The sequence below is a fragment of the Sphaerodactylus townsendi genome, linkage group LG03 (assembly GCF_021028975.2).
Source record: "Sphaerodactylus townsendi isolate TG3544 linkage group LG03, MPM_Stown_v2.3, whole genome shotgun sequence".
Classification (NCBI taxonomy): Eukaryota; Metazoa; Chordata; class Lepidosauria; order Squamata; family Sphaerodactylidae; genus Sphaerodactylus; species Sphaerodactylus townsendi.
Genome location: NC_059427.1, coordinates 125,299,972 through 125,359,989, shown reverse-complemented (window position 1 = coordinate 125,359,989; position 60,018 = coordinate 125,299,972). Strand labels below are relative to the sequence as shown.

Genomic DNA, 60,018 nt, shown 5'->3' with positions numbered 1-60,018 from the left:
TCTGTTGTGGGGAGAGGAGGGGAAAGGAGCTTGTAAGCCACCTTGACTCTCCTTACAGGAGATAAAGGTGGGGTATACATCCAAACTCCTCCTCTGCCACCACCTCTTCTTCACATCAACCATAATTTCACACGTTTAATCACATCCCAGGTCAATTAAAAAAAACCTCAAATGCACCATATGTTTTAGTCTTCCCTCACATGGAACAGGTTCTAAGCTCTGAATCATTTTGGTTGTACTTTTGTATGCCTTTTCCAACTCCCTGGTATCCTTTGAAAAACATGGCAACCAGTACCATATAGAGTTATTTCAAGAGCAGCTGCTGTGATCTACATGTAAAGATCTGTAAAACGGCACTTTGGGTACTGGCTGTTTTTTTCCATTCTCTGTTCTAATAACCATGGAATTTGTCTTTTTCACTGTCGTCACATGAGGAGTTGATGTTTTCACCATACCCCCAAGATAGCTTTCCTGGGTAGCCACAGTCAGTCACTCATCTATGTACATGTCGTGCAGAATGAAACACAATTAGCCTTGTTTGCCTTTTTTCTTTCTTAAAAGTCTGGGAGATCCTCTTGCAGTTCTTCACAGTCTGCTTGGGTTTGTACCGTCCTGAAGAATGCTGTGTCATCTGCAAACCTGGCGACAGCACTGCCCTCCTCGGACTCCAGATAAAATTGAAAAATTAAATAACATGATTCTCAGCAATGCAGATCCTCATAGAGGTCCTGTGATTTTCTTTTCCAGAACTGTCCATTTGTTTCTTCTACCTTCTGTGTCTTCTTCTTTAGCCAGTTACAGATTCTGGAAAGGATCCTTTTGCGTACCTGATATCTACCAAGTTGCTCAAGAAAGACATGTCAAAACCTTTATGGAAATCCAAGTGTATATTGTCTACAACTCTGGATCTCTGCTGTTTACCTGCTTGCTAATGCTTTCAAAGAGCTCCAGAAGAATGCAACTTCCTGTTGCAAAAGCCACATTGATTTTTCATCCAATTTATACGGGGCACACGTTAGGCTAATGAGACTGTATTCCCTCCACCCACCAACAGTCTTTTCTTTTAAAATTGGTAATATGTTCTATTGATTACTTTTCAAATCTGGCATGGGGAGAGGGTTAATGACAAATTGCACATTTTTGTTTGGAAAAATAGCCTCAACAGAAAAGGAGGGGAAGAGGAAGACTACAAATATAGCCCCAATTGACTGTGAAATAAAAAACAAAGATATGCAAAGATGCCCATTGGGAGAGTGGTGCATTTTCTCAGCAATTAAATGACAAAAAAATGAGTGATTGACCTGATATTAGAAAGGCATGAGAGGAAAGGCATCAGAAATTCAGCTTCAAGTCCTATATCGCATAGAAGCAGCCGCCGCTGACCCCTGAAAGGCTCTAAAGTAAGGAGGGGGATTATTACATTGGATTAACTGGATCACTCGATGCCCTGTTTCTTTACAAAGTTTCAGACTCCATGGGCAGCGTGGTGAAGCAGACGTTTTCTTAGCCCCCGTCCACAGAACGATGCATTCGATTAGTCCAAGCGTTTTGAATGTGATCTCCTTCCACTAGAGAAGATGACCACCAGGATCGGGGCTTTCTCCAGTGCTATTCAGTGTTGATATCAGTGAGGAACCAAGTATGCATCTCTCAGGCCAGGGAGGAGAAAGGGGGACAGGAGACGGTCTCCACAGCCCTGGCTGGCAGCGCCACCCTTCGGAGGGGGGCTTCAGGATCGCGGACGAGAACAGCGAAAAGTTAAAAGCTCTGGGCGGGAAGGAGCCAGAGGCGCTGCGGGCCCTTTCGGGGAGGGGCGGCCTCCGCTGCCTCGCGGGGGGGGGGGGGGCGTTGGGGTCTGGCCGCCTCCCTGTCCACTCGCCCTCGCGGCCCCGCACCTGCTGAGCTGGCAGCGGCTGGGTCCCTCCTCCCGCCCGCGGCCCCCCTGCCAGCCCCTCGGTCCCTCCTCCGGAGCCGGGCAGCGGCTGCAACCAGTCGCAGCTTTGCAAAACTTTTGAGCGGAGCCGGCTGCGGCGCCCACGCCGGGCAGACCAGACCAGACCGCGGCCGAAGACCTCGACCCTTTGCCCTGCCAGGCGCCCGGGCGGCGCCGACCACGGGGACTAGCCAGGTACCGTTTGAATCGCCTGCGCCGGAGGGGATGCGGACTTTCAAGCGCACGGCAGGGAGAGGGGCGCGCAAGGAAGGGGCCATTCGGCGCCGCCGCCGCCGCCGCCGCTGCCTTTTCCGCCCGGGGAGGGGGAGCGGAGGGTCTCCGCGCAGTACTTGAAGGAGATCCCCGCGCGTCTCTGGGTCACCCGCGGAACAGAAGGGAGCTGCGCGCCCATCGCAGCAGCCGGAGGATGGTCCCTCTGCTTCCGTACGCGCTGCGCCCCAGGCAAGCCGGCAGAGGCAGCCGCCTCCACCCGGGTCACCCACGTGGCCCCCCTGTCTTTATCCCTTGACGGCTTCAAGGAATAAACAGGCGAAGCAGCGGGGGGGGGGGGGGGTCCCCAAAACCCCGTGCCCAAGGTCAGTGGCCCGTTTCAACGTCAAGATAGCCCCCCCCCCCCCCGACTTCGACATAATGTCTAACGAGTATCTGGAGCGTAAGATAGATAGATAGATAGATAGATAGATAGATAGATAGATAGATAGATAGATAGATAGATAGATAGATAGATAGATAGATAGATAGATAGATAGATAGATTTCCCCTAGTCCATTTTACTCTCGCAACAACCCTGTGAGGTAGGTTAGACTGGGAGAGGATTACTAGTGCGAGATCTCCTGGAAAACTTCATGGCAGGCTTTTTATACCTGTTTTTTTCAGACCCTACTAAGCCAACGTACTAACTACTGAGAAACACTGCGTGGATCGCAGTCTCTGAAGCAGTCCCCCGATTGTAAAAGGTTTGCCCTGGGCCTTCCATCTCAGCATGTTTACGCTGCAGTTACTGTGGCAAGAATCCCATTATTCAGTCATATTCTGAGAAAAGAAAGCTGTTGGGGGCTGTATCAGAGTTTAGCTCTAGTGGCCCATCTGCCAACTCTGTGCCTTGTTTATGCCCTCCTTGCTTCTTTTCTGTTTTGCCTCGTGTGCCTTTGCTACTACTGCACTGTCACCTACTCCCCTAAAGTCACACCACTGCTCTGTGCTCCGTCTCCCACCCCAAGCCTCTCACAGAAGCCTGGCCATGCAACCAGTCACCTAATGCTTGGCAGGACTCGGTTCTAATTAATACTAATGACAATCTGCTATGTGTGCAGAGGAGGGGGATAACAGAAAAGATTATGCGCCCACTGCCCAGGAAAACAGAAACAAAAAGGGAGATTTCCCCATACAAACAACAACCCACCAAAACCACCCATAAAACAATGGGAATTATTTAAATAAGTTACAAAATTCTTAGTTATAATATAGTTATAATATACACAGTTATAATATGGTTATAATATACAATTCATAGTTATAATATACAATCAGTTTTTTTAAAATAAAATAATGCACTAGGGTTGGAAAAAATAGGGTCATTGCTTTTGTAAAATTAGAGACTGCAGTATCAAGGAAGAAATTGTCCACATGAAAATCCATTGTTAATTCACTACATTGCCAAATAACGAAGGCCACACAATTCAGTGAAGACTGAACTCAGTCACAGACATTGCTATTTTCACTAAAAGGGAATTGAAAACAACCACAACAAGTGTGTTAAACCGGTATGCAGGCAGAAGAAAGCTTTGGACCATTCAGCCAAGTTTGTTACAAATGCTTAGAATACATGGGATAATCTTGCAGCAGTAAATTTACAGAATGCAAGAGGAATTTTCCTCTCTGGGCATTGTTGACATTTTGACTGGAGATGTTAGAAAATAGCCATTGTGTGAATGAGTCCTGAAGATCAGTGAGTGGGAATGGGTTGGTTTAGCACTAATGCTATCCTAGCTGGGTTTACTGTCAATATTGTTCCTCTCTATATATGCTGTCATCTCATGCAAACTTTTCCAAACTGTTTGCATCACCAGCAACCTCTGGCACTCACTGCTGCAGGATAATTGCATGACAGTAGATAGAAAACCCACAACCACCTCTGAGTTTCCCTTTCTGTGAAGGACATTGTTTGGTTAACTGCTCTGTGTTGGACACGATGTGTGTGAGAATTGATCTGAAGCCCATGCGGATCTGCCCCCAGATAAATCTGTCCCTCTTCTTTCATCACCCATGAGACAGGAGATTATGGACACCAAAAGAGAGTGTAGCAATCGTATCAGCCTCTTGCTCTGCATTTGCAGAGTTGAAATCTTTTCCTGTTTGCTTCCAAAGTTAGCTCTGACCTCTGATCCTTATACTAGGGCAACAGTTGAAGACTTTAGGTATTGGCTCCACTTATTATTAATATTGTTTTGTTAAACTTGGTTTCTCTTGTTTGAGGGTGACGACATTTCTGTTCTGTACACTGAATTCTTAGAAAAGCTGCATTTCAGCAGACGGTCCCTCTTTAATTAACCGCTTTGTTCTCTACTATAGGACAGAGCGTTGACTCAGACTCCTTGAAATGACCTACAGCAATTACCCCTCCCCACTGCATCAGCCCGCTCCCACCTATCCTAGCATAGCCCCATCAAATGAAAAGGACTAGATGTATTGTGAAGGGTTGTATTTCACCCATGTGTGTCATTTGAAGACACTCCATCACTGTCCTTCCAAAATGGCAGGAACCATGAAGATAGAAAGCCGTCTCTTGTAGTAGGATTTGGATTTCTGCATCTGTGTGTTTTTCTTCATTTCTTTGTTTATGTGATAGTTTTCTTAGTTTTTGTAAGATGCTGTGGGTCACCAGTGGGGGGAAAGTAGCATATAAATGCCTACATACTTTCATATACATGTACATTTAAAACTCTAAATTCTGTTGCAGGAAATCTGTAGTTCAGCAGTGAAAATCAGTTATGCAGACGTTCAACATTTTCAGGATTATACTATCTGTCTTTTTAGCATCTGATCTGCATGTCGGTCTAATCTGCATCCTCAGTTTTTGAGGAATTTCAAGTATTTTAATAAAGAAGAACACAGGCACCCTGCAGTCCTAAGCAATGATACACACTACTAAGCCAATTGACTTCAGTGGCCTGCTCTCCTAACTCTATTTAGGATTGCCTTAACAGACACCAGTAGACACTAAAGATCATTTGTTGAAGAGAGCAGCAGATGCACAGAGTGCTGACCTACTGAGCATAGACCATAGGAAGTCTCACTGATTACTTCCAATTTTTTAATGAGATTCTCCCTGACTGTAAACATCTACATGCTGTTGTTTGGACCAAGATAGGTAGTAATTATTAATTAATTATATCTAGTCTTCCTTCCATCATGGGAATCCAGATGACATTCATGGAATTCCCAGGGGCTTCCATTCAGACACTGACCATGGTAATGTTGACCTGGTTGTAGTATCATGTCCTCTCCAGTCATACCCTGAGGCAATCTCTACTCTTTGGTTGTGGGCATAGCAAAGCTATGTATGTAACAATTCTGGATACAATAGGGAAGAGTCTAATTTTCTCTAACGTATTTTTTCTAACGTATCTCAAGTTCACCCATTCACCTTTCTTCTCATTTCTTGATGGAGCATATTGATGATAGGATAGCCCCAACTTCTCATGCCGTATCTGACAAAATAGGTTCTGAGAAGAGTGTCCAGGGGCTGAACTACATAGATCCTTTCAGCTTCAAGGTTGGCCGCTATCCAGTGCTTAATTTGTAAAATGATAGCCAAAGTTCAAGCCTACCCAGAAGCCATGGCTTCGGTCCAGGAAGCCTTAACCCCTAATCTCTGGTGGACGGGGACGTGCTGGCTTAGTCATGAGAAAATACACTGTCCATGCTTTGAGGCACCTCTTCAGATAACCAGATCGTGCAGAGGAAGTCTGTCCATTTAAACACAGTTTATAGGAGACTTGATTCCGTAACCCTGCATGCTTGTACACATGAAGACTGAATGTATCGAGCAGAGTTGGAAAGAACAGTCAAATGATTGTGTAATTGTGTAATTGTGCCACTCTGTCTAGATCCCCTCCCTTAATTTCTACTGCTATTTTACTGTACCATCATAAATGCTTGACGGTAGGTCAGCAAAAGAGTGGTAAAATCTCAGCATTGGAAAACTGGTGCCAGAGAGCACAGTGAAACCATTGCACCACTATTTCTCTGCATGCTGAAAAACATGGGATGGATTCCTTCCATCCCCATTTAAGAAAGTATCTAAAGACTTCAGTTTCCCAGATTCAATACTGGCTGCTGGAAACAGAATCTGTGCCCTATAAAAAACAAACTCCAGCTCCAATTAATCACTAAACCTCATTTTGCAACTAATTCACATAAATCTAGTTGGGCAGGATGGAATGTACGCCTTGGTACAGACCAATCTGAAAGGTGGGTAAGTAGATTATATTAAATATCTTTATATATTTACAGTAATGGTTTTTTTTTGGGGGGGGGGGAGGAAAAACTATCAGAAAGCATTGAAGAGTTAAAGAGTTCTGTTGTTTAGCAGAAAATACCACTACACATAGTTGAATATCTCTGTGTTGCAGAACTTGAGCCTCAGAACTGAATAATATCTTCTGGGATATGAGTATGCAATAGACACAGTCTACAGACTTTTGTACAATCCTTATAGTGTTCAAGGAAATGGGACTCAGGGATGTAGTTCTGCTTAGGATGGTGGCATTATAAGTGTTGCCTACTTGGATACATTTTGTGCCCATGAGTGATGAGTGATTTAGCATGGGCATTTTGTGCCTGTGAGTGATGAGTGATTTAGCAAGTAATGTCCCCTTGCCTGTGGCTGCATTGAAGGGACCCTGGTGAATGCTGAATGATTTCCCCATAGCTACTTCCCCCAGGGATTCTTGCAATGATTGGAGGCCCAATGCAGAGTCCATTGGGTTCAGCCTCAGTCTCTCCACAGTGCCCTTTGTGCTTCAACTTCAAGCTGGGCTGTGTCAATAGAGGAGTCTGTTTGAACAAGCCTTACTCACCATGAGTTCTCGTGGGTCAATCGGCGGCCTGTGCATTACAATAACTGCTGCAATTTTGTGGATTTTCTGCAATTGACCCATCAGTACTAAAAGCAGCAGCATCACAGATAGGGAAGGTATTAGAGAGCACAACTGCTGTTCTTATTCCAGCTCTGATTGCTTTTTGGTCTCTTGAAGAATTGATCAGTTCATTGAGAAAAATATTCAGCAGTAGTCTCCCTATGTGTGCTTTGTTCAAGCACACATAGACACTTGCAGCTTTGAGTCACTGTCCCAAATATCAGGTGGCAGCTGGTAACCCTTCCAAAGTTCTCTTCTCTGGCAAAGTAAAAGTAAGACTTCACTCTGCTGGTGAGTTATTGATTCTGCATAGTCCTAGCAAAGCGAAGACAAATAAGGTGCGAGATGAAATATGCAGACTTCAGAAAGTTGACACATGAACCCAGGCAGCTGCAACTATGACAACCATGCACCCTTCCCCACCTCATCTGAGACATCTTTCAGCTAAGGATGCCAGCCTCCAGATTGTTCCTGGGGATCCCCTGGAATTACATGTCATCTCCAGACTGCCTGCATCAGTTGCCCTGGAGAAAATAGATGCCTTGGAGGGTGGACTCTATGGCATTGTACCCCACTGAGATCCCTATTGTCCCCAAGCTGCAACCCCAAATCTCCAGGAATTCCCCAGGAATTTCCCTGGAGATGTCAACTCTTCCGCCCACCCCCAGCCGGGAGGACCTGGCAACCCTATTTTCTGCACTCATTCAACAGGGCCTCTGGGTGAGCTGTTCTTTGCTCAGCATCTTATCAACACACTCAACCAGCTGTATTAGTGGGTCTTCCAGTGCTTTCCATTCTCACACAACAGGTTGAGAAGGCACAGTTGACTCTGGGACAGTTCTTGGTCCTCAGATGATGGAATCTGAAGAGCTCAGAGTACCTGCTTGTAATGTGTGGGCTTCACAGGAAGGAGATTTCTCTAGTTATCATATATTGGGCTTCTGTGCGATTTAGGTACTTTTCCTACAGAGTAGGAAATAAACTTTTGGTCTTATGTGAATTTCTAAGGAGAAAAACCCACCTACAAAGCCTACCTACAGAATAGGAAAAGCCTACCTATAGAGTAGGTAAAGTGCGATTAAATAGATCTGAGACTGGATTGCCTTGTGACAGAACTGGGACCAGTCATTTAAAAAGCTGTATTTTCCAGGAGCCAATCTTAACCTTTTCTAGACTTGTTACTCAAAATACTGGGATCTGTCCCCTTTTAGAGTGGGGAATTAGTGGGACAGATCTTGCTATGCAAGAGGGAGAAACCACGAGATCACGTTTTATGGTAGGTTTTTCTCCTTAGAAATTCACAAAAGACCAAAAGTCTAACAGTTTTATTTGGAAAAATGAAAGTATTATTATTATTATTATTATTATTATTATTATTATTATTATTATTATTATTATTATTATTATTATTATTATTATTATTATTTGAACTTATATACCGCCCTCCCCCGAAGGAGGAGGGCGGTATATAATAAACATACAGGCACACAGATGATAAAACAAGCACACAGAGAATCCACACAATCCTAGGATATAAATAGAGTTGAGGGAATAGACCTGGAATAGATTGAGATTTCATGGGGGAGGCAATAATTACCTTATTTAGAAAAGAAACGGTCCAAGAGAAGCAGAGTTCAGTTCCTGCATTGAGCTCCAAAGAGATGGAGTAAAAGGCAGCTCTGGGAACAATATAACCAGATCAGAGTTCAAGCCAGGAAAAACTAAACACCAACAGCAAGGTGGGCAGTGTAGGAAAATTGGGCCCTCGGAAAATGCTAAGAGAGCTAATCTTCCAAGAGAAAAGGTGGATGCTTGGCTTAATATTCCAAGCTTGGGGAGTATCCAGAAATGATTAGATTTTGGGTGGAATTGATACAATCACAATTCCGGGTCTTTTCTGATTCAAATGGAGCTGGTCTTTCCAAGAGGTTAGTCAGGAAGAGGAAGATAGGATTAGTGCATTGAAGAGTAAACCTTGATTTCATTAGTTAGGATGTCCTTTGTTAAATCGGAGGCAGGTGTGCTGAAGTCTCGAGGCGGGGAATAGTTTCCCAGGCTAGGCTTTGTCTTTCCTGATTGTTTTAGGAAAAATGAGGCTGGCTATTATGCATTTTAATAGTGGACAGGAGACGTGCCAAGGCTGGCCTTTTCCATGTTGGTACCACTGAGCCAATATCTGACATGGCTTCCATGAAGAGCCTATACTGGGGAGGTCTGACAGGTAGAGAGGCATTTCTTCCTAAAAACAGCACCCATATCTCTCCTCGGGTCTGGCTGATAACAGTTTAATCCAATTTCCCATAAATAATAAGCTGCCTACATAAATGAACAAGATTAATTGTAATAGCTGTCCTATACTGAGTCAGACCATTGGTCCATCAAGGTCAGTATTATCTACTCTGACTGGCAGCAACTCTCCAAGTTCTTCTACATCATCTGTCACCTGGTACCTTTCAGTTGGAGATAGTGGGCACTGAACCTTTGACCTTATGCATACCAAGCTGATGCTCTAACACTGAACCACAACCCCTCCCCACTTGTTGCTTCTTCTTCTACCACTTCTGTGACTGTATCTATAACGTCCTTGTTTCTGCATGTTTTGTATTTCCCTTCTCATACAAATAAGAAAAATCTGTTTCAGACAAATGTCTGTGGTAGCTCTTGCCCCTTTTACCTTCTCCTTGGAGCCCTGAGGGTGAGCTGCCCTCATCTTTAAATCCAGCACAGGCAGGGAATACTTCAGTCTTTTTACTCTCCTCCATTCTGATCACCTTGTTAATCTGATATCCTCCAGAGTACCTTAACTCATATGAAAATATACAATCATTAATAGTTCTGGAATACATTACTGGTCTTGCCCTCTTCTTTACTCTCATTTTTTCAGTGCATTTCCATCAGATGTAACTGTTAGCACGTGCAGTTTGTTCCAGGCAAGGTCTGGCTTTGGTAAAGCCGCCTTACTACAAATAAGTACTTAGAGAGAGGTCTTGACTGCCTTGATTCCTATTTTCCCAATTCTGGTCTCCTAAAAACAAGGAATAGATCTTCAAAAAATACATAGTGTAACATCAGAACAAGCTGCTACGCTATAGCACAAAGATAGATTCCACTGAAGTCTCTGAGGGGTTCAAACCACATTCCCAAAACAGACAGTTGAATCCATTTTGGTGTCTAATTGGCTGTCCTTTATTTTTTTTATTTTCTTATCTCCTGTAGTAATAATACAATTATTCTCTGTTTTCTGGATGGTTCCTCCTCACCATCTTTCAAAATGGGTGGTATCTGAATAGTTATTCCGAATTCCCCTTCCTTGTTTTCTTATTTGATACACATATATGGACATCTTTAGCTGCCTTAAAAGAGACCATTGGTCTCTCAAAGGGCCTTTCCCCACTTACCTTAAGCCCCGTGCTACTCTCCTCAAGTAGCGCGGGGTCCGGGGGCACTCCCCACGACAGGGGCGGTGACAGTGCAGCCGCCCCGACGCTGTCACACCCCCTCAGTGCATGGCATCCCTAGCGCTCTTGCAAACGGCGCCTTTTGATGACCGCGGGGTCATGGGGACGCCCGGGCGCGTGCCAGGGATGCAGCGCGGCATTGGGGGGATCGGGGTGAGTGGGGAAACGCCCAAAGTCAGTATTGCCTATCCTGACTGGCAGTGGCTGTCCAGGATCTTAGGTTAAGGACTTTCACATCACCTAGGATCTGATAATTTTAACTAGAGATTCCAAAGATTGAAGCTGGGACCTTCTGCGTGCTCTACCACTCAACCATGGCCCCTTCCCTTTTCGAAGAGCTTATAGATCTGGGACTGACCTCTCAAAATCACGAAGATCTGAGCCTGACTCTGATGTTACTAAATGCTTCTCTCATTTTAGTAAAAATGCTTACGGCATGGTTTTCTTCGGCTCAGTATTAAAAAAAAACACACACACCTGCATCCTCCCATCAGGATAATGAAAAACCAGCATCAATGGCAATTTCACCACCAAATACAAGTGAGATGCTGCACAAATCAGATTAATCCACTGCTTGTGACATCAGAGGTATCCCAGCTAATCAGATACTTTCTATCATAACTATGATTTACTCTGTTCTTTTTATGCAGCAAAGACTTACAAGCTAGGACAGTGGCAGGCAATAAAGATCAGAATTAAAAAGCAGAAGCAGGCTGAGGGGGAGAGGTGGGAAAGAACCAAAATAGCAATCTGTTGTAGGTCACTGGCAAAAGTACGTGTAGGTGATAGATCTAATGAGCATCCCCTAAGAGTGGCTGAAGCTATTTAATCCCAAGTGGGAAATGGGGCTTTGTTGGCAGACGAAGCCTCATACTGGCATCGCATGCCAGTATTTCTGCCTCAAATGTCCCCTCCCCAGCCAAGCACTGAAGCCCCTTGCTGTGTTGGATTGTCGCTGCGAGGTTCATGCCAAGCGAGCCATGGAGTGTGCACTATTAACGCACTGGGAGCTAATCCTTTTGTGTCTGAACAAGAGAGCAGCTCTCCTTTCTCCCCCCAGCCTTTCTCTTGAGCAGTCAAGGTCGAAGGGGGATGTGTGTATGAGTCAGGGCAATTCTAATGCTTGTTTATTGGAAGGAGGGTCTTGAGGAGAGAGAGCGTTCCTTTCCGCTCCCAGCAGGGATGTTGTGGATGCGGCACATCTGTCCTTCAAGAGCTTTTCTTTCCTCAGGCCAAGGGCAAAATGTTGCAGGCGTTCCATTTTTTCCTTCTTTCCTGCAAGTAAAAGGAACTGAGACACACACCCCCCATCCCAGAATTTAAGACTTTCTCGGTTAGTCCCAATCAAAAAGCCCAGAGCACATGTTCACAGCATGAGCTTACCAGATAAAAATATCAAAATTCTCAGCATTTTCCCCAGATTATCTATAGAAGTAGGATGTTTTGAAATAAGGGGCTACATTTTGTACTATAACATCCATTCTATAATTATATTCTGTAGAGTCAGAGCTAGGATGTTCTGAACATAAGAGCGTAAAATAGCAGGCATCTGGCAGTACAGACCCTGGAATGATATGCAGGGAAGAGACCCAAGTACAAGTTATGCCTAGCAGTGTTTTTACAGAATTTTGTCATATAGCATTAATAAAAGCTGACAAAATTCATTTAATTTAATTGACATGCTAAGAGGTAGCAAGTTATTAGCCAGGTGCTGTTTGTTCAACAATTATTTACAAATTACAAGGTGATGATATTCTTCTTTCAAGGCAATTAACACTGAAATCACCCTTCTAACAACTGGACTGGTGGCCAATAAAACACCAGCTTTGTTTTCCTTTTCAGATTGAGATTGGGGTGATGCTTCAAAATTACCCATCAGCCTTATATCTGTAAATTGTTAGATGTTAGGCATGTAGAACAAGCTTTCCTGAGACTAGGGTTGCTGGCTACACGTGGCATAAAAATGTTTTAAATAAATATAAATCCAATTCAAATAATAGCACAGAATGAAGAGGGCTCATATAATTAAATATATCAGGAGTAGCTTTAGGACAGACAGAACAAGTATTTCTCTATGGTTTCTTTCACAATGGGGATTTTTTACTCCTATCGAAAATGGGTTCCACATGCCATTTGCGTAAGGTGACCAGATGTTTTAAAAAGAAAAGCGGGGCTACAAGAGATATCGCGGCGCTTCTCTTATTTCAGAAGGCACTGCAGCCGAGGCCTTCTGGGCGCCTCGTCTCCTGACGGGAGCCAAAGGCAGCAGTGTCTTCCTGGGGGCGCTTCCCCTGTCTCCATCGGGAGCCCAGGGAGCAGTAGTGGTGCTCCCGCGGGTCAAGGCGCACGTGTCAGCAGGAGCACATTCCCTAGCCGACAATTTCTATGGTTGGGGGCGCTGTGGGACACATCACAAAAAAGCGTGAGTCCCAAATAGGGACGGCTATCACCCTCACATTTATGTCTTTGTGAACAGACTTCCTGGGCCTCACAGGGCTTTCTTATTTGAGCCAAATCAAAGGAGAACACCCTGTGATCCATCTTATTGTCAGAAATGTGCAGTGGCAACAGGTGGAGTGTACATACAGAGTTACCAATTCCTGGTTGGGAATGCCTGGAGATCTAATGGCAGAGATTGGATATGGCCGAGAGTCTGGGCAAGGGAATGAACTCAGTAGGGATGTGATACCACAGAGTCCACCTTCCGAAGTCTTCGTTTTCTCCAGCGGAACTGATCTCTGTAGTTTGTAAATCTGAACAAACTGCAGCCCCCACCTGGTGTTTGGCAACCAAATGGATGCTCTGTTTGCAGCCTATATTGGGAGGGAGCAGAGCTAAACTCTGCGTCTCTCTCCCTGCCTTTATAGTCCTTTAACAAGCTTTTTTCCTTTCACAGCTGAGGTGTGATGTAGGTTGACATCACATTTTCTCCAGGGAACATGGAGAGAAATGTGTTGCCTGCAGAGAAAGTGGAAGGTAGGAGGAAGGGGTTTTCCCAGGTTGGAGGTGGGAGCCTGTAGTACTTCTGTCCTGATGGGGCAGAGGAAAAGGAGACAGGGAGAGCAGGGAGTAGCGCAAGAATTAGATTTGCCAACCTCCAGGAGGAGACTGGCATTCTCCTGAAAACACAATTCATCTCCAGACTACAGAGATCAGTTTGCCTGAAGACAACAGCAGCTTCAGGGGAGGACAACATTCTCCCATTGAGCTCCCTCCCCACCCCAAGAAAAAGGAGGCAAAATCAGCCCTGGACATCAGATCTGCAGCCCCCCCCCGTAAAAGTCTGCCCTGGACATCCATCCTGCTTATCCCCTCTATGTAGTCACCCCCTTTCCCTGAGCTCCCCTGTTTGGAGGTCCCTTCAGCCATGTCCCCCTTCTTTCTCTGAGGGACTTTGCAGCTGCAGCACTCACCAGCACTGCCTCAGTCTCCTTCTCCCTTGTTGCTCACCGCCCCCCTCCCCCCTGGGGACAAATCCTGAGCCCCCTCCACAGTCTTGCACACATTCTGCCTCTCACCAAGACTCTTGCCCCTTCCACACATGCAGAATAATGTACTTTCAATCCACTTTCAGTGTACTTCCCAGCTGTGCGGAACAGCAAAATCCACTTGCAAACAATTGTGAAAGTGGATTGAAAGTGCATTATTCTGCATGTGCGGAAGGGGCCACAGAGAGGCTGCAGCAGTTCTCCCATCTAGGGGCAAAGAGCCATGGCTGCTGGAGGCTGCAAAATGCAGGCGGCACAGTTGACCAAAGCGCAAGACACAGTGCCAAGGCCAGGTGGTGAAGAGCCGGTCAGGGAAGGCTGCTGCAGCATCTCCCTGAGTCCTGACAAGAGATAGGTGGTACAGCAGTGTTCTGTTCAGTGCCAGATCCCTGAGTTGCCTTCCTTTCATAGGAATAAGTTCCTGTGGAAAAGATGACACAGGTATATCCAGCAATAGATTTCAAGGGCTCACTCTTTTTTTCTTTTTGAGGGAATATATAATGTTCGCTCCTCCTGGCTGGTGCACTCAGTGACATGTGCTGGCTTTGCCAATTTTACACATGCCACAGCTCAAGTATGTATGACTGGAGTTGTATGGTATGTAGGGCCGGAAGGAGACAAAGTGTGATTGTTACATGGATTTCCACTTTAATGCCCCAGGAGAGCTAGTTCTTTGTATACAAAACTGTCACAAAGCCTAAGCCAGGTAAGGCAGACCAACACTGTGACCCAGATGGTGACAATCCTAGCACCACAAAGCTAGTGGTCAGGCCCCCAAATCCAAGGAAGTAAGCCCATGAGCTTGGCCAGACTAAGTCTCTCAGAAAGGGCAGCTCTCCTCTGCTTCCTGCTTGCCTAGGAATCAGCATTAGCACCACGGCTGCCAAGTTGCAGAGGAATCCTAGCACAGTGTTTCCAGTAAGCAAGTATACCTTTGTGGGTCTTGTTTTCTAAAGTGTAGGTGCCAGCCAGTGACAGGAGTAGACAGGCTTGTGTCTTGAGAAACTGAGATGGAATGTGACTAATACCTGCCACAGGATTCAACAGCTGGCAAACAGATTCAGTGAATGCAAGCACAACAAATAGTGGAGGAGGAGATTAATGTCCTGTTCCTTTCACTTGGCCACCCTTGTCACATTGGTGTAGGGGAAACGAACAGTTACACTCAGGACATTCAGCCCTGGGTTTCCCTCTATTTGTCACCCAGTTTATTTCACTTAGAGAGACCCTCTAGCCTTCCACTTCTGGAAGGATGTCCTTTGATGCTACAGTGTATTTGCTTGATACCCTTTAAAATAATGTCTTGAAGCAGGGCCTCACTGCATGAAGTATGATACCCCACAGTTGCCTTGGCAACCAGGTCCACTCAGCTCACCTGGAAGCTCCTATATGAGCAACTGATGAACACTGCATCTACGGAGAAAGAAAATGGAGAATTCTTTGTAACTTGCAGAGAACATAAATGGGGAGAACAAAAGGCCAGATGGTCTTTGGGGATAGTCAGGGTTACATGCAGTGACTTGACCTGTGAAATTGATAATTTCATCCATTCTAACAATTTTAGAAACTCCAGTACTGACTGGGAAAGCTTTTAACATTGCACTTCATTTATAACATAGGCAATTTTTTTTTCAAAATCCAAGCAATTTAGATATAACTCCATTAGGATTTTAGGAATTTTCCTGTTATACTTTGGGGGTATTCCCCCTCCTCCGAGATAATGGCTGTAGGACATCAGATGAAGTGGACGTGTAAAAAGGCAAGGAAATTTTATCTCGGGGTGGATTAACAGAAAGGCTCTGTTTTCACAGTTAGGGTCTAACTAATAATTATATTTAGATTCACACTTTTCTCCTAGATCAGATTGGCTGACATGCTTCAGGGTATTTAGCAAAGCTCACTCATTAGAGGTGTCAAAAATCAGCCTCATCCTGAGCACAATGGTGGATTCCGCACAGCAAACGTTTCACAGGTTGCAGTTGTTATAAAGGAACCCTTTTCCCTTTTTCCTGCTCAAATGCATGCCGTGTAGGTAGTGACTAGAGCCCATGGAAATAATCCAGATTGCTTTCACGCCTTCACACAGAGATGCTTGTCTTAAAATTTTTTTTCCTGCAATACATTTGTAGAAATGAACTCCCGCAGCCGTGCCATCGTTCCACAATATGATCGGCTGCACCTGAGTAGCTGTGTCTGTGCAACACACAACATTTTTTAAAAGGAAAAAGGGATCTCCCTGCAATGGCCGGGGAATAATGAACATATTGCTGAGGCAGCCAAATTCTCCCTAACTGTGGATGGTGTGAGGGAAGGGAGGGAAATAAAGGACCTTCTGCCTGGCTATTTATGTGGGAGTGGCTCCAACCCAGGATTTTGCAAAAGAATTAGCAATTTTCAAAAATCCTGGGTTGTGGGAAATAAAATGGGAACGGGATCTGTGCAAAGCCCCCCCCCCCCCCCCCCCCCAGTTTGTATTACGCTCAACACCCATTATATTTGCCCAGTGCAGAATCCACCATCCTGGTCTTGATGCTCCCTGGACTCTCCTGTGCTTATCATGTGTCACTTTTGCACGTGTCTGGATGGGAGCTAATTAGTATTTGCTTACATAGTCAGGAAAGTTCAAGGTAATTGCAGGAATGCTTATTTCTGAGTCTCTGTCCCCATTCAACTCCTTAATCTCTGGTTTATTTATCTAGGAATCCCAGGGTGCTTTAACCATACCCTTGGATACGTTATCTGGAAGAACTTCCAGGGGACATCATACAGGAGGGATCATGACTTAGTGGTAGACCAGCTGCTTTGCATGCAGATGGTCCCAGGTTCCGTCCCCAGCATCTCTAGTTAAGAGGATCTAGTAGTAGCTGGTGTGACAGGCCTCTGTCCCAGACTCTAGAAACCGGAGATGCTGCCAGCCACAGCAGACAATGCTTTCCTTGATGGTCTGGTTCAGTAGAAAGCAGAATCCTGACTCACAATTGAGGTGAACTGTGAACTCCACCAATGTCTGCATTGACAGAATCTTGGAAGATCAAAAGTCCCGCATTGCTCTTGAATGCTTTTCTTCAGCTTTGGTTTAACCCTTTCGACTAAATAAGCATTTCCTAATGTCACGCTGACATTTTAGACTGAGTGTACATAAGCGTTGTTTTATGTTTTGAATTGTCACTGTTGAGGCAGTAGTAAAGTAGTAAAGTTGGCAGTTTGCAGCACAAACTTAGAATAAAATGCCATTGGTGGATAGATAAAAGTCTTATTGATAACAGTAAGTCCTATTTTTAACTATAGGTGTTTCAAAAGCTATCTGCCTTAGTTGCCACTACAAGAACTAACTTAATCTGACACATCCTATGGAAACTAATGTTAAGGAGGCACTGAAGACAACTGTGGAATTCAGAGTAACTATACTCTTCTCTGTACACATCTAGTAGGAATCCTCCCCCCTGCCCCCCGCTGTTCAGTACACCCTGCAGAAGAGCTCAATTTTAGCAAGGAGCCAATATCTGGTTGAGAAGCCTAATTTCTAAAGTTTTAATTTGTGTATCTTAACGTGCCATTTAATATGACCTAGGAGGCACCAATGGTGAAAAAATGAACACATCGTAACACTTTTAATTAAACTGATCAGGGTTATGAGATGGTAAGCGAAAATCCCCAGGCTGTGCTAAGCAACAATGGCCTATTATGTAAGAAGCAAAGATTATAAATCTGGGGAAATGACTGTTTAATGATTTTTTTAAAAGTCCCAGATGAGTGGCAACGACACAACAGCTGTAGTGCCTAAAAAGTGGTCAGATGGCATCCCTACAGAGGTCAGCCAATGGGAGGAGAGGGTGGAGCAGCAGGACAGCTAGACCGAAAACCTGAAGACTATGGCCGAGAACACTTGGTTTGGGTGGTTGTTGTGAATTTCTTAGGGCCTTCTGGACTGCAACTGTGGGTCATATTTGCATATCAAATGAGAAGATGGATCCAACAAATACACTAATTCCCTCTCCCGCCCCACTCCCCCTTGTTGCACCTCCCTAAATCTGCACCAAATGTGTTTAGTATTCTTCTTATTTGCAAAAGGAGCAGCAGTGGCATAGGAGGTTAGGAGCTCGTGTATCTAATCTGGAGGAACCGGGTTTGATTCCCAGCTCTGCCGCCTGAGCTGTGGAGGCTTATCTGGGGAATTCAGATTAGCCTGTACACTCCCACACACGCCAGCTGGGTGACCTTGGGCTAGTCACAGCTTCTGAGCCTTCTCAGCCCTCATCTACCTCACAGGGTGTTTGTTGTGAGGGGGGAAGGGCAAGGAGATTGTAAGCCCCTTTGAGTCTCCTGCAGGAGAGAAAGGGGGGATATAAATCCAAACTCTCTTCTCTTCTTCTTCTTAGCACATTAGAACTCTCCACCCTCCACACACAAAACCCTGTCCTCCCTTGTCGCCACCCCAAAATCTCAAGGAATTTCCCAACTTAGAGTTGGGCACCCTATATTCTTCCTCTGCTGCATGTGGTAAGCCTTCCTTTTACTCCCACCCCACCCCCACCCCCATCCCCCTGCTTGACACCTTCAACCTCAGGCTAACTTTGAGTTCCATCTGGAAGCAGCTTTGACCTACATGCCTGGCTCTCACTGGAGAAAGAACTCTGGGTTTTGCCAGCTCAGGCAGGAATAGGGAGATAGAACAGGTGCCCAAACAGATGTGTAGGAGGATATCTTACAAGGATTGTATAGATAAATCTACCTGGACTTGCCTTTCTGAAAGAGTGGATATCTAGGCTGTCCTAGCTATCTTATTCAATGCCAGCAAGAGTAGAAAAATGTTAAGGAAAGTCAAGCACTCATGTGCTGGCATATTGGGCTTACTTTGTAAATAGAGAGTACGCAAAAGATGGTTTGTTTCAAGTTTGTGATAGTGAACAGCACCTGCAGTTTTCCAAGCTTCCAGATAACACAGACTATACTTTCATCAGCCCCTGCCAGCATGGCCAATGCTGGCAGGGGCTGATGGGAATTGTAGTCCGTGAACATCTGGAGAGCCGCAGGTTGCAGACCCCTGGTTTAAATAATCCCTAGAGTTTAGTGCTTTAGAGTACTCAATGCTCCTCACATAGAATATATTAGCAACCTTTACAACATCTCAGTAAGGTAGTTCAGCGCAACTGTTTCATTAATTTACTATATCTTATTTTTTGATCCACCCAATTCTCAGGCATACAAACACTCAGTTCAATAATTTGTTCACACATACACCATACAGCACCCCCCCTGCTCAACAGCCCTTGGATCTCTGACTGGTGACAGAGACTAGAGAATATTTCTTTTCGCACATCTGCTGTAGGTGCAACTATCCTGTGAGCAGAGCATTTTTTCTGCCAGGGAAAGGAGTAGCAAGCACCTTTGGGATGCTCTTTCTCTGGCTGGTGGAATCAGAGAGTGGCTTGCAGCTTGCCTAAGGCCAATGCAGTGGGTTCATGGGAGAAGTGAGACTGAAGCCAGGGACTTCTTCATGTACTGGCAATTATACTGGACTAAGCTCTTTTGCACGGGGCCCCGAGGAGAACAAGCTGGATCATATGTGTCACACTGTTCTTAAGAACTTGATTTTACTCCTCTGGTTGCTTTGGCATTTATTAAAATAGCATAATTCATTCTTGGATTAATAGCTGAAACAGCAGAAACAAACAAAATCAGATGACAGCAAGGAAATTAGAACAAGCTTCACATATCCAGAAGCCATTTACACCAGAAAAACACCAACAATAGTAGAAAAACAACAATAATATGGGCCTTTCCCATATTCTGATAAGCTGTTGCTATTTTGTCAATTTGTTGCCGTCCCTGTCCAATGGTTCCTGGTCATGCTGTAAACAACTTTTAACTTACGCCTAGTATTGTATTGCCTTTTCCATATGGATCCCACTCTTGAGAGCAACACGTCTATATAGTCTGGCAGTGCTACCAGGGCAAATCTACACAGAGCCATGTGCTCTGGAAATGGAACTAATGGGGCAGGGAATCTCCTGTATTGGCAACCGCATAGGAGAGGCTTGCAGTTCATATTACGTTTTAATTTTAAAGTCAGCAGAAGAAAATTCTTCTAAGATTCAAACATTGTGCTACACATTTGCCATTGTAGTAGCAGTAGTGGGAAGGAAAAAAAGGATGTTTCCAAAAATTTAAGAAATAATTACGTAAGGAACATTAGAATTCAGGGGAGATAAGATAAATTTTCAGCCAGTAACTAATTTGCTGAATTAAAGACACACAAAACGAGATTGAAATAGAATGGAAGAAGGTTTCACTATTAGATTTTGCTGTATTCCATTTCACAGGCAGTTGCATTTTGATAATTAAACATTACAAGGTGTTGAACACTGATCTGGCACAAGTAAAAACGTTTTTCTATGGAAGGGCTCATCTAACAATACTCAGGTTCTTGTGCATACAGATTTACCTGCAAACAGAGTGAGCTCAGCTTTCTCCTGCTTCATTTCTCAAAGGACCTGTGTACAGTCTCCAAATCAAATGTCATTCTCCCCATGTTTCTGGTGTATTGCTTGAGTTCTTTTTGCTATTTCCTCAAGCACCATGTATCCTTATTTGATCAGAACAAAGAAAGGCAGAGAGAGAGAGAGATGTACACATCTACCACTATAACATGCTGGTTCTCCTAACAGCAAGTTCAAAAGTATGCTTTATTCTCACAGTCCTGCAAGTCTTGCTTGATCTACTTTATTTTTTCGAAACTTCAGGGTCCAGCAACAAGAGCTAGATGTAAAATAGTCGTCCAGGTAGAAGAACTAGGTGGATTCCGCACCATATATCCTCCTACTCCAGTCACATAATTAAAATGGGAACATCTGGGGACAAACGCCCCGGGTGCCCCCTGGTGAGTCAAGTGGGGGGAGGTGGAAAATCGCACTCACACTTCTGACCCACCCACAACACACACACACCCCGGCAGGCCTCAGCTGGTCAGGCCGAGCGAGAGGGGGCGGGCTGGGCCGGGCGGGTCGTCGGCCGAACCAGAGGCTGAAATATGGGCTGCATAGAGCAGCCAGCCAGCCAGACCCCACCCCCGGCCCCAGCTGAAGCCTGGGCTGTGCATTAGCTGGAGCCTGGACTGCACGTCGGCTCAGGTAAAGGGGGGTGCATAGCTACCATGGGGCACGGGGGGCACAATTTTCCCCAGGCACCATTTTGCTCTGTTACGCCTCTGTCATACTTACTACATATCTCAGTACACATCTATCAGATTATGACCCCTCTGACCTAGAGCTGTCCTGTGGGTCCTATAAGAAAGCAAAACTTGCATGCAGCAGTTTTTCTGCTCCAAACACCTGTGCTTTTTGTAGGTCACAGGTGACATCAGAGTAAGAACCATGGGTGACAAATAACCTGTATTATTAAATGACAATGGAGAAAGGTTAGGAACAGAAATTGAGTTCTGTGCTAGACTCCATTCCACATAGTTGTATATATACAGCTGCCAGATATTGATGAAGCAGGGGTCTTTGCTGCAACCTAGCCAAGTTCTGGGTAAAGTTTATGCCCAAACTGTACGTGATTGTGAGGCCAGGTTCCCATCCATGAGGGAAAGGCAGCATGGACATGATGTATAGAGGACCCTATCTCTTCTACTATTCCACATGACTCAACAGTTCTAGGCAGATTAATCCCAGGCCCAGAATGCCAGTGGTGCAGAAGCGACAAGAGCTGAAAACAGAACATCCTCTTTGCATAGAGCAGCCTGCCCTGTTCTCACAATGAACTACCCACCACGTTCCCCATCTCAGGGCACCAGGCAGGCACGTCCTTGTGAGGGTCTGCAGGGTCCAAGGTCATTAGCCTGCACAGTCATCCTGTTCTGCTGGACAAGCGCAGAGAAGGGATGTCAGTCTTCTGGGAGGAAGAATGTGCATGTCAAAGTCACCACTGAGTTGAACAGAGGCAAATGGATCTGTCTTGCTGTTCAGCAAAGCAAGAGGGCAAGGGGTGGAAGAAGGGAAAAATAAGCCCACGGTAGACTTCACAAGAACCTTAGAGAGTGGCTGAGACTGAGCAGCTGGCTAGAGGCCAGAAAACCCCTGTCCAACAGAGTTTGGCTGAGGGCAGAAATAAACAGGAGCCGTGTGGCGTAGTGGTTAAGTGCTTGCACTGCCACTCACACGATCAGGAGTTCGAGCCCCCTGTGGGTCAGATATCCTGGCAGCTGGCTCATGGTCAACTCAGCCATCCATCCACTTCTTGGTTGGTAAATGAGTACCTAGCTCATAGCTAGGGGGTAAAAGGATAGCCAGGGAAAGCAATGGCAAACTACCCCACAAAAATGGCTTGCCTATGAAATCACTGCTTGCAGTGGTACCCCAGGGTCAAACATGACTGTAGGGGAAACTTTACCTTTAGAAAGAAACACTTCTGAGCAAGGACATCTGGGGCACTGATCCAGGTGGCTGATCCTCCCAGCTGGACTAAGGGATGGCCAGGAAGAGACACTGGCACAGGATCTTTGTAAGGAGGAGTGATTTAGGGTAGAAGCGGGTGACACTGAAAGAACAAACAGTTATCCTGGAATGCAAGGACGTAGGTAAGGGAGGGGTTCACGGGTTCAAACCGCCCCCCATTACATGTCTGGCTTGCTTGAGCGGCCCCCAGGGGTGGGTGGGGGCATGGTCCTGCCCCCTGAGCCCCGAACCCACCCCATAAAAAATCTATACCTATGTCACTGCTGGGATGTGACTGAACCAATAACTGCAGTAAGTTGGGGGGGGGTCCTCTCTGGGATAGCCCTAAGCTGGCAGGCCACTTGGGAAGTGCCAGCCTTCTGCTTTGGGGAGATAAGTAGCCAGTAGCGGAGTAGGATTCCCCACTCCCCCATGGGTTCTCTGTGAAAATTATTTGGGCTCCCCAGGGCTTGGAAATGTTGGGATAACAGCCAGTGTGGGAGGGGGAGCAAGCTCCAGTTGCACATAATTTCCCCTCTCAGCTTTGAGTGTAGGAGCCTGTGCACAATCTGAGGAAATCAGCAGAAGGGCTGGTTCCACTGGAGGGTGAGGAGCTGACTCAACAGTATGGTTGCCTTCTCCCACAACCCTGTCTCCGCGGGACAGACATGCAGCAGCCACAGGGAGGTTTGCCAGTGGGGATCACCAGGAAAGGAGATGGGGCCAAGGCAATTAGGAATTGCAAGAGTTGACCCAGTCCCTAAAATCTTCGAAGTGCTGTTCCCAGGGCAAGGTTCATCTTGACAGACACATCTGCCTGTCTTAAGAGATCTAAATATGGGGAAAGCTTGGCTTGCCAGTGAGAGAGCATCTGGCACTTCTGGCTCCCTCCCACCCCTGATAAATGAGCTTCCCAGCTTCCAAACAGCAGTAGCAATTAAGGGGCTGCTCAGAGGAAACATGATTTTCCCAGGGCTAAAAATAATTTCATGAAGGGAGCAGGGAGAATAGTCCTGGTAGCAGCCCTCAGGATTAGAGGCTAGTAGCTGCCCCCTGACATGGTCTGAGAGGAGAAATTTAAAATATTCTGGTGGGGGGCGGATGGGATACTTCCAATAAATCTCTTTCTTTTTCCAGATGCTGTTTTGACACTTGATGCACCCATCCAGTGTAGAATTCATTTATCCAGAACAGTGGCTCCGAACATTTCTGGTATGGAGACATATAAGTCCAAATTTACTTGTTGGGGACATTTAATTTCCCATCCCCCACCATTTCCTTTCCCTTTCCTGAAAGCCCCCATAGTTTTGCCTCTTTTCCCACTTCCTTCTCTCCTTCTCACCCTAACCTACATTTATCTGCCCCCAGGTCTTCCCTTTTCTTTCTTTCCCTCCCCTTTGCAACCTCTACCTGGGAAAACTCTTAAATTATGCAATGCTACCCACTGGGCCCAGTCACATGGTGGGGAACCTGCAAGAACTTTCCAGGAGCTACCCACTTTCCACTATATTCCCCTACTCACACTATTTCCTTTCCTCCCTTATTCTGGCAGACAATATATCATGATCTTTCCCTGCTTTCTTCTCTTCTTCCCACCCACCCCCTGCTTATGTCATTATGAGGTGTTTTAACCCCCAGTGTCTGTGTGTTTTGTTTATTTTAAAATTCAGATTATTTTTCCCTGCCAACTTGGGCTTTGCTCTGATTGATAGGAGGATCTGTTTGTTTCTCCATGGCCCCAGTCTCCAAATTTAAGTATCCGCAGATAAGGCTGTATAGGAAATCCAATATGTATGGATGTGGAATGGTATAGCATAGCCTAATCTTGTTAGATATTGGAAGCTAAGCCGGGTTGGTATTTGGATGAACACTTGCTGGAATTGCCGTTAAATTGGCTGTGACTTCTTGGCACTTTACACATACTTACAAGTACTAACACGATTGCTCTGAAGTGTCCCCAGCCTACAGGTAGAGCCTGGACAGCCCTTTGGTATATGGGAGAGCTTAGGGGTATGAAGCAGTTAGGATGATGGCTTGAGCGCCGATGGAGGAAAACTGAACTTTGGTGAGAGCTTATTATCAAGCCTACTAGATGGTGGTAAAGGCAGGAAAGAGGGTTTACTTCTCTGTCTCCATTACATCCATATCTAGCCGTCCAGCTGAACTCTTTGGAGTGATAGATGGGTTGGTGTCCACCTCCAGGCTGGTGCTGTCTTCAGAGGTCATCTGTGATGATTTTGTTAAATATTTTCAGGTTAAATTCGCTTAGATTCATACGGAGTTGGATTCCATGATTTTGAACGATCCTGAGGCACTCTCCAGAGAACTATCTGATCAGATTGTATGGGATCAATTTCAATGGTTGCGATGCAAGGACATGGACAAGTTGCTTGCAGTGGTGTGGCCAACCACCTGTTCCTTGGATCCTTGCCCATCATGGTTAATTAAATCAAGCCAGGAAGGATTGGCTGGGTAGGTCCTGGAGATGGTGAATGCCTCTTTGGGGAGTGGGGAGATACCTTGCGCCTTGAAGGAGGCAGTGGTATGCCCCCTTCTGAAGTGGGCATCCTGGGACCCAGAAGATCATAACAACTATCCCTGGTAGATAATATCCCCTTTTTGGTAAGATCCTGAAGTAGGTGGTGACGGCACAGTTGCAGGTACAGTTGGAGGAAACTGATTTTCTAGATCCACATCAGTCCATGTCAGTCAGGAGTTCTGGGCACCACAATTCAAGAAGAATATTGACAAGTTGGAATGGGTCCAGAAGAGGGCAACCAAAATGGTAAAAGGTCTGGAATCCATGCCCTACGAGGAGAGACTTAGGGAACTGGGTATGTTTAGTTTCGTGAAGAGGAGGTTAAGAGGTGACATGATAGCCATGTTTAGATATTTGAAGGATGCCAGCCACAGTTGCAGGCGAAACTTCAGGAGAGAATGCTGCTAGAACACAGCCATACAGCCCGGAAACCACACAGCACCCCACCATCCTCTTCATCAGGGCATTTGGCTGACCCCCCCCCCCCCCCCCCCCCCACTGCTGGGAGGGCCCCTTGGGATGTCAGTACACTCTGCTTTTTGTGAATGGGTGGGTGGGTGGGGTATGGGAGATTTTAGATTGTGTCTGGGTTTTTAGAATGGGGCTTTTAGTATGAGGTTTTATTGTGTTTTTAATGGGGTTTTATTGTGTTTTTTAATTATTTTAATGTTGCATGTTTTATTGTAATCCACCCTGAGATTGTGTTAAAGAGTGGGCAATAAATGTAAATAGAATAGAACAACATATTGTTCCGGAGCAGAGAAACCCCTAAACTTAACTATAGAGGTGAAATGGATCCAGGACTTCTTCAAGGACACCATGTCAGAGCAGAGCAGGAAAAAGTGGGAGGGTGAAGGAAAAGGCAGTGGGGAAGAGAGTTAGGATTACATGCTGTTACCAATCACCCCAAAACCCGCTCATGAAACCAGTGGAGGCCATAGCACTGTGTCAATTCATACCAGAAAGAGCTTTGTGTTGCTGCTCAGAATTCTGAACGTCACTATGAACTGACACCTATAAAAATGAGATGACAGGAAGAAAACTAGAAAATGTAACAACTACTGTGGTTTTGTAATGAGCTTGTCATGTTTTCCCCATCCTCATCGTCCAAAAAGTGTTCTCAGATTATTTTTTCATACCTCTTTGAATAGTGATGTGGATTCTGACTGTTCAAGGAGCGCTCGCTATTGTGAGCACAACTGTGAAAACTGGTTAGCATGGTAGCTGAACTGTGGATTAAAAATGCATGTTTGGAACCGCACAATGTGGGGAAGGGGGAATGTGTCTTCGGAGGCAATTTGAAGCACACAAGTTGTAGGTGGGGGAAAGGAGTAAACATCCATCTTTTGCCCTAAATGCACCTCCTTTTCAAGTTACATTTTTCCTGGGAAAAGGTGCCATCAGACTGTTGTTACATGTGTCAATAGCAATTGATCTGGGGAATCCTTCACTCAAATCTCATCCTGGGGATAATCACTGAGCCCGTGCAGGTCTCCCCTCTCTGAACATAATCACCTGCTATTAGTACCAAGTCATGGCGCCTTTTCGTTCTCATTACTGTTTGCAGCACCTCGTTGAAGCACCTGCGCTCTTTTAAGGCAAGATATGTTGCGCAGCACAAATGCCATGATGGCTACATAGGGCAATAAAGAATTGCTAACGGTTGTTCCAAACTATATCTCATTAATAACTGAAATAGATGAGACATTCAAAAACTGAAAGTAAGTAGGCTATTTAAAACAATAAGGGTTTCTTAAATATAAAATCCTGGTGAGTCATTAAATGCAAGCAACAGGGAGAATTAACATTCTACCAACTATTTCTATGTAGTTCATCTTTTGTCAACGTGGATACATGAATGGAGGGTTATCAGATAACGCAGTATGACAATGTTATGTTCAGCATTGCACTATGGACCACCAGCACAACAACACTTTCAATTAAATTTGAAAGTAGGGTTTTCTCTCTCAGAGCAGTTGTGTACCTTGAGGAGAAAGGTAAAGGTAGCCATGGCTTCTCCTGGCCATTTCTTTTCCAGTCCTATCATCTGCCCCTCCCAACAGCTCAAACAGTATTCTGGGTTTGCCACAAAAGGGGGCAGGGGAGGAGGTGAACAACCGATCTTCAGGTGGAAACCATAACTGCCTTGTCTATCACTGTATCAAGGAATTGTAAAGTGCATGTATTCTCACCTGGTTAAATCCTGGCAACTCTAATACTTTTGGAACTATTTGCAAATGCTAACTTGGATACAGGTGAGCCAGTGGGCAATACATATCCAGATTTAATTATGTGTTTCTGCATTGCAGAGGGTTGGACTTGATGGCCCTTGGGGTCTCTTCCAGCTCTATGATTCTGTGATTTCCAAAAAGCTTTTAAATAGTATTCACTATTGGGTAAACTTAAGAGTCATAGAATAAGAGGGCAGATTGCCTTATAAATTAGTTAATTGATAGGAAATAGAGGGCAGTAGTAAATGTAGTACTTGCAATGGATTGGAAAGAAGCAGTGGAGTCCCCCAAGGATCAGTACTGGGACCGATGCTATTTAATTGCTCATAAATTATCAGGAACTGGGGAAGGGTAGCAGAGAGGACAGGTGTGGGGATGGTGCCAAATTATTCAGGATAGTAAGGAGAACCAAAATAGACTGTGAGAAGCTCCAAAAGGATCCCTCCGAAATGGGTGCCTGGGCAATAATGTGGCAAACAAAGTTCAGTGAAATCATGGAACGTTGTGTACTGGGACAACCCTCAACTTTAAATATCTGTTGGTGATGGCATCTGAATGTATCAAGAAAGAGATGTTTGACTTATGGTCTGATGGAAATGTCAACTCACTATGTTGTAGCAGTGAAAAAGTTGAACTCCATGCTAGGGATTATTAGGAAAGGAATTGAAAATACAGTGAATAGTATTATAACACCCTTGTAAAGATTTATAGTGAGGCTGCATTAGGAATACTGTGTCCTGTTTTGATTGCAGTGTCTTTTTAAAAAATTGTAGTGACTGAACAGGTGCAGAAAAGAGCAACCAAAGTTTTCCGGGTCTTAGAGCACCTATCTTGTGATGAAATGTTCGGGAATTTGAGGTTTTTTAGTCTGGAAAAAAAACAACTAAGGGGCATGAATGAGATTTGTTGTCCATCATAGCCCTATTAATTTCATATCTCATGAGCACCTCTTTTATGCAAAGGAAATCCCATGTCTGGAATAATATGTATACAGCCACCATCTGTATCAGATGATCATAACACTGATGGCCCTATGAGGCAGAGGTACAGTCAGAGGCGTAGCAAGGGAGGAAAGCGCCCAGTGAATTGGTGCATCCTCCGCCCCCGTCCCACCCTGGAATGCCTCCTTCCTGCCCTGGAACACCCCCCACAGGGGCACGCCTCTGGTGTGTTGCGCACCCCCCCTTCTTGGAGCTACGCCTCTGGGTACAGTGTCTCATGGTAAGTAGGAACTGGTAACTAGCAATTGTCATATACATTCTCTGAGCCTGGGATATTTTCTTAGGTATACACTTATTCTCACTGCCCCATTTAAGAAGACCTATAGCCAGTGTAAAGAGGATTCCTCAATAGCTCACTGCCCTGGAATAAAGTATTGCTTCTTTCTACCATCTTTTCCTGGAGGGATCCTGCTGTTAGCACTCAGTGAGTATTAGAGAATGGGCTGGAACTGTAAGGTCAACTGGTTTTCACTTTGGGGAGGGGGTTTGCTGAAGGAGCACTTGAGTAATCCCAGTACAGTCCCAGCCACATCCGGCCTGTTGTTCCAAAGCACCTGGCAAGAATGGTTTGTTTGTCAAGAATACTGCAATGCTATTCAAGAGCCCTTTAACCAGCTTAGAGAGGGATCGAAGGATTTAGTTCTTGTGTGAATCTGAGCTTATCCGGGATGGGTTGCAGACACAGTGGCATTGCCCCACCGCCCATGAGACACAGCACAGCTTTCACCCATGGGGCCATTGCTGTGCATTGGGAAGACAGTGCTGTCACCAGGCTCATCTGAAGCCAAGAGATCCCTGGAGGGTGTTAATGATTAACAACCTTGTTAGCCTTAGCTGGGCCATGCCAGGAGCTGTAAACAGAGCAGAAGCCGGCCTACCACATTCTCCCTGGTGGTTCCTGCCCCCATGAAATGTTTTCCTAGACAGGGACCAGCCAAAGAGGGGAGTGACTGACTCTTCTGCTCCAAGAAAGGAGAGTCCCTGGTGGCACAAGCACAGCCCGTGTCAGAGTGAAGCAATGTGCAAACTACAGCCCAGGAGCAGAGGCACCAGGGTGTCTGTCCAGCTCAGCAAGCCACAGGACTCTGCACAATGCCCTTTTTTCTGGTGTCCCAACCTTCCCTCTCTTGTACACCCTACATGCAGCTCCTCTTGCCCCTGTAAGGCATGCTCACACAGCAGCCAGCAAATTGCCCCGTTGTATAGCTGTCTGCTGATTCCTCCGATAAGCACAGCTTCTGCACTTCTTACCTTGACACCATGACTGTTCTGGCTCCCAGATACAACATTTCCGGTGCTTCTTACTACCTCTGCTCCCCACTCACCTGGCACCTGGGACCTCCCCATCTAGACCGCTGCTGCGCCTCAATCCTCAAAGCAAGGCTATTCACTCAGCACAGCTCAGCCAAGACAGGGCAAAGTGTCTCAGGGTAGAAGCAAGGTCTGCAAACTACCCCCTCCCCCAGCATGCATCCATACATCACTGGGCCAATTGTGAAGGTCACCTGTTAGCCCAGCTTAGTACAGACTCTGGATCCTTTCTTTTGGCACAGTTGTGCGGGTCACTGCTGGTCCCTGGCAACTGTTGCAAACCTGGGCTAACAGCTGTTTGTAGAGGGGAGATCTGTACAGGCTCGGTTATACTGCTGCTTCAAGGAGATAAATAAGAAAATAATAGCCCCCACCACCACCAATAACAACCTTCGCTGCATCATAGTGGATCATATCTCACCGGGCATTTGGCATGGAACCAAACCCAGCGCTGAAATAGCTCCCCACAAAACAGGCTCTAATTACAGAGACTGGCATGTGAAGCAGCCCCCTCAATTGCGTGTCTTTGGATCCAATGTGGGTCAGAGAACCCCACCCCCCAGCACCAACCAGAGGCAGGGTCAAAATGCCAAGCAGCCACCTGACTTGTGCGGGGGCTGCAGCAGCCATGTTCCCACTCCTAACAGGTTTCTTTCATTCGTAATTTGCTGGCACCAACTAGGTGATCTGGATGTAACCCAGCTAACCCTCTCTTAGGCAACTGCGTCATCAAACTTGGAGACAGAGCAGTGAAACCTGGAGTCGGCAGAGGAGCAGCGGGACTAACGAAAGCTTTCTCTCCCCCCCCCCCTTCTTTCCTTGTTGTCCCATGAAGGTTTCTTGCTAAGCCGGTGCCAGAAACTTCTGCAGGAAGACAGCAGCTCCAGGAGCATCCCCAATGCGGTTTCGCAGCCCTCCAGAGGGATGTCCCAAATGCACTTATTCAGTATCCTTCTGCCTTTGGTGTTGTGCCTCCAGGTAAGGACGCTGGTCTCCTTCCCAGACTTGCCTTGAGTCTGATATACACATGTGTGGGGCCAGCCATAGTCTCCACTGACTTTTCCTCTCCACAGGGACCCTCAGCCCAGACTATGGACTTCCTCGTTGAGAACTGGAAGGCCTATAGCAAAGAATGCTTTCACAACATGAGTCTCCTGCCACCGCCTACTGGTGAGTCATGTGCCCCTGCAGGTTGGGTTCTGTTTTTGACAGTGCACTGAATGAACAAGGGAAATGAGACATGAGGTGGGTAGACAGTCAGAGAGTCTGCTGGGTCTGTTCCGTTGTCCTGTTGTTTTTCATTCTCGTTTTTTGCCCTTTGTCAGTCTCATTGCTAGACAATGAGCAGTTGCATGCTGGGACCAGGTTCACGCCAGTGGCTGTGGAAATGGGAAAAGGAGGACACATATTTTGGGGAAAGAAGGCGGCTGCCTCTGATGCTAGAAGCATATTAGCACATACAAATGAACAGAGACAATTTATTCTCCACTGGACAAATGTTCCTAGAAACATTCCTGGTTACTGGATCTCAAATGACAACTGGGGGCAGTGAGAAAGTGAGGCCTGTGAGGGCATGAATGATTGTGTATGTGGACCAGTGCATGTATGCGGACATTGGGCCTAGAGCCACACATGTTATCCAATGTCAAGTTCTGTTGGATAGTCCTCATACTAAGACATCAGTGATCATTCTTTATCGTGCTGCTCTTAATTTTGTTTTGCTTTCTTTTGTTAAGATGGCTTCCTGATTTTGTAAGCCACCTTGGGCCCCCATTTGTAGGGGCATTAGGGATTTACTTTAAAAAATAGTCACTGACTTACAGTGCAACCCTAAGCTAACCCTTCTAAACCCAATGACTTCAACTGACATAAAAATATACCTGCCTAGGATTGCACTGTTAATGTCTTGGTTATTTATTTTATTTACTTCATTTATACTCTATCTTTCTCACTAGTGGGAACCCACAGCATCTTACATTATTCTCTGCCCCTCCAATTTATCCACACAACAGCCTTGTGAGATAAATTAGGCAGAGAGTGTATGACTGGCCCTGAATGACCTAGCTGGTTTCCATGGCAGAGCAGGGAGACAAATCTGGGTCTCCCAGATCCTTATCTGACTCTCTCACCACTACACCAAACCATCTTTCTTAGGCCCCTTCCGCACAGCAAAAGGACAGTGGGTTGCAGTCGACATAAAGCAATCCATTGACCTGTCGGCATGTTCGCATGCCTCTGTGCAGGCAGCGAACAGAGTCTGTGGCATCAATGCGGGTTGCCGTCGCGCCTTCACACAGAGGCCTGGGTTTTTTTCTGTGATTAGATTTTGCAACATTTCTTTAACATAAAAGCTGCAGCACACATGCTTCCCTGAATTTGGATTGAGATCATAGTGCTGGGACCTGAGTCAGGTGAGGCAGGGACTTTTTAAAAAGGAAGGCATACTTGAGTATAGTGCTTCCCAGGGCAGACATTCGCTTGCGAGTGGCTGCAACCCACATTAAAACCAAAGAATTGCGGATAGCATGATTTTTGAATAACCCATTTCAAGGGGGATAGCCCAGAGCAGCCTCACTTTAGGGGTGGGAGCCGTGCAACGTCCCGTCCCTGCCCAACCCCGGAACATGTTTTTCCTGTCTCTGGCCTGGGTTTATTGGCCCATGCAGAAGGGATCTTAGAAAGATTGAAAATTGAAATAAATAAGGAAGTCAGCATCCCTGACAAATGCTCTGCCTCACCTGATGCTTCCACCTGTGCTACACATGCACATCCATAGCCCCTGCCTCTCTCTCGACAGAGCTGGTCTGCAACCGAACCTTTGACAAGTACTCATGCTGGCCTGATGCCCAGCCCAACACCACCGTCAGTGTTTCCTGCCCCTGGTTCCTGCCCTGGTATGATAAAGGTAATTGCAGTGGAAGGAGAAAAGGATTGGGACGGGCTCATGTCCTTGGATGGGGAAACAGGAAGGATATGTCTGAGTTCTAGTGGAAAAGGGGATGGGAACACGCAAAGGATAATTTGGCTGGTGTGCTGGTGTGAGTGGTTAGAGGGGAAAAGACACAGGAGACAGGGAAAGTTAGTATGAAAATGCAACATCCAGCAGGTTTGGGGAGAAGAGCCAGTGAGGTTATTGACCTGGGGCCCAGTCAGTTACGCAACCTATCCTTTCTCTCCCCACAGTGAAACATGGCTACGTATTCAAGAAGTGTGGTCCAGATGGCCAATGGGTGACAAGTCCTGAAGGGAAATCGTTGCGGGATGTCCGTCAGTGTATGATGGACAATGATACCATCCTAGAACAAGTGAGCATGAATATTTAAATTAGTTCTGCGGGCTGCCTCACCTCTCACACGTCCTACCTACTCCCATTCAGATAAGTGAGCAGCCCACAGGCCTCAGCACTTTGTCCCTTAAATTCCCTCTGCTCTCTTCTTTCCCAGAACAAGTTTGCGAGGATCTACGGCAGCTTCAAGGTGATGTACACAGTGGGCTACTCGGTGTCACTCTGCGCCCTGCTCCTCGCCTTGGCTGTGTTACTAGGCTTCAGGTGCCTGGAGGTTTGAACTGGGGGTGGGTGGAGAGATTAGGATTGGGGGAAAGGCATCTTTTAAGTGGCATAGAAGTCTATCACTACCATTTGCTCATCAGTTAACACCACATGGGGAAAGCTTTTTAATATCAGTGACAGCAAACAATTGGTGTTTCTGTTAATTTTGGAGAGAGATTAATTATATGTCCTATAGTTTATTTATTAGAAAAATAGGCCTTATTAGAGAAATCTCAGGCTGGTTCATTCTATGGGATTGTTTTAAATTACAAGATGGTTTTTACCACATCGTTTTGTGACAGAAGACCCATGTAACGCCCAGGTCATATGACAGGTGCAACTTGTACTCTGATTCTCGTTGTATTCAAGTGTATGCAACAAATGTTTACATGAAAAGTGTTAAGCCAGAAAACTTTGTGACCCTCTTCCATGAGGCAACAGACAACAATTATTTCCTATGGTAGGAAAACAAACCCACCCTGGCTATTTCCATGCAGGTTATTTGTCTTGGATTCTATCCTGATCCCAAGCATCTTTTCTTCCTGGTTCACCACAGCATCATGGTGCATTTGTGCATCTCCCAGAGGGGAACTACAGGCACACCTGCCTGGTGGAAACCCTGTTGTCACTGTGCTGTATTGACAGTTGCAGCAGCAATGGGAAAACTATGAATGCAATGTCCCTGTGTGGAAAGTACCTCTGTGAATTCAGACAGTCACTGAAAACTAGGACATATATAAGTTAGTTTTTGTGCTTGGAATACATACGTTTGGGTGAGGAGTGGCTGTACCAGTGGAAGAAAATTTAAGGAACGGCAGTGTCAGTGGAAGAAAATGCAGGGAAAGGCACCCATGAACCAACACTGGGTCCATAGTTTCTTCTCTATGATTGCTTCCAAATGAGACTCTTTTTGTGCTGCTGAGAGATTACTCTTCAGCAATCAGCTGGAGGTGAAATTTTAGCTGCACCCTACTTAATACTGCATTAAATCCCCATTAAAATCCTACAGTGTCCTGTTCCCATGCAATAAAATCAAAGTTCTCAGGAGTAAGTCCTATTCAGTACAAAACTACCTCCTTCTGGCTCCAGGCAGTCTTTCAATAACATCTATAGTTAATTAATCAAGTCATTTCCTGGTCAAATTCAGGCATCTGAAGGGACTCTTTTAAAGTGATCTCTCAGTTCCATTGCACCCTATTAAAACAGTGTGATCTCTCAGTCACACTGTTTTATGAGGGTGCAATGGAACTGAAACGTACAAGCAAGGACGTTGAAGCAAACCAAAAACATAACCCTTCCCCCACTTCCAAACACACTTTTAGCACAATTGGTCACTTAGTTAAGCATGATTCATTCATTCATTCATCCCATGATAGATTCCAATGATGTAAGTTTTGTAGCGTTGCCAGGTGTCTTTCCTGGGCACGTGATGGTTCTGCTGAGGCTGCTCTTCCTACCACAGATCAGCAGCAGCCACAGCCATCCTGGGTGCCAAGAACCCTTCTATAACCCCAGCAGGCCCCTAGCCAGAAAATTTTCGGGTGGGGGGGGGGGATGAGTACAGTGGTGATCAGGCCATCATTATTTATTTTCTTTATTCTTTATTTATTTGTGCTTCATTTATTAACCAATTTTGTACATGAGACTCAAGGCGGATACATGGTGGAAAGCCATATAATTGATCTAGGATTACACAAGTTAGAAAAGTGCAAAAGAGTTTCAGACGTCCTGTGACGACCCCACCCCCACCCCCACCCGCCCAGGCGTTTTAATTTAGGGCACTTCAGCTCTATTAACTGCTAATTCTGTTCTAGCCAATTGCATAGAGAATTCACATTTGGAAGATTTACGATAGCATAGGATTCACACCTTCTTAGCTCCTTCCTTTTTATCTATAGAGAATTTACACTTGAAAGACTCCTGATGGGTTTCACACCAATCCTAGTGCTGATTGGAAGGGGGGGAGGGGGCATGGCAAATGACCAATGGGGTCCAGTCCCTTTTTCCACAGTCATGACTACAGGCCTGAGTCCAAGTTATCTCCTTCCCAGTTTCTACTTGTCTTTCTTCCCCCAAGAGCCAATGGAAAGGCTGCAAGTGATTTCTGGAAGCAGAGAGTATGTGAAGGAGAGAAGTCAGGCTGTAGGCAGATCGTTCCCACAGCAGCCTTAGCCAGCAGGGTCCTGCTGACCTGCTCTGGGTGATCCACCAGCAACTTTCCCTGCTCTCCTCATCAGGAGCATCCTCGTACCCCTTTCTCCCTACCCATGTTGCTCTTTCTTTCTGGTCTGCCTGTCTCATTGAGACTAAAAACAAGAACAGTATAATACCTGCAACCAAACAAAAGTAGAGGACAACTCGCTAAAAATGCAACATTATTCAGGTCACAAAGCTAGATTACCAGACTGGAGAGCAATGCAGTGAAACTTTATATTACATGCAATAAACAATGAAGTCCACACAGTGAACGACTGATATCCATTTTGCAGGAAGGGGCCAATGCAGGTGCAAATCATAGATAATATTGAGAGCTAGAGGGGAGATAATGTGTAGGAAGAAGGAGTGAGGTCAAGCACAGCAGGTGAGGTGTTGGGGTGGGGTGGAGATGGTTATCAAGGTTCATGGACTGGAAGGAGGGTCTGGGAGGGGGCACTGCTTGCTGCCAGACAGGCATTGACAGGCTCCCTGCTTTCCAGCAAGCTGCACTGCATGCGCAACTACATCCACATGAACCTCTTCGCCTCCTTCATCCTGAAGGGCATCTCGGTGCTTATCATTGACACGCTGCTCAACACCCGCTACAACGAGAAGATTGACGACTACAGCGTGCGGGTCTGGCTGAGTGACGAGGTGACATACCCTTTATGCTTCACTTTTGCTTCCTATCTCCTCCCTCCCCTCCCCTCCCCCATCATAAAGCAGGGAGTGTCACGTCCCATAAATGTGGTGTTCTTGTCCTCCTTGCTCAGATTTTTTTGCCTGGATTCATTATGTTGATTCGTCAGCAACTCAAATAGCATGGACCAGTAACATTTTCATACACGTGGTTTACATCAGTGGTTGCTTCAGTCAATATATAATGTGATTGTCAAAGCTACCCTGGCGAGAACATATGTTTAGTCTTTCTGCTGTGTTTCAGCCCACATGGACAACATAGGCCCACAAACAATGCAAAGCCACAAAAATGCTCCCGCGCTCCCTTTCTTGGAACTGAACGCAGGTCTCAGGATTATGTTATAGTCCAAATGAAGCCATGTCATCACTCCATAAAAGCAGGCAGCACAAATAACAACCAGTTTGGGACTCCCATTCACTAGTGCATGTGAGAATCCCCACCATTCGTTCTCTCTAGGCTGCTTGAATAAACAAAACTGCATTCATAGCAGTTGTGGATTGTCCAGGACACAATTGACACCAATCCTATGCAGAGCTACTCCAGTCTAAAAACAGTCATTTCAGTGGGATTAGAGGAAATAAATTTTGCACAAATTGCGCTGTTGAATCTTCTGAAAGCTTCCTTTCCTGCCTCACTCCATAGGATTGAATCTTTTATACGGGTAGCTCTTTACAAAGAAAGCACCACCCACAAAGGCAAGGGGAATGGGGGGAAGGAGCCCCCCCCCCCGGATCCTGTCATATTCATATCTCATGTCTTTGGGAGGGTCTTGCTGAAAGCGCCAGAACTTCCTCTTTCTGACCCCTCTCCATTACCCTAGGCAGCTGCAGGATGCCGTGCAGCCACAGTGTTCATGCAGTACGGCATTGTGGCCAACTACTGCTGGCTGCTGGTGGAGGGGATCTACCTCCATAACTTGCTGGTTCTGGCTGTCTTCTCTGAACGGAGCTACTTCACCCTCTACCTCTGCATCGGCTGGGGTGAGTATATGAATGCCCAGGTATTTAATAGGACGAGGGATCAACAGTGCAGTCTTTCACCTGAGCAAAATATGAGAGAGGGCTCCTCCAGAATTGCACAGACCACACTGCATATTAGGGCATAAATAACAATGAAAGATGGGCAGTGAGGAACCAGAGGAGGATAAGGTTGACTGAGCCTGTGAATCTGACGCTGACAGCACACACTGATGGAAAAGGCATGACATGCAGGATTAAAAAGATGAAACCGATACCTGGCACCTTCCTGAATTAGTTTGGTCTAGGGTTTATTCTTGTACTACCAAGTTAAACTGCTAAGCTTGGATTGCCCAGAAATTATCTGCTTTTTGTGAGATCACACCCTCAGGCCACCTCCCAGCCCTTGCATTTCTTTTCTCTAAAACGATCCAAGGAAAGCTCTTTGCTTGAATATCACATTTGGTCCCTGGTTGGTAAACATGACCTGCTAGAGTGGCAAGGGACTATCCATACATTATGAAGGACACATTGCTGCTGCAAAGAACAGCAGCCCCAAATTTCTGTCTCTGCCCAATAACATTTAGTAAAAGAAATTACATGAGGGGCTGAGATGCCATCACTGTCCTCAGAGGATGCCATCTTCCCTGCATTTAATTGCCCACTAATTGAAGGAGGTAAGGGGGAAGAATCCAGGTATACTGACATTGTGGCCTTCATCTTCTTCTACTAGATGTTTCTATGGAGTAGTGAGGAGACGCACAGAAAAGATACAGATCCCCTGCAGTGTCTGCTTTGACTCTAAGGAATAGCATCTCCACAAGGGCCTGTGCATTGCATTGCAGTTAAAGCTGTGTGCAAATTATAGTGTTTCAGCGATTCAGTGGTAGTTTGATAGAATAGTGACCATGGGCTGTACAGATGCTCACTTTTTCTGTGCTCTCCAATCATACAGGTTTCTGAAGTGCTAGAAGCATCTTTGAACAAAGGCAACAGTGGGACAGAAAAAAATTATGTCCATACTTTGTGTTGACTATGATGGTTCCATCGAAGCGCCGTCAAATGAGACAGTAAAAAATAATACAAACTATATCATAGGCTACAATAATGCTCCAGATAGTCTTAAATAACATGGCACCCATGAGTCACAAGAACCCTGGTATATCCAATCTAGCTTAGGGTTCTACAATAATCAGTAGATATGCTTTCCAGTTTTATCCCTTCAAAGCATGCAGTCCAGTTTGAGTATCCAAATGTGGAATGTCCAAGTAGTCCAAGTGGATGAGCCCCCTGATTTTATGCCTGTTTCATGGAAATAAATTAACTTCTTCAGTGTTGATTATTAGTTCTTGCCTGCTATTTTCTTGGGATCAAAGTTTTGTAAACATAATTCATGTTTATAGTAGAAATATAGAACACCATGAAATCTGACTCTTAGCCACGAACTGATGGGAGACACTTTGCAAGAATGATTTTGTCTACACACAGAATTATCATGTGCACATCATATTCCAGGGTCCCTGTCTTTTTGAGCTTTTGGGCACCTTTGGAATTTGGAGGGGATGGTTAGGGCCCCCTAAAATGGCTGCCACAAGAAGTGGAGTCAAAGCCCAATGGACGGCTGCAGGAGACATCACCAAGCACAGTACTTCCCTCCTCACTTTGCAAAAGAATCACAGAAGGGGAATAAAAAGAAAGGAAAGGAAGTCAGAGAGAGAAGGAGAACAAAAGGAACTAAAGTTTGAAGTGGGAATGGAGCCATATCTTGACTAAGGGAAGCCCCGATGCTTACAGGTCCTCCGGATCTTTTGGTGGCTGTTTTTGCAGCTGTTGACATGAATGAAGGCAGGTGGTAACAAGCCCTGGCTAACAATGATTCTGACCAGTATTTGAAAAGCTTGGCATGTGCTAGGTGATGTGCCAGTGGGTATTATGGCACCCATGGGTCACCGGAACCCTGGCATATCCAATCTAGCTTAGGGTTCTACCGTAGTCAGTGGATATGCTTCCCAGTTTTACGTTCAGCATGTGTGTATCTGACTTCAGCTTGCTGTTTCATAATAAATAATTATAATTAATTTCCAGGTCTTGCCTGGAAATTCCCAACTTCGGCTCTGCCCCTTTAATGTCTTGCCTAAACTGCTTTTGCTGTTTGGCTATACCAGTTGCAAGGAGCAAAGCAGAGAAAGCTGAAATACCTTCTTGATGATGGCTTTGGGGAGGCCCAGTTGTCAGCTTGGAGGGCCCTGTCTTGTCTTTAGGCTGGCTCAGTGGCGTTTCTGCCTAGGGACAGGGGGTACCCTATGTCCCCGGGCGCCCCCCATTTGGTCACGTGGGGGGCGCCACCATTTCAGGGTCGTTTGTGTGATTTTTAAATTTTTTAGTGTTTTTCACGTTTTGGCCTGCAGGGGGCGCATTTTTAAGGCTAGCAACACCAAATTTTCAGGGTATCATCCAGAGACTGTCCTGATGATAATATTCCAGGTGGTTTAGGATAGTTTGTTCAGGGAAAGCAAAGTTATGGACTCTCAAAGAGGGGAAGTGCCCCCATCCCCATTGTTTCTCAATGGGGAGCTAACAGTAGATGGGCTGTACCGCATTTGAGGGACCATTACTTTTGCTCCCCTTGTGAACCTAACTTCACCAAACTTGGCTGGCATCATGAGAATAGTTAACAGATGATACCCTGAAATTTTGGTGTCACTAGCTTTAAAAATACACCTCTTACAGGCACCCCAAGAAAGTTGCCCAAGATTCTTTGTTTTGCAGTGACTTTGCTCCATTGTAGCCAATGGGGAATTTCTGAGTGTGTAGGGCAGGCTGCACATTTTGAAGACAGAGGCACCAGACTTTTCAAGGTGGCTCAGGAGGCCCTCCTGGTAATAGAAAGCATCCAGGCATAGAGACCTTTGCTTCTGAGGGTTCAATTTTATGGGCCCCCAAAAGGCTTTATTTTGTTTCCATGCTCCAGATGGCTCTGTGGTGGAAGAGGTTTCCAATGGGAGGCACCTCGTGGTAGGGGTCTTGCTCTTGGGTGGGGGCATTTCCTGCAGGGCTGCTGGTGTGAGTTTCCCTGAAAAGGAACCAACCAAATTTGCTAAAAATGCTGCTGTGGGGCACCAAGTTGAAGGTGAACCTGATGCCCACAGCATTCAGCTATCCCAGTGCAAACTTTAGTGCCCCCCCACTCAGAAAGAGTAAGACCACTACCACATTGCCACCTGTTGAAACCTCTACCACAGCTACCAGCTGGGGCATAACAGAAAGTCTCTATTTCGACAGTCTAAGTGGTGAGAAAAATAATGTTTCCCACCATAGAACTTGCTGAAGAGCCTGGCAGATTCTTGGGGGGAATTTCTGAGTGTGTGTAAGCACTGACCAATAATTTTTTAAGATAGAGGCGCCAGACTTTCAAGGTGGCTCCAAGAGGCCTTGGGTAATAGCATCCAAGCTTGGTGAGCTTTGCTTCTGGAGTGGGGATGGCGAAGTTGAGAGAGTTCTGAGAGAACTCCAGCCTCGCAGGCTTCATGGGCAGGAGCATGGAACCAAAATAAGCCTTTTGGGGGCCCATAAAATTGAACCCTCAGAAGCAAAGCGTCTCTATGCTTGGATACGCTTTTACCAGGAGGGCTTCCTGAGCCACCTTTGAAAAGTCTGGTGCCTCTATCTTCAGAAAATGTGCAGCCTGCTCTCTGCAGAAATTCCCCCATTGGCTAAGCAATGGAGTAAAAGTCACTGCAAAAAACAAAGTTAGAATCTTGGGCAACTTTTCTTGGGGTGCCTGTAAGGGGTGTATTTTAAAGCTAGTGACACCTCTCAAAAATTTCCCAGGGTATCATCTGTTAACTATTCTTTATGGATGTTACCTTGGGGGAGCAAGTTATGGTCCCTCAAATGGGTAGCCCCATCTACTGTTAGCTCCCATTGAAAACAATGGGATGGGGGGCATTCCCATTTGGGCCGCCCATAACTTTGCTTCCCCTGAACCAAACATCACCAAACTTGGGTGGTATCATCAGGGCAGTCTCTGGGATGATACCCTGAAATCATGGTGCTGTTAGCTTTTAAAAATGCCCTCCCCTGCAGGCCAAAAAAAATATCACCTCAAAAATAATCTCTCCGCACCCAAAGCCCAAGCAAATACCTTGTGCATTCACATTTGTTCATATTTGGGCAGGACACATAATTGACACCTCTTTTGTCCAAATTTGCTCAGAATTTGCCTCCAGATTCTTGGCTGAATCTGGGTATTTGTTCTTCTATCTAAATCTCCAACCCTCAAAAGTGATGTTGTTTCAGGGAGATCCACTTTAAACAGCATCACTTTTCAATTTTGTTTTTAATCCGGGAGACCCCAGATTCTCACTTTAAGGTGGATTTAAAAGAAGAATCGGAGCTCCCTAGTTTAAGCACCATCTGAAAGTAATGCTGTTTGGGGCAGGTGGATTCCACTGGAGGTGTTTTGTGAGAGATGATGCTGACATTTGTTTGGTAAACGTTTTGCTGGGGGTGGTTTGTGAGAGGTTTACATGCTTAATACCCACTTGCACTGGCTTGGAGTTGTTTCTCAGGCTAACAACCTACCTCATAGGGTTGTTGTGATTAGGAAATTAGGAAAAGAGTTGGTGGGGAGAGAGCCATGTATGTTTTGCTGGGAGTGGGAGGTGTTTTGTGAGCTGGTGCAAAAAATAATTGTTTGTTCATGGTGGGGGAGGGTGGCTGCCCATTCGCCCGGCGAGGGGGGCACCAAACTCAGGTTTTGTCCCCGGGCTCCAGTTTGCCTAGGTTCGCCCCTGGGCTGGCTTAATGTCTGGAGGTTGAATAGCCCAAGCAAGCTGGTTGCAATGATATCTCAGGGCACTGCAATTCCATCTCCCAGTTGCGTTTTGTGAGTTGCGGGAAGGTGTAGCTTTAAGGTGGAGGAACAGAAATACCTCCTCTCTGTTCTTGCTTATATATCCTTCTGTCTCCTCTCTTCATAGGTGCCCCCATTCTCTTCATTGTGCCATGGATGGTAGTGAAATTTCTTTATGAAAATATTCAGTAAGTTCCAACAAGCAGTATTCCAGGTCAGTGTATGTGACCACTGTGCAACATGGTGGTAAACCTGTCTGTAGTCCTTCTGGCAATATAGCCAGTGATAACCTTGAGTGCTCTGGAGGGACACTGTACCACACACATAACAAACAATTCTTGGGCAAGGGAGTGCTTGGCGAGACTGATCAGGCGCACTCCTTTGTTTCTTCCTTTCTTTAACTTAGATGCTGGAGCACCAACCACAATATGGGCTTCTGGTGGATCCTGCGTTTCCCTGTGTTCCTTGCCATCTTGGTGAGTCCTGTCTAGCCTTTGTTTGCCTCCCACACATCTGTGACGTGGCTGAAAACTGCTGCCGTGTTTAGAACTCCCCCATCTTCAGAGACAGCCTTTAGCCCAAAAGGTCATGGAAACAGTATCTTCAGCCAACAGATTCCAAAGGAGGCACCTTTTTCCTACCTCTAATCTCCTTTACTGTTGGTTATTAAGTAAACATTGAAAATATCTCAGGCTAGCACTATTTATTATCTCATAGGCAATACTAAGAATGCTGATTCAGGGTTGGGTTCAGTGAAAATTTCCACTGATGGAAGTAATTTCATTTGGCAGAGTATGACTTCCCCACCTCTATCCTTCCACTGCAACCCAAAATGCCCCCCGAAATACTGCTCCAGGAACATCATGAGAGGTATTTCAGCAATCTGCAGTTGGAGGAGGGAACAGTGAAAATTACCCCTCCTTCTATCAGCTGAAATGTTCCTCAGTGTTTAACCCCATAGGCTCCAGATTACTTTTTTCAATTCTTTTCACATAAATTATGTACAGGCATACATGCCAGGAGTGCAGTAAATGCTCTGGGAGCACGTAATCCTATAGACTTGTAAAGCTAAGTGCCCTGATGAGAGATTAAGAAGAGCCTAAGTTTGAATAGAAGTTATGGACCAATGTACAAAATTATGATTAGAGCTGCACATACGGCGATTGCATTGGGATGGAAAGATAGACAGAAATGGACAATCTCAAAATGGTTGGAATATGTTTGGGAACAAATACAGTTAGAAATTTTTGAGATGATGTCAAAAAATATGTTATGGCAAGACAAACTAAGAGACATTATGAAGATATGGTCAATCTTTGAGAAAAGGATGAGAGAAGCCGGATTTAACGAAGAAATATGGGAACAAAGAATATGAAGAATGAACTTTCTGCTGCTTGCTTGAATAAACAGAAAAAGAAGAAGGGGGGGGAGGGAGGGAGAAAAGGGGGAAAATGTATAGTCCGATTAAAAGCATAGCACGTATCTATTATATAACTATACTATACAATAAAAAATAACATTTAAAAAAAGAGCCCAAGTTAACTACTATGAATGTAGGAAGAATGGATAACAGTAATATTGAGAAGAATATCCATGATATTCCATTATAAATCTATGTCCCCAGGATCTACAGGATCATTACAATGTACAACGCTCTACTCGCCTTCACGGCTTCCTCTTCCACCCCTCATCTGCAATGTTTCTCTTTCAGATCAATTTCTTCATTTTTATCCGCATCATACAGATCTTGGTCTCCAAGCTCCGTGCTCACCAGATGCGCTACACAGACTACAAATTCCGGTACTGGGCATTTGCCACTTTAATGCCATGGGTTCCAATTCAAGAACATTCAAAGCTGCCTTGTGTACCAATAGTGGCAGTGTCATCCTGGTCTGTTCAGGTCAGGGGTGTCCTTGCAATCTCTTCTACTGCGTCCTAGAATGTTTGTAGCTGGCACACTGATTTGTGGATCTCTGAACTGGTCATCTGGGGGTGGGGGTGGGGTGGCTAGGTGTCCTTCAAATTCATTTCCCTCCTGCCCATAAGCCAATTTATGTTTCTGTTAAGTAAGGAACCCAAAATGGTCTCTGATTGGCTGCTGGATGATGGTGTCCTTTCATTGTGATGAGTGCTAATTAGCTAATGCCTCATTTAGGCTGGCCAAGTCAACACTGACACTTATCCCATTGCTGGGTATCCATGAGGTGGTGTTTGCCTTTGTAACTGATGAACATGCCCAGGGCACACTGCGCTATGTCAAGCTCTTCTTTGACCTCTTCCTCAGCTCCTTCCAGGTGAGACACAAAAACACCCGTATGATCATTTTTAGGGACTTTGTGTTTCTTTTCCACATTCAGATTCTGAGTGCTGTTTTTTTTGAGGGGGAGAATGGGGGGTGAGGTTTTAACCTTCTGCTGTTTTTCCATTGAAAAAAAGTCACCCATGACCAGTTTTTACCTCAACAGTGGCAACATTATGAATATTTGTTCCTCAAAGAGAATAACATCTTTAAAGCAGGGAAAAGTGGAGGGAAATGCCCTTAGCTATTCTCCTCCTGAAAAAAGGGTGGATACCTTTTTTTTTAATGATAATGGGAGAAAATGTAACATGCAGTTAAAGCATTAGGCTCTTCCAGAATCCAAAAGGACAGAGGAAAGAGGTTGTTACCAGAGGTTGTACCATGGAGTCAAATGTCCCTGGGCGGTGACCGTTTAGTCACGTGGGGAGGCAGAAAATCGCCCCCCACACCTCTCCTCCTTCCCCGTGTCGGAGTCTGGGGGCCTCAAGCAAGTGAGACCAGGCCCACCCCACCCCCAAGTGAGACCAAGGCCCACCCCACCCCCAAGGGCAGAAGTCTTGTGTGTCTTCTCTTCCCTCTCTTCTTGCTGCCTACCTTGCCTCCTTCAGCCACCACTGCACAATCCACAGGCGTCTCCAAGCGCCCTTCCGGGTGCAGCCAGCCCACTGATGCTGGCCTCCGCCCTTAAGGAAGAGGTAGGGAGCTGCTCACACTGTCCAGGGCTGTCCCCAGTTTCTGGAGGGCCTGGCGGCATGGCCCGCACCTTCTCGCCGCTACCAGCCTCTCCAGGGAGGTGCCTCAGGCTGTGGCTGTCTGGCTGTGTTCTCATGGGCTGTGGCAAGGCCCTGGAGGAGGCACCCCAGCCATCACCAGCCACCACAGCTGCGACGTGGCTACTGGCCCTGCTGGCTCCTCAACGGGGCCCAGGCCACATCGGGGCCTTGGGGCGGGGCGTCACCCATTGTCCGGGGCTGGGCCGGTGTTGTTGAGGGGCCGGCAGGACCAGACAGGGTCAGCAGCTATGTCAGGGGGAGCGGGGGGAGGCCAGTGTCAGTGGGCTGGCCGCACCCAGCAGGGTTCTCGGGAACCGCCGTAGATTGTGCAGTGGTGGCTGAAGCCACGGGAGACTGGGTCCAGGCAGGCATGGCCCACATGTGGGTTGCACCAGCGAAAAGTAAGTAAAAGAAAAAGTTAAAGGTGCACCAAAACAGATTTGGAACACAAGATGGCTCCCCGAGGACAGCCCCCAAGACAGGGAGGCCATTGGGGGGGGGGGGGCAGGTGTGGTTGGGGGGCGGAAAACTCAGTTCTTGCCCTGGGCTCCATGGGGAGGTGAAAACTCTGTTCTTGCCCCGGGTTCCATTTTCTGTTGATACACCATTGGTCGTTACAGAGATAATCAGCTGATTCTGATGAACTCTTTTCTCTTACCAGGGAATGCTGGTCGCCATTCTCTACTGCTTTGTGAACAAAGAGGTAAGTGTGTATCAAGCGGGGTAAAAGAGACACAGGGCACTGGCTGCCAATGGAATGGCTCACTTGCGGGACCAGATGGTCCATCTATATTCAATTGTTAGATACTGTAGGCATAGCTGGAACTGGACAACCAAGACATGGTTAGTTGGATCCAGTGCAAGAACCATTCATGATCCACAGAAGGATCCCCAGTTTCCCTGACTTTCCCTTCCGCCAGCAACCATTTCCAACCCTGAGAAAGTGTATTCCCAGAGTTGTGGGACCTATGTGGAGTAGTGGCCATGAAGGCTGGAAAGCTTCAGTGGAGAAGGGAATGGGAAGAATTGCACCTCCTGGCATCTTCCATACTTGAAGCTCCACACGTACAAGAGGCAGGAGGGACCTATTGCTCCCCCTTCCCCCTCCCTACGGCAGCTTCCCACTCACATGCCTATTAACTTTATGCCTATTATAACCCTGGGAATCAATTTTCATGGGGTCAGAAATGGCTGCTGTGAGGAGTAGAAAGCCAGACTGCAGGATCCAACCGAGTCCTTTGCAAACGCTAACAGAATTAGATGGCATGGCTTACCTCAGTTAGAAAGACATTGTTTAGTTATGGATACAGTTAAAGCTGCAGAGCTGTAGCTGTTGCCTGTTGCTGGCCAAGGGGAGGACAGGGCTACTGGTCCCTGACTAAACGGGCTGTGCAACGTTCTTGTAGTATGAAATTGGCCACAGCCCAGTTTTATTTATTATTGGCCTAGGAAGCTGAGGCACAGCATAGGGGGAAGCTCCTGTTGCTGGGCATCATGCCTGCTGAACCCAACATACACCATTCCTCGAGCTTAGTGCTGGGGGAATCAGAGCAGCAAGCTAATGGGAACCATTTGGGCACTGGCCACTGGATGGATCTCCCCTTGCTGCCTGGGGGTGCTAGCCTGCTGGCAGCCTATCACCTGGGCATGCAGCATCAAGGCCCACCCCACCCCCAAGGCCCCTTGGGGGCTCCCGGTAATGGGAAGGCAGGCACACAGGTTTGGCCTCCCCCAAAAAGGATCCGTCCTTATGCGCTACCTGCCAAGCTGTGGCAAGAAGAAATGAACATCTTTACAAAGACAGTACCTGGAACAGAACTTTAAAAATACAACCTGAACCATGCAATGAAAGGCAGGTGGGTAGGAAGACCATTGGGTCAGGAGCCAGAGAGAGGCTGAAAGCGCCTCGCGCAGCCATGTAAGGCCATGCACATCCTGGCCCTGGCCCTCTGCTGACTCCACACACCTGCACTGGGCCCGGCACAGAAGACAAGCCACCTTCCTGCTTCCCCAGAACAGCAATGGCAGCCTGGGGTAAGTCCCATGCTGCTCTTATAACTGAAACTGGTAGAACTGGACTTGCTTTTTCGAAGCATTGCCAGAGTCATGAGCAATGAATGCATTTCATCCTTTAAAATATTTATGGCCAGACTGCACATGTGAAAGCTGTTCTTATAGTGAAAAGCAGCAGATGCTTTTCAGCCACCAAGAGAGGGAAGGATGCTTAATCCTTTTCCTGTCTGACACTTTCCCGCTGCAATTCCTCTCCGTGGCTTCTGCAGGGTTCCAGTCAGTTCTGCTTCTGTAATCTCAGGGGGGAAAATATGTCTTCTAGGAGGGGGTTGTATAAAAAGGAGGAAGTCATAGAAAAGGTTAAGTGTCCTCCTACCTCTGTTATGCCTCAACTAAAAGCCACGCTCTCAAAGCTCCTTTTCAATACAAAAAGCAACCGCTTGGATCGACGTAGCATTTCTACAGGCAGAACTCTTTCCATCCATGGAGCACAACTTTTTTGCCATTCTCCCCAGCTTCACAGTTGCAGCTCAAAGTGACCTCTGAGATGACCTCTCACCTCTGACAAGGGATTCTGTAAGAACATAATTTTGGGAAGCATTTTTTGCTGCAGTCAGATGGGAAACAGGAAAGTTGTTCTCTTTACATAGAAATGCTTTATCTGCAAAAACGCTACGCTCGATCCAAGACAGTTTAGCATGTAATGGGCAGTTTGGCCCTCAGAATGTCGGATGCAGGGGTTGTGGGATTGTCATAGATGGACTGTGAGTTAAATAGCCCCTATCATTGTTTCCCTCTTTGCAGTGACGTAGATATAGATTTTTATGGGGTGGGTTCGAGGGGTGGGACCACACCCCCACCTGCCCCTGGGAGGCGTGGCCACGCCTCCCCAAGCCCCACCCCCAGCCTCAGTGCTTATAAAAGCAGCTCTCCGAGGCCAGGGACGGCAGACTCCCCTGTCCCACCCGCCCCTCCTTCCCCACCAGCTGGGCTCCCAGCCGCCAGTCCCTTCTGCCCTTCCCTCTGGGGAGAGGCGTAGCTATGGAAAATGGAGCCCGGTGCAAAATCTGAGCGCCCCCCCCCCCCCCAGGCAGCTGCTATGATGCTGGAATCCACCTCCAAACAGTATCACTTTCAATGGTGTTTAAACTAGGGAGCCCAGATTCTCCTTTTAAAGGGAGAACCTGGGGTCCCCAGTTAAAACAACATTGAAAGTGATGCTGCTTTGGGGTGGATTATCCCCCACTCTGAAACAGCATCACTTTCAATGTTTAAACTGGGGACCCTTTAAATCCATGCAGAAGGGGATGGATTTAAAAGGAGAATCTGGGGAAATTTTGGGGGTGCCTGCTGTCAGGGGTGCAATTGTTAAGCTAGCAGCACCAAACTTTCAGGGTATTGTTAGGAGACTTTTAGGTGAAGTTTGGGTCAGCAGCTACGTACCAAATACTAAACCTGAGTGGGATCATCAGGAGAGTCTCCCAAAAAAATCCCTGAAATTTTGGTGTTGCTAGCCTAAAAAGTGCACCCCCTGCTGGCCAAAAACTGAAAAAACATTTTAAAAATACCAAAAAAACCACAAACGGGGGGGCGGAGCTTTGAAAAAACCCCTTACCTACATCCTTGCTTTGTGTGTCATTTCTGTAGGTGCAGTCAGAGCTGATAAAGAAATGGACCCGCTGGAAGCTTGGCCGAGACATAGAAGAGGAGTACAAGCACACGTACAGCCACACACCCAACGCTCGCAATGGAGGCGGGAGCACCTGTGAGAAGCACAAGCTGGTTGGCAGCTACCTCAATGGGCTAGGCCGCAGCCAAGGAACAGTGCACACCAGCACCCAGTATCTCGAGCGGACAGGCTGCAGTGCCAGTGAGAACCTGGCACTAGGCGAGCGACCCCATTGCTTTGAGTTCCCTGACATGGCCGAGAGCAACTTCTGAAGCAGCTTAGCCACCTGCCCCACTCCTTGCCCCTGAGGCAAACACAGTGTGGCGAAAGAAGGGCAGATGACAGCCCAGGACATGGACTTGGATACACTCAGTGGGACATGTGATTGGAAACTGTGCCCTTTCCCAAACTGCCTGGAGCTGGCAGGACTCCTCAAGATCTTTTCCATGTTTCCATCAGCAAGACCCTGTGTGAAACTCGCAGCTCAGTCTGTCTGCATGCAGTTTTTCATGGGTGAACTTCACTGTGTGGGTCACATGGATGCCTTGTGCCAGCCTGGGCATGAAAGAACCAATCAAGCTCTGTTCAGGAAAGAATGCTGTACCATCTTTAAGGGCTCCGAAAGTCTTCATTCGATATTGTGCCATGGTCAGCATTGAACAGCCTCCTGAAAATCTCAGATTTTTGTTTTTCGAAAGCTACGTTTTTAGCCCTCAAAAAGGCAGAGAATGTGCTGACAATTTTTGCTAAATAGTTAGACGGTCTGTGCAATTCTTTTTAGCTCATTGGGTATGACTTGTTCAGAGCTATCAGCCAATTCCTGTGTATTTGTCAGACCCCTCTCCCCTCCAAATCCTGATCTCATTCTGCAAAGAAAGCTTCCAAACAAATGTTGATGTAAAATGTGCACATTTATCTGTATTTGTCCAACATGGCTCAGTATCCCAACTACAGGCGAGGAAATGTAACCCTTTTAAACACTTTCCCATTGTTACCCAGTGCAGGCTGCGAACATGAGAACCGGAAAACTATTCTTTAGGTGAATATGGCGATTGTCAGAGAAGGCCTCTCTGCTGTGCCAACATCACCTTTCTAGGCTAGCATGTGGGCAGGGAGACCTGATAAGCCCCCCCCCCCCCCACACACACACACAGAGTGGTATACTAACACCATTGTGCAGTTTACCTGCTGAAAATCACTATCCTCTTAACTGTTGTTATATCTGTAAATTTACACCTGCCACAAAAGCAGTTTGTGGAGGATGATTTTCAATAGGAGCATGAGGATTAAAAAGCTCTGCTTCCCCCACCCAATTCTATTCTTCCCCTTTAAGTTGCAACTTCAGTGACTGTATTGTTCAAATTTTTTAAAGTGTGAAAAGAATCATGGAACATGGATAGTGCCTCCTTGGGTGCCGGCTTTCCAGATACTCTTTTGCACACATGGAAACATAGCCTCTTGGCGAGGGGCTTCTTTACCTGCTGGGCACATGGGATGGTGAGTGGTCCCATGCCTCTTGAAGGGGTCCTTGATCAGTCACTAGCTCACTGGCCTTGGGAGAGGGGTATACTGGAAATGTAGTTACTGGCATTGGGAATGAACAATGTTGCTGTGCTATGTATATGCAAAGTGGTAATGCTCATTCAAATAAGAACCAGCCATCCTGTGTGTGGCAGTACTATTGTGCCTGCATTGTGGATATACTTGTTCCTTTTGCTCTGGAGCAACCTCTGTCTTGGGTGACTTTGTACATCTGTATGTGTAGGCAATGCAAGCTCTGAAGGCTACCTACCACGTTTGTGTCTGTATATGTCTGTCATTGTCAATAAACCGAAAACCCCAATAAATTCTGCTATATGTCGTCCGGGCAAATGGGTCTTAGTATCTCCTGATGCAGCAAGAGGCCTGTCCTAGCAAGGGACCAGACTGTACTTTGTCTAGCAACATGAAGAGGAGCAGGTATCCCAAGTCCACCTTTGTCCACCGGAAGGTGTCCAGCATCTTTAATTTAGAATCCAGTTACAACAAACAAGTAATGTCCTTTATGAGGTTATCCCTCCAGCGCTCTTTGTCTCCCAGAACAGGCAGCAAAGGACTCCATTGGTACTTTGGAGGGCACCTGCAAGCACAACTAGTTTCTCTTTAAGTATGTTCCGCCCCAAGGATGTAATTTTTAAAAAAGATTTTCAGCACACATACAACCAAATATAAGTTTGTGTATTCACATCTTATTAAGTTGTAAACTAGAAGGGCTTTCCACGAAACAAACTGGTTTATGATGTGCGCTAACAGGATACCTACAGAGGAGCCAGGCAGCATGGAGACCATCTTTGTTGCATGTGGCATTACAGCAGCCATCAACTTTGTGTCAGACAACCCACCCACCCATAAACCTACACACAGAACTGTACATACTGGATGTGCAATATGAGCTGCCAACCTAGCAGTGTCCTCTGCCACTGATAGGAATCAAGGTCACCTTGCACTGTGGCAGGTAATAAAGAATCAGATATACAGCCTAACAGTGGGCGGTAAAGGCAGCTCACAACCTCTGGCAGCAGGCCAGAATGGGAATTGGCCTTCATGTTCTACCAAAGATGGTGGTGGCTTTTTCATCCTTAATTGAACATATCAGCATCTCTTTTTGGCATGACCTTCAAACGCTGCTTTCCCCAGTCTTTTCATCCCTAACCCTCATTTTGTCTCAATTCTTCCCTTTATTTCCCCCAGTTTTACTATTTCCTATGAGGGTTCTTTTTACAGTCTTCAACCTCTACCCGCTATCCACTGCAATTTGGACTTCCCCTATATATACACAGAATGCTTTCTTGCCATGGACAAAGTTCCTCATCTGTAAATGAGCATCTACTACAAGCCAAGGATATGTCAAGTTTGTTAATGATTTCCTGATACAGCTGCATTGTCTAGTCTTGGGCAAGTCACGTTTCATATAGTATATGGGCAATGTGATGAACTATAGAATACCAAAATACTCTATGCCCATTGGCCAACCACATTTATTACATACAAAAACCACGCACAGGGGAAAGGTGCAAGTGCTCTATTCATATACAAAGGTGCAACAGAAACATATTTACAAACTACAAACAACTGTTAATGTGCATCCAGTGGTGGGATTCAAATAATTTAACAACCGGTTCCGGTGGTGGGATTTAAATAATTTAACAACTGGTTGTTTACAAGCACCATTTTAACAACCGGTTCTGCCGAAGTGGTGTGAACTTGCTGAATCCCAACACTGTGTGCATCCTATTATTATAACGCACACACCTTTCTTAGGAATTTAAGTCCTATATGCATCACAGTCCATGAGAATTTCTAAGTATATGACATTGTTTCAAATCACCATCAAAGTCAATGAATATCTTAATGTGTAACAATATTCCAACCCCAAACCCTAATTGCAATAATATGGGGTTTTCATGCCTTCATCAGTGGTACTGGATGTTCCTTTTTTCCAGCTTGTTGTGAGTCACTCAAAGAGACAGTTTTTCTGATATTACATCTGCCATGTCTCCTTACCAACAGCATAATCAACTGAAGTCAAGTTTTATCAGTTCACCCAATAATTTATAGAACTAATGCCACAACCTTTATCACAAGGATGTTTTATGCAAGCTCGATAAATAATAAGAGGGAGCAACATTTTCAATTTCAATGTGTTGTTTATGGAAGCACAATTATCTTTTTGTCATGCAGATTAGAGAGAAGAAAGGGTTGGAACTAGAGTTGCCAACTCTTGTGTTGGAAAATTTGTGGAGATTTTGGGGTGAAGTGTAGGGAAGGGAAGAATTTCAGTGGGGTGTAATGCAGGTGTAATTCCAGAGAGTCCACCCTCAGAAGTTGCCATTTTCTCCAGGGGAACTAATCTATTTAGTTGGAGATGAGTTCTGATTCCAGCAGCTCTCCAGACCTGACCTGGAGGATGGTATGTTTAAGAACAGAGAAATGATTTTGATCCTCTGCAGTTAGGGTTATCTTGGGAGGTCTGAGTTCCTCAGTACTGCCCTAGATTTCTCATGTAGCTTTTGGAGTACAGTAACTTACTTTCTTCCTCAGTTATGTAGGGGCATAATGGTAGCAATAATGGCTGCAATCGTATACATTGCATCAATGGAAGGTACCTAGTGCCAGGCAAATTTGATGTGGAAGCCAAGTATGGTGCAAATCATTGTAGTAAAGGCTAGAGGGGCACATATACTTTGGTCAATCTACTGTAGGGTTTGGAATCTAAAGAAGGTAACTGGTTGATTTTTGTAGGGTCTTTGAGGTAAGATGTATTCTTGAAGCTTTCTCCCCACTAATTAGAGCTCTAATTGGAGCTTTACAAACCAACTGGGAACTGGTAAGGTCACTCCTTTCTATGATGTCACCTAAATGCTTTCTTTGGTGCTAAAAATGTACATTAAAAAAGCTTAAAGGCTGCTTTAATGTTCATGTGAGTATACCATATCAATGAATCAACTTCTGACTACCCTGCTGCCCTTCCTCTGCATGTCTGGGAAGGGAGATACCCCACACCATTTGCCTGAAAAGAGAAAGCAGCAACAGGAAAATCATAGAATCAAAAAGCTGGAAAGTGGCCTAAATGATCCAGTCCAACCCCCTATGCCATGAAGAATGGTGTAAAGTGTCCATAACAGCAACTTCCAGTCTCTGCTGTAAAGCCTCCGAATAGGGAGACCCCACAACATCCATGGGAAACTGATTCTCCCATTGAACTGTCAAAATGTTTTTCCTAATATATTATCAGTATCTCCCCTCTCATAACCTAAACTCATTATTACAAGTCCTGTCCTCCCCTACCAGCTGAAGTATCGCCCTACCCTCCTCTAAATGACAGTCCTTTACGAATGACTGTCATTTAGAGGAGGGTAGGGTATTATTTCAACTAGTAGGGGAGGACAGGATTAGTAATAATAGGTTTAGAAGAAGAACATATAAGAAAACACCCTGCAGGGAAACTGGTGGATAAATGAAGCTCACTCCTGGAGGAACTACCCTTCCCTGCTTGCTCACTTGCCCTCTCCTTGGAAAGAAAGCATAGGGCTGCAGTAACCTCTTCCTACTGCAAGCAGAGGAAAGGAGAAAGTGCTTGTGATGGACCTGCATGGCTAGAACCAACTGGCATTTCATTTAAGGTCTTTGCAAGTGCTGTGAACCTCTTTTCGTGGGTGTGTGGGTGTGTCATCAGATCACAGCTGACAAGAATTTTCCAGGCAAGAGATCTTTGCAGGTGGTTTGCCACGGACTGCCTCTGTGTCAGGACCCTGATATTTCTTAGAGGTTGCCCATCCAAATACTAGCTGGGGCTGCTTCTGAGATCTGATGAAGTCAGGCTAGCCTGGGGCTATCCATGTCAAAGGGCTGTGAGCCTCTGTCTTTTCTCTTTCAATTACATCTCTATGCTTACTAACATTTAAACACTTATACAGCAGCAACCAGCAAAGATTTTTAAACTTATAATTTTTAAAAACAATGTTTTTTTAGGATAAAACACAGAGAGGCCAAGGAGGTCAGCGAAAAGCCTACCATGCTCCTGTTCCCACTGGAGAATGAGAGAGATGTGTTGAAATGAGCAAGTAGCATGCATTTGAATCTTGACTCCCACAAGCAAATACTGAGAACATTCCACCTGATTATCTCAGCACACACTCCACACACATACCCATGGCTAGAACCAGGCAAGGATGTAGGTAAGGGGGTGGTTCCCAGGTTTAAACCCCCCCCCCCATTACATGTCCGAAGCGCCGACCCGTTTGGTGTTTTGTATTTTAAGTGTTTTTTTTTCAGTTTTTGGCCTGCAGGGGGCACACTTTTTAGGTTAGCAGCACCAACATTTCAGGGATTTGTTGGGACTCTCCTGATGATACCAACCAGGTTTGGCGAGGTTTGGTTCAGGGGGACCAAAGTTATGGACTCCCAAAAGGGGTGCCCCATCCCCCATTTTTTCCAATGGGAGCTAATAGAAGATGGGGGCTACACCTTTGAGGGTCCATATCTTTGGACCCCCTGAACCAAACTTAACCAAACAATCAGGAAAGTCTCCTAAAGATATCCTGAAAGTTTGGTGCTGCTAGCTTAACAATTGCACCCCTGACAGCAGACACCCGCCAAATTTCCCCAGATTCTCCTTTTAAATCCACCCCCTTCAGCATGGTTTTTAAGGGAGAATGTGAGGTCCCCAGTGTAAACATTGAAAGTGATGCTGTTTCAGAGTGGGGGAGAATCCACCCCCAAACAGCATCACCTTCAATGTTGTTTCAACTGGGGACCCCAGATTCTCCCTTTAAAGTGGATTTAAAAGGAGAATCTGGGCTCCCTAGTTTAAACACTATTGAAAATGATGCTTTTGGGGGTGGACTGCCAGCTGCCGGCTGGGAGCCCAGCCAGTGGGGGGCAGGGGAGTCTGCCGTCCCTGCCCTCGGAGAACTGCTTTTATAAGCACTGTGGCAGGGGTGGGGCTTGGGGAGGCGTGGCCATGCCCCCAGGGGCAGGTGGGGCATGGCTCCCCCAAACCCACCCCATAAAAAAATCTTTACCTACGTCACTGGAATCAGGTCCTTGAAAAGGCCTGGAAACAGCAACATCTAGGTTCCATGTAATCCTGTCAGGGCTTGATTACACTTGATTACACTTCTAAGACCCCATCAGCCAGTTTTAGGAGCAGGACAATCCCCTGGTCTGTAGAATTAGTTTCCCCTATTTGTCCCATAGTGTACTACTCCAAAGACTGCTCCCTGTCCCACTACAGGGAAGCAACAGCCAAATTAATGCTTTGCACAGCCCTACAGGTGCACCTTCCTCAATCTGACAAGTGAAACGGGTGTGCAGCCAGTAATTTGCCTTGTGTTAATTAACTCCAGTACCTCCAGCTTGCTACTTGGCCATTTTGTCTCCCCCTGGCTTAATTCAAAACAACAGCTTGACCCCAAGCCATGAGGTCTAGACTTGGGAGGAAACATACCATGGTGACCTCTACACCTCTGGCCAGAGTGCAGTTGCACCTGGGGCCTGATTGGCTTAACATCAAAAGGACTGTAAACAGGTCTAGGGCCAGCAGAATGACAACACAGTGCCCACACACGCAATCTGTTTTAAGCCCAGCCACAACAGAATCAGTAGGACAAAACAAACCTTGGCAGCCATTTAATCCAAATCCTTGTTCAATGTTACACGCAACAGGGGAAAGATTAAAACAGTGATCAGGAGCAAATGGCTTTTATGCTCCCAATTATGGCAATTATTGCTGTTTTTCATATTTTCCCCCCAAAGTGTCTCTTAATATGCGTCAAGAAACAAGCAGGAGGTATCTGGAAATGTCATTTCTGCACAAGCCGACAGGAATTGCTTTACAGAGGCATTCTAGGCAAAACCGCAGAAGGTGGTTGGAGAATGCATGGTGGGCCATTTCTGCATGGCACAATTATACAATCGGTATCTTACAATCTGGGTCTATTTTATCCTGGTTTCTCCTTTCGCTTGGCTGGTCATTTCTGTGAAGGAATCGAGTGAAGACTGAGAGGAAATACTCCAATTTGTTTCGCACGAGCCCACACTTTCTGTGTTTACACCGCAAGCATATCCACAGATGCGCAAACATCCCCGGTGTCCAACGTTCTGATTGGCTGTTGTTTTGGGGCAGCAGCGGGGGAAAACAAAGCCCCCCCTTTCCAGTTCTGGATAGAGCCTGGCGCAGGCCTCAACACAGCAAGCAGCAGCAAAAAACAATGGGGCACAGCATCACATTCCCACTCACTTTATCTTATTTTTGTGGGAAACAAGAGACTCCCCCCCCCCCCCATGATATGCCTACTAACATTCGACCCAAAGTGCACATCTCCCTAGCTATGCGCTCTGAGCAACCAGTACATGTACAGAAAAGAAAACGGGGACATTTTGGGACTCCACTCCTGATTAACCCAGGCGAAATGGCACCCGGTCGATATCATGAGCAGAAAACGTGCTTGAAGGAATGTTTCAGGAAGGGCAGGATACAACAATCAGCAGCTCAGCAGAGTTGAAAACTGACATGATATCAGATGCTGAGATCAGGGGGTCAGGCAGTGAGGTGGGGAGATCAGGTGGCTCGGCAGGAAAAATAAGCTGGTTCTGCTCCCGTGGTGTTTGCATGGTAGCAAGTTCAATTGGGGATTTTTGAAAAATATTGCCAAATTGGCAATTTTTGAAAATCCCAAGATGAGGGAAATATTGTAGGGTCCTGCTTTAGGACTGGGAACCATGCAAACTTCTTGGCCAAACTGGGATATTTCCCTTGTTCAACCCGGGATATTTGGACCATGCAGAAACGACCGCTAAGAAGTTTGACAGAGGTATAATGCCATCCAATTAGCCAACCCCACCCTCAGTGGTTTTGCCCTCTCACTTGTGTACACAGATATTCATTTGGCCCTGCAGCACTGCAAAACGGGGAAAGTAAGCTGAGCCTTACCCCAATGCAGGATGCCTTCCACTGATATCAAGGGAAAGAGAGAAAAGGTTCAAACTTTTGTTCCGAAACTAGCTCATGGAGGCTCAACTTGGCTCTGCAAGTTTCATTAACCCTCTTGTCTCCTAGAATCAACACAATCATCACATAGAGTTAACAGACAAAATCCCCATTGTCAGATGTTCTATTTATTTGGTACATTTTTATCCAACCCTCCATCTAAAGAGCTCAAGGCATTTTTCTCCCTTTCTCCATTTTAACCCCTCAACAGCCATCTGGAGTAAGTAAGGCTAATAAAGAATGAGTGGCCCAAGGTTACTCAGCAAACTTCATGGCAGAATAGGGGTTTGAACCTGAGTCTCCCAGATTTTAGTGTGACATGCTAACCCAAACACCCTACTTTTAAATAGATGCAGTTTCCAGCAGCATCTACTGAGAGGCTAACTCAACCAGACTGGGGAGATGGGGGAGGTAACAGGGCAAACCACTTTTCTTTTCTTTTTGGCTGTTAAGTCACATCTGACTTATGGTGACGTTCACAGTGACGTTCACAGGATGTTTGCTGTTTCCTGCCTCCACGTCATAACCTTGATATTCCTTGGAGATTTCCCTTCCAAATACTAGCCAGAGCTGATCCTGCTTAGCTTCTAAGATCTGAGGAGATCAGGAGATCCGGGTCAGGGCACACTTGGCCAACTTTGAAGTCCTTCAACCAGCATGAAATGTGGCAGTCACAAAGGGTTTATTCATGGAGTGGTTTGCATGTCATCCTTTAGTGATACAGCACCACGTTGCCATTTTGGCACTTACACCTAAGGAAATTGACACAGCAAGTGTACTGATTTGCAGAGGGCACAGAGTTCACGCATGCAGCAGCCTCAGAACCCAAGAGGTGTAGCCTACCCTCTCCTGTAAAATTGCAGAAGATGCTTAGATGCAACTCCTAGTTTCCACATAGTTGCAGAAGGGATTGAAGCAGCAGACAAAAAAGGAGAGGCAGGTGTGGGAGTACTGAAACCAAAGCCATTTGCCTTCCACATGCCTTTCTCATGCTTGCATATTGACTTCTGTGAAACTAATGACACATGAACGAGCTCATTTTGTGTCAGAGGCCATCGTTCTGAATTTAAAATTTGTTCTTGGTGAGGGGTTATTGCTGTTTTTCAAGTGGTCAGCTTGCACAAAGTTTTACTGAAACCTTGTAGAACTAGACTAAAAACTATTTCTGGTGTGAACACCCACTAACAGAGGCAGAAGAAGTTGCACACATGCAGAGAAGGGAGGGCATAATCTCCCACTAAGCCAGTGGTTCTCAACCTTCCTAATGCCGTGACCATTTAATACAGTTCCTCATGTTGTGGTGATCCCCAACCCTAACATTTGTCCATTTTACAGATGGAGAACACTGATGCAGAGAGTCTTAGGCAACCCCTGTGAAAGGGCTGTTCGACTCCCAAAGGGGTCGCGACCCCCAGGTTGAGAACCGCTGCACTAAGTTCTTCCTTCACCACTGCAGCAGACACACCTTGAGGAACTTTCTCTCAGGAGAACTGTCAGCTACATTCCCCTTATCATTAGGCTTCTTCTGTTTTTCATCTTGGAATATGGCAGTTTCTTACATCACAGTCTTCAGCACAGTGTATAATTTTTAAACTTGGTTCATCCTGTGGAAGCAAGCTACTGTCCACAGGGAATCACACCTGTTGCTGTACAGATGGGGTCTATTGGGAGGATGTTCTTGGAGGATTTGAGTTAGTTCACAAGCTTTTCAGAGAGTTTCTTCAAGTTTTTAATTCTCCTGAGGTACGAAGTGGTAGAGTTTGCTTTACCACCCTCATAACCCTACCACCTACTTCAGACTGTTGCATGTGGGACAAAAGAACTTACCTGTGTAGCTTGGCAAAGATCTAGCAATGTCATTTCAACTGGGCTGCTACCTGTACAAAGCAGCTACTAGTCTGAGCTAACAGTCATGCAAACATAGCTGCCTTGCACAGATAGAAGCCAATTTACACTTATTGCTGCCTCATCGGTAGGTTCCTCTTGCCTGGCAGCATCACAATTACATCAGGCCTAACTTCTGCATGCCAGTTTTTGCTGCTCCCACCATGCCAAGATAAGGCTCTGAAAATGCAAGCTCCACAGATAATTTAACAGATCACATGACTGAGAAGGGGAAACACAATAGCAATACGTTATCTGACTCACTGTTTTCCTGCCCTTACCTACCCTCAAGCCAAAGGGTAGCTGAGGACAGACACAGGGGCCAGCAAATCCATCTGTTCTTGGCCCTGTTGAACCAGGGGCACAGACAAAGCCGCTGTCTCCCACCTACCCCTGTGGAGTTGTTGCGATCACCAGCCACCTCTCAGGGAGATAATGAACCTAATTTAAGCAAATTGCTGGAACACAAAGGCACTTTATGAGGTAAACACAACTGACAGGCCAGGCACAAAGTATGGATGGCTCACTCGGGGGTCATAATATAATTCCCATCAATGACACCCCATTTGTACCTGCCCTAAGAAACACAGCCTGCTCTGCCCCTTCAAGTTACCCCTTCTCCCCCCACGCACACACAAAACAATGCATTCTCATGACCAAGGATCTCTTCATTCCATATCTTCATTGTCAGTTTTGTTCACTTTTAAATTGCCTAGCATTTGGAAGGTTACTGACTTCCAGGAATGCAGCAGTGGCCAGCATCTCCAGAAAATGCGCCAAGTCTTCTGCTTCCATGCAAGACTGCCAGTAGCAAAGGAAGTGAGAATCTCTCTATTCACAGGGCTGTTCCCATGTTTGACACCTTCTAAAAGCCTGACAAAGTCTCACCCTGGAGCAAAGGGGAAATAATTACCTATAGTTCTATGGGCTTGAAGATCAAAAGGGAGCAAGAAAGGAATTGTTCCTTGCATTATCTATCTGGCTGTTACCACACTGTATAGAATAAAATTAATTCCACAGATCTGTACCACAACT

The 60,018-nt window shown here is 45.9% G+C and overlaps 1 protein-coding gene across 3 annotated transcripts; it reads left to right on the top strand.

The window, feature by feature from the left end:
• Positions 1-1,806: 1,806 nt before the first annotated feature.
• On the top strand, positions 1,807-50,441 carry GCGR (glucagon receptor). 3 transcript variants are annotated; one of them, XM_048492178.1, is made up of 15 exons: positions 1,807-2,128; positions 23,614-23,688; positions 30,394-30,536; positions 30,632-30,728; positions 32,356-32,463; positions 32,742-32,863; positions 33,002-33,108; positions 35,805-35,958; positions 36,825-36,984; positions 41,943-42,003; positions 42,222-42,291; positions 43,527-43,615; positions 43,971-44,109; positions 45,549-45,590; positions 48,548-50,441. In XM_048492178.1, the coding sequence occupies exons 3-15, from the start codon at positions 30,483-30,485 to the stop codon at positions 48,839-48,841; spliced, it is 1,497 nt and encodes a 498-aa protein (XP_048348135.1). In that variant the 5' UTR covers positions 1,807-2,128; positions 23,614-23,688; positions 30,394-30,482; the 3' UTR covers positions 48,842-50,441. The 3 variants fall into 3 exon arrangements, with proteins under 3 accessions (XP_048348135.1, XP_048348137.1, XP_048348138.1); XM_048492180.1 differs by lacking the exon at positions 23,614-23,688; XM_048492181.1 differs by lacking the exons at positions 1,807-2,128; positions 23,614-23,688 and adding an exon at positions 24,905-24,948.
• Positions 50,442-60,018: the final 9,577 nt, after the last annotated feature.

What these genes read in the sequence shown, in the direction of transcription:
- GCGR (XM_048492180.1), top strand. Translation starts at nt 30,483, where the DNA reads ATGTCCCAAATGCACTTATTCAGTATCCTTCTGCCTTTGGTGTTGTGC. An exon ending in CTACCTCTGCATCGGCTGGG is followed by an intron (nt 36,985 to 41,942) that starts GTGAGTATATGA and finishes CTCTCTTCATAG; the next exon opens with GTGCCCCCATTCTCTTCATT. An exon ending in ACTGCTTTGTGAACAAAGAG is followed by an intron (nt 45,591 to 48,547) that starts GTAAGTGTGTAT and finishes TCATTTCTGTAG; the next exon opens with GTGCAGTCAGAGCTGATAAA.